Here is a 72,089-nt window from a genome sequence, read left to right on the forward strand (position 1 = left end):
AGTACAGTGTATATCCACCTTTCGTAGCAATGCAGGCTGCTATTCTCCCATGGAGACGATCGTAGAGATGCTGGATGTAGTCCTATGGAACGGCTTGCCATGCCATTTCCACCTGGCGCCTCAGTTGGACCAGCGTTCGTGCTGGACGTGAAGACCGCGTGAGACGACGCTTCATCCAGTCCCAAACATGCTCAATGGGGGACAGATCCGGAGATCTTGCTGGCCAGGGTAGTTGACTTACACCTTCTAGAGCACGTTGGGTGGCACGGGATACATGCGGACGTGCATTGTCCTGTTGGAACAGCAAGTTTCCTTGCCGGTCTATGAATGGTAGAACGATGGGTTCGATGACGGTTTGGATGTACCGTGCACTATTCAGTGTCTCCTCGACGATCACCAGAGGTGTACGGCCAGTGTAGGAGATCGCTCCCCACACCATGATGCCGGGTGTTGGCCCTGTGTGCCTCGGTTGTATGCAGTCCTGATTGTGGCGCTCACCTGCACGGCGCCAAACACGCATACGACCATCATTGGTACCAAGGCAGAAGCGACTCTCATCGCTGAAGACGACACGTCTCCATTCGTCCCTCCATTCACGCCTGTCGCGAAACCACTGGAGGCGGGCTGCACGATGTTGGGGCGTGAGCGGAAGACGGCCTAACGGTGTGCGGGACCGTAGCCCAGCTTCATGGAGACGGTTGCGAATGGTCCTTGCCGATACCCCAGGAGCAACAGTGTCCCTAATTTGCTGGGAAGTGGCGGTGCGGTCCCCTACGGCACTGCGTAGGATCCTACGGTCTTGGCGTGCATCCGTGCGTCGCTGCGGTCCGGTCCCAGGTCGACGGGCACGTGCACCTTCCGCCGACCACTGGCGGCAACATCGATGTACTGTGGAGACCTCACGCCTCACGTGTTGAGCAATTCGGCGGTACGTCCACCCGGCCTCCCGCATGCCCACTACACGCCCTCGCTCAAAGTCCGTCAACTGCACATACGGTTCACGTCCACGCTGTCGCGGCATGCTACCAGTGTTAAAGACTGCGATGGAGCTCCGTATGCCACGGCAAACTGGCTGACACTGACGGCGGCGGTGCACAAATGCTGCGCAGCTAGCGCCATTCGACGGCCAACACCGCGGTTGCTGGAGTGTCCGCTGTGCCGTGCGTGTGATCATTGCTTGTACAGCCCTCTCGCAGTGTCCGGAGCAAGTATGGTGGGTCTGACACACCGGTGTCAATGTGTTCTTTTTTCCATTTCCAGGAGTGTATATTGTATTTACGCACAAGCAAGGGCATTTAATTTTTAAGAAGGAACGGACTGACAAAGCAACGATTATTGGACTGCGCCATGTACGAAAGAAATATCATACGTAAGTCATGTATTTATTGTGTATTTGTCACTGTCTAGAAGTTTAAAACCAATTTGTTCAAACTATATTAATACTTTACGAAGCAGTAATTTTCTTCTTATTCTTTTCTTTTACTAACCAAAAATGATGTTCAAATGTATAAGAGCTTCGTTACAGGTTCGCTCTTTATCGCGGTGTCTCGATTGTTTTTGGGAGACAACTAATGTGTTCAACTTCCATTCTGTTAATCTTTTTCTTGCGAAATTCCACTAATTTGCTTTCATTTCCATTTTCATATTCAAATAGGACCCTTAGGTATTTTCATCGTATATTCTGGCTCCGTGAAGGCAATCTGGGTCAAAAGGTCAATTAGGAAAACCCGTCCACGTAATCAATCCGTACGTCTGCTGAACATAATCGAGAACCGACGCATCGATGATCAATTAATAATCTCTCCCTTTTCAAGTCGTACTGAAAAAGGGCCACACAGGATAGCTGTAAGTACGCAATATAGTGTTAGGTTGCATTTTTCCAGTAAATATTAGCAACCAACAATGACAGGATCACTGTTATTAATTTACTGATATTTCTTATACAGAATATGCAAATCCTAACACCATATTGATTGATTGATTGATTTTAACAGGAGAGCTAAAACAACTTAGATCCAACCCGCCACTGCCCGCACCGAAACTAGTTTTATTGTGCGGTATTGCTTCCTGTGTATCTAGTAAAGCCAACCAGTGCCCTTAGCCGGCTGGGGTGGCCCAGCGGTTCTAGGCGCTACAGTCTGGAACCGCGCGACCGCTACGAATAGAACGCCTCCTTTCCTCTAGAGACTCCCATCCGAGTTCCTGAAGTATTTCCGTAACACTCGCGTGATGATAAAACCTACCAGCAACAAATCTAACAGCCCGCCTGTGAATTGCTTGTATGTCCTCCCTCAATCCGATCTGATAGGGCTCACAAACGCTCCGATCTGATAGGGCTCACAAACGCTCGAGAACTACTCAAGAATAAGTCGTATTAGTGTTTTATAAGCGGTCTTCTTTACAGTTGAACCACATCTTCCCAAAAGTCTACCAATAAAGCGAAGACGACTATCCGCCTTCCCCACAACTGCCATTACATGCTTGTCCCACTTCATATCGCTCTGCAATGTTACGCCCAAATATTTAATCGAAGTGACTGTGTCAAGCGCTACACTACTAATGGAGTATTCAAACATTACGGGATTCTTTTTTCTATTCTTCTGCATTAATTTACATTTACCTATATTTAGAGTCAGCTGCCATTCTTTACACCAATCACAAATCCTGTCCAAGTCATCTTGTATTCTCCTACAGTCACTCAAAGACCACACCTTCACGTAGACCTCAGCATCAAACAGCCGCACATTGCTATCCACCCTATCCAAAAGGTCATTTATGTAGATAGAAAACAACAGCGGACCTTCCACACTTCCCTGGGGCACTCCAGATGATACCCTCACCGCCGATGAACACTCACCATCGAGGACAACGTACTGGGTTCTATTACTTAAGAAGTCTTCGAGCCACTCACATGTTTGGGAACCAATCCCATATGCTCGTACCTTAGTAGTCTGCAGTGGGGCACCGAGTCAAACGCTTTCCGAAAGTCAAGGAATATGGCATCAGTCTGATACCCTTCATCAATGTTTTGCAAGATATCATGTGAAAAAAGTGCGAGTTGCATTTCGCAGGAGCGATGCTTTCTAAAGCCGTGATACATGGACAACAACTTCTCTGCCTCAAGGAAATTCATTACATTCGATATGAGAATATGTTCGAGAATCCTGCAACAAACCAATGTTAAAATATTGGTCTGTAATTTTGAGGATCCGTCCTTCTACCCTCCTTATATACAGGCGTCACCTGCGCTTTTTTTCCAGTCGCTCGGGACTTTACGTTGGGAAAGAGATTCGCGATAAATGCAAGCTAAGTAAGGAGCCAATGCAGTAGAGTACTCTCTGTAAAACCGAATTGGAATCCTATCAGGACCTGGCGATTTATTTATTTTCAACCCATTCAGCTACTTCACAACCCCAGGGATTTCTATCACTATGTCCTCCATACGGGAATCTGTACGAGACTCAGCCAGCCGCGGTGGCGCTGCAGTCCGGAACCGTGGGACTGCTACGGTCGCAGTTTCGAAACCTGCCTCGGGCATGGATGTGTATGATGTCCTTAGGTTAGTTAGGTTTAAGTAGTCCTATGTTCTAGGGGACTGATGACCTAAGATGTTAAATCCCATAGTGCTCAGAGCCGTTTGAACAATTTTTGTACGAGACTCAAGTAGCGGTATGTTTGTACAATCCTACTGCATGAAAGATTTCTCAAATGCTAAATTTAAAATTTCAGCAATACTCTTAATATGAGGGGTCCAAGTTAGTTTCTAAGCCAAGATTACCCCTAGATATTTTACTGCTAACACCAGAAGGTGAAGAGGCTTGCACATGATGGAGTAGCATGGAGAGCTGAATCAAACCAGTCTTCGGATTAAAGACCGCAACAACAACAACAGAAACAACATGATAGTGTCACACCTTGGAACATGCTTTAACGTCTGAAAAAAACGTAATTTTCCGGAGTAATTTTTTTTATTTCGGAAAAATACTACAGAACATAAAAAGTGAATGCCATCATTTGATAATGGAATAATAAAATATGTTGACTTCTTTTACAAACGGAAGTCTGTAATTTGTCCCAAGGCGCGACACTCTCCCCTACTCTCATTTGACAAGCGCGCTGCATCGCGACGGCCCTCCGCTTCGGGCGGGAAGGGAACGCATACGAGCTCATGTGTCAGCACGGCGGCCGGAGTGCTGCGGTGACGATATTCGCCTCATTTGGAGACGAGTTAATGCCCGCCCACGGGGACAGGCAAGGGCTCAGCGGGATCAAGCGGTCGATCGGCGGGAAGGCTTTGACACGGGAGTCGGCCGGCGGTTTTTTAACGACACGTCAGCGGCAAGAGCGAGAGCGCGCTGCGGCGGGGCAAAGGGGCGCAGGAGGGGGGCACGGCTGGTCTGACAGAGGCCACCGGCCCGGAAATTCAGCCGCGCCGCGATCAGCGCTGATGAAAGGCGGCGGCGGCTCGGAGTCAGCAGTCAGCGTCCACAGCCGGCAGTCAGCGCGGCTTAAAATGCTTGCGCTGCACTGCACTGCTGCCGCAGCTCAGGCCGGGCGGAAACAAAGCGGCTGCGACCGCGTGTGAGGTGTGAGCGGCAGGTGATGCGGCGCTGCGGCGGGCTCTGTGCGCTGTGTACTCCGCCCGCCACGCGCCACGTGCGACGAACCCCTCTGAGTGGTATCCGCTCCGTAACGGGATTTGATGCGGCGCGTTGCCGTCTTTCAACACGCTAACAGCAGCTTTGCGCACCTGTTTACCACGCCGTGTATAGACAGACATTCAGCCGCGTATCTTGACTACCCCGAAACGCCACTGTTGCGAAATTCGTATCCGATTCCTGGCGTGACGAAAAAATTTTCCCCGGCACTGAGTTACTTTAGTAGAGATAAAGCCGCCGAAAAATTTCACCGCGTCATCGTCAGTGGCACGCACATTATACCTGCGACTGTGAATCGTCTAATATGTTACGCTTAAATGCTTCCAGATCCGGTAATGGTAGCCAGACAAAGTATCTAACAAGCTGTAGCCTCCAAAAGGACAACATTTCGCTGTTTATACAGTTACTATACCGTATTAATGTACAACTAGATGTAATTAAACACGATACCGGATAGGGGAAAGGCACAGACAACAGACAGGCATTTCTAGCGATACGACTGATACTAGCAGCAAGACTGAAGAAATTCAAAAATATTTCAAATGGCGCTGAGCACTATGGGACTTAACATCTGAGGTCATCACTCCCCTAGAAATTAGACCTACGTAAACCTAACTAACCTGTCGACATCACACACATACATGCCCAAGGCAGGATTCAAACCTGCGACCGTAGCGGTCACAATCATATTAGCCTTTTTTTTTGTCATCAGTCTACTGACTGGTTTGATGCGGCCCGCAATCCTTTCCTGTACTAACCTCTTCATCTCAGAGTTGCACTTGCAACCTGCGTCCTCAATTATTTGCTTGACGTATTCCAATCTCTGTCTTCCTCTACAATTTTTGCCCTCTACAGCTCCCTCTAGTACCATGGAAGTCATTCCCTCATGTCTTAGCAGATGTCCTATCATCCTGTCCCTTCCCCTTATCAGTGTTTTGCACATATTCCTTTCCTCTCCGATTCTGCGTAGAACCTCCTCATTCCTTAGCTTATCAGTCCACCTGATTTTCAACATTCGTCTATAGCACCACATCTCAAATGCTTCTATTCTCTTCTGTTCCAGTTTTCCCACAGTCCATATTTCACTACCATACAGTGCTGTACTCCAGACGTACATCCTCAGAAATTTCTTCCTCAAATTAAGGCCGGTATTTGATATTAGTAGACTTCTCTCGGCCAGAAATGCCTTTGTTGCCATAGCGAATCTGCTTTTGATGTCCTCCTTGCTCCGTCCGTCTTTGGTTATTTTACTGCCTAGGTAGCAGAACTCCTTAACTTCATTGACTTCGTGACCATCAATCCTGATGTTAAGTTTCTCGCTGTTCTCATTTCTACTACTTCTCATTACCTTCGTCTTTCTCCGATTTACTCTCAAACCATACTGTGTACTCATTAGTATGTTCATTCAGTTCAGCAGATCTTTTAATTCTTGTTCACTTTCACTCAGGATAGCAATGTCATCAACGAATCGTATCATTGATATCCTTTCACCTTGCATTTTAACTCCACTCCTGAACCCTTCTTTTATTTCCATCATTGCTTCCTCGATGTACAGGTTGAAGAGTAGGGGCGAAAGGCTACAGCCTTGTCTTACTCCCTTCTTAATACGAGTACTCCGTTCTTGATCGTCCACTCTTATTATTCCCTCTTGGTTGCTGTACATGTTGTATATGACCCGTCTCTCCCTATAGCTTACCCCTACTTTTTTCAGAATCTTGAACAGCTTGCACCTTTTTATATTGTCGAATGCTTTTTCCGGGTCGACAAATCCTATGAACGTGTCTTGATTTTTCTTTAGCCTTGCTTCCATTATTAGCCTTAACGTCAGAATTGCCTCTCTCGTGCCTTTACTTTTCCTAAAGCCAAAATGATCATCACCTAGCTTATTATCAATTTTCTTTTCCATTCTTCGGTATATTATACCTGTAAGCAGCTGTGACGCATGAGCTGTTAAACTGATTGTGCAATAATTCTCGCACTTGTCAGCTCTTGCCGTCTTCGGAACTGTGTGGATGATGCTTTTCCGAAAGTCAGATGGTATGTTGCCAGACTCATATATTCTACACACCAACGTGAATAGTCGTTTTGTTGCCACTTCCCCTAATGATTTTAGAAATTCTGATGGAATGTTATCTATCCCTTCTGCCTTATTTGACCGTAAGTCCTCCAAAGCTCTTTTAAATTCCGATTCTAATACTGGATCCCCTATCTCTTCTAAATCGACTCCTGTTTCTTCTTCTATCACATCAGACAAATCTTCACCCTGAGAGAGGCTTTCAATATATTCTTTCCACCTATCTGCTCTCTCCTCTGCATTTAACAATGGAATTCCCGTTGCACTCTTAATGTTACCACCGTTGCTTTTAATGTCACCAAAGGTTGTTTTGACTTTCCTGTATGCTGAGTCTGTCCATCCGACAATCATATCTTTTCGATGTCTTCACATTTTTCTTGCAGCCATTTCGTCTTAGCTTCCCTGCACTTCCTATTTATTTCATTCCTCAGCGACTTGTATTTCCGTATTACTGATTTTCCCGGAACATGTTTGTACTTCCTCCTTTCACCAATCAACTGAAGTATTTCTTCTGTTACCCATGGTTTCTTCGCAGCTGCCTTCTTTCTACCTATGTTTTCCTTCCCAACTTCTGTGATGGCCCTTTTTAGAGACGTCAATTCCTCTTCAACTGTACTACCTACTGCGCTATTCCTTATTGCTGTATCTATAGCGTTAGAGAGCTTCAAACGTATTTCGTTATTCCTTATAACTTCCGTATCCCACTTCTTTGCGTATTGATTCTTCCTGACTAATGTCTTGAACTTCAGCCTACTCTTCATCACTACTATACTGTGATCTGAGTTTATATCTGCTCCTGGGTACGCCTTACAATCCAGTATCTGATTTCGGAATCTCTGTCTGACCATGATGTAATCTAATTGAAATCTTCTCGTATCTCCCGGCCTTTTCCAGGTATACCTCTTCCTCTTGTGATTCCTGAACAGGGTATTCGCTACTAAATGAAACTTCTTACAGAACTCAATTAGTCTTTCTCCTCTTTCATTTCTTGTCCCAAGCCCATATTCTCCTGTAACCTTTTCTTCTACTCCTTTCCCTACAACTGCATTCCAGTCGCCCATGACTATTAGATTCTTGTCCCCCTTAACATACTGCATTACCCATTCAATATCCTCATACACTTTCTCTATCTGTTCATCTTCAGGTTGTGACGTCGGCATGTATACCTGAACTATCGTTGTTGGTGATGGTCTGCTGTCGATTCTAATTAGAACAACCCGGTCACTGAACTGTTCACAGTAACACACCCTCTGTCCTAGCCTACTATATCTAGATTGAGCCTTTGCATTTCCCTTTTCAGATTTTCTAGTTTCCCTACCACGTTTAAGCTTCTGACATTCCACGCCCCGACTCGTAGAACATTATCCTTTCGTTGATTATTCAATATTTTTCTCATGGTAACCTCCCCCTTGGCAGTCCCCTCCCGGAGATCCGAATGGAGGACTAATCCGGAATCTTTTGCCAATGGTGAGATCATCATGACACTTCTTCAACTACAGGCCACATGTCCTGTGGATACACGTTTCGTGTCTTTAATGCAGTGGTTTCCATTTCCTTCTGCATCTTCATAAACGTGGGTTAAAAGCTGTGAGCTATCTGAGGAAGTTAACGTTGCATTACTGAGCAACTGTTTCACCAGGTATCCAGTCTAGCTTACCAAATTTCCAACCAGACTAACATTAATTATAATCTTTTAATAGTCATACGAAAACCGGTGATACATATATAAAAAGAGAATTTAAATAAAATGAAAAAATCAGTTTATATTTGGAAATTTATTTTAACATTGATCATTGAAATTTCAGCATATTAAACTTGAGTCATAACTAAGCTGGTGCCTTATTTAGGATTGTGAAAATGTGAGTTTGTAATCTTACAGAACACATCAAATAGGGAGCCAAGATTGGGAGACTGCATACAACACTACATTCATAAAGTAACACACGAGGAACATTGAAACATATGCAAGAGGAAGTTAACCACAACCAACCGATTCAATTTTCACCTGAAAAAGTTACATTCGTAGCGCAATCCTGTCCGTCACGTAATTACCACACACTGGTATACTAAATTCATACTAACTCTCTGCGAAATCTTCCCGAAAAGAATAGCTGGGGGTTACTTTGATGATTACACCACATGCTTCACGTGGTCAACTTGGTTTACACAAAGAGTGTACTCCACAATAATCTTGATAATTAAACTAAATTAGATCGAAAAGCAATTTACAAAACAAAAACCTCGAACTGGTTACTATCGTCTTACTATTAACCTGATGGGTGAAAAAATTGTATAAGCACGTGGTATTGAACATAAAGAAAAGTTGCTATATAGAAAAATATTGTTAAGAGGAGACGTTATAATCTCACGCACATTCGCATTTAAGATTGATGATCTCAGTTAGAGTTACTGATCAACACGTGGTTCCACTTTACTCACAAAGTAGTGACAAAGCAACTACTGAAAAATATTCTGAAGTTCACACTCGAAATACACTGCGTTGCAATTTAAGATAACATTAGATATTTCAGAGCTAAAACCTGAAATAATGGTGATTAAATTTTCAGTTAGGCTGAACTTAAGAAATCCATTGTCCTGCGGACTTAGCAGACACGCGCTTAGCCGGAGATCTTACCACTTCAAACGCTCGCCGCGGACAGACTGACCTGCGCTCCTACCAAGGGTGCTTCCGTATACAAAACGGAAGTGGCCAGAGGGGCAGCTTCCTATACCAAAATGACAAGGGACGTACAGAACCATACTAAGGATAGAAACCTCTTTGCTTTTAGAAAGCATAGCTACCTGTTCCGACGTTGGTCCTACTGTTCTCTAGCAGACGGGCTTGTCTGCCACCATTAAGCATGCAACTAGAAATACATTGGCTCATTCATTCTTTCACACAGAAGGGAAGGGGGATGACAATATCTTATTATATACAGTATATAAAAGAAAGCGGATTTAGATTCCGTATGAGACTGTGTGACATGAATTACATATATGAATTAGATATAAACTGTGCTTTAAAGTGTAGTAGTGTGACAGATCGTTCTTGTTTATGTGTAAAAGTAGCACGTTCCACTGCTCACTCTCCTCGCAGATAGTCAGAAACGCCACAGTAAATTTAGAAGAGGAATTTATGCCGTAAATGACAACAGATTCAAGAAATTAACATGAAAGGAATGCAACAGAGACCTTTCATAACCCCAACGCTCCGGGAAAAGACAGTGCAGGGAATTTTCTGGCCATGCTAGGACATTCCCAAGCAGGCTTCTCACACCCAACTTAAACCAAAAATGTAAAGAAAAAGCAAAAGGTCACCAGCTACTTGCTAAAACTCAACAATTTCAACACATCTTTAGAATCTACTAATTTCAAAGAGAAAAATAACAATCTGTGACACCTATTTAAAAGATAGTGTAGACCTAATTCTGTCAGCAAGTAAAAACAATGTTTTCTGTGTCATTAATTTGAAAATAATTTCTGGTTGTTACCCTTATGGAGTTCACCAGTATTCGCTCATTGCAAGAGCCAACTGATCACCGGAAATTCTAGGACTGTTTATTAACAAGTAAAATTTATGAAAATAGCAAAGATGCCACAGCAATTAAAAAAAAACATGAAAATAACATCAGTATTATAAAGCAGAACATTACAATGCACAATCCGCAAGGAAAAAAAAGAGAGAGAAAAAACATCTTTTACAAAGTGGTTATCGCAAAAAAATTCTATATCTTATAAAACTAATAATTTGTAGAATTAAAATAACTTTGTGGCACTAATTTAATCACTCTACTATATTTCAGTTAGTTATCAAACAGTGATCACTATGTCATTATACTGAAACTACAATTAATTTGTGATTGTTACCCTTAAGGGGTTCCTCACTATAAATATGCCCCATGCAAAGCCTAATCGATCACTGTCCAATGAGCATGAATAGCTATCTGACTGATAAGCGAACCAATGCCACAGGAATGAATTTACGAAACAAAATATCACCAATCTAATACAACACACAAAAACAAACATTGAGAAATAAAACAGCTCTGAAAGTACAACAGACACAAAAGATCCGAATCCTTCTGTAGTTTAAATGACAAATGTTTTGATTCATCCTTATTACCTTAAACCGAGCTTTCTTTCGGTCCCATAAACAAAATTATTTAATCTTCCTCTACCTTCAAGAGGGAAATTTCCTCAGTACTAATCATATAGGCTGCAGTGCATCCCGCACCAGCGAAAACAGTAAGTTGTAATGCTCACAGCATCAGCAAGCAAAACACATAAACGTCACTTTTATAGGACAAGTATTAAAGCAGAGTAATTCTTCAGGCTCTGGCTCAACATCAGTCAAGACTACAAAAAGGATCCATATTTCCGTTCCGTTCTCTGTTTGCTGGAAAACTGCTCGTCATTTGACTGCCATAATACTATTTCAGGACCACGTAAATTACACAAACCACAATTCTTCTTTCACCTTAAAGGGAATCAATATACTGACGAAATCCACAGACAGCGCTTTACATACTCAGCTATAAAGAACAAAAACGACATTTATCATCAATATTAATATATCATCGTATATTGGGAAGCCAATGGTTAAACAATCGTATTGTCGCAACCTGTTTTCAAGATACCAAACTTACTCATTCCTTTCTCAGAGTTCTCCTATCTTAAAATATTCATACAGCACGCATACTATAGTAAGAGATCCTCATTTATACTGACAGATGTAGAATAGTAATAGACAGATAGTAGCACTGAAAGCAGAAAATCGGAAACAAGGCTACTAACAGCTGGGGACCTGGGTTTGCCAGACCCATAATACCCACAGATTGGATATTCCCCTGAGTTTTGCATTAATTCAACACAGATCTTGCTTCTCTCAGGAGCGACTCTTTTCAATTTACACAAAATAAATCATAAACAGCATTTCACTCGTTCATAAAGAAACCTTTTATCTTCACATTTGAACCAACCCAAATACTAATTGCACAAGGAAAGAAAAAAAAAACTAAAAACATCTTTATCATTATTTTTACCAACATATTATTCAAAATGCATACGTCACAAATTTAAACTAATCAATTCTTTCTCCTCACCGTCCTCTCTACTTCTCACTGTCCTTTCTACTCATTTGCCATGTCGCTTCTGCGCTGATCGTTTGTCATTCCCGGTTTTGTTCATTTCCATTTGCTGGATTATTCCTCGGGTTAGGCGGCCGAATTTCAACATCATGAGGTGCTCCACCTACAGTCCTATTCCCACCGTATTCATCGTAGTATCGATTCTGGTTGCCGTACCTGTAGCGTTCACGATCTTGTCCACGTCCTCGATCATTTCCGTTGTTCCACCTGTGTTCGCGACTGTTAGCCCAGTTTCTTTACGGCCGGTCCCGATTACTGTTCCGTTCGCGTCGCGACGACCAGTCACGCCGTTGATTATTACTACGGCCAAGACTGCTATAGCGCTGCTGTGCCCCGTAATAACTTTGTGCCTGATTAGGCGGGAATTTTCCTGTATTATATTCCAACTCTTGGAGAAGGGTCTTAAACGTTTCCATGTCCTCCTTGCACCGTCCCGCAAGAATGACGTGGCGCAAGTGCATCGGCAATTTGGTGATGCATATCCTAATTAGTTCCGAAGGCCCGTATGGGTCGTATAGAAATTGATTTGCCTGCAGCATGTGGTCGAACAGGCGCGCTGGGCTGCCGAAACCAGACTGGTTCAAATTTGGCAGCATAATTATGCCATGCTTTACCCTATCTTGTGCCGCTTCCGACCAATAGGCGGATAGAAAGGCTTGTCGAAACTCCCGAGTGGAGTTGCAGTGACGCGCTGCCGACCTCATGCAAATCGCCGGTTCGCCTTCCAAATAGCCACACATATATTCTATCTTATGTGAACTTGCCCAGTCAGGGGGAAGACAGAACTCAAATTGCTCGAGCCATGCTCGTGGATGTATTCCTTTTTGCGAATTTCGAAATATCTCGAACTTTCTCACCGTAAGGAAATGTTTGAAATCAAATTCCCGCATTTCCTCCCGGTGAGGCTCTTGAATGTTTCTATTTTGCTCATATCTGCCCCTCAAAGAACATTCTTCCCTGTCGTTAAAATCTCCCTCTTGACCGGAGTCCCTCTCTGCACTGTGCGAACGGCTATTTTTAGTGCTATTGTCGAGTTCGGAATCACACCCCATGCGGCGTTCTTGTAATTCGCCTGTTACAGCTTTGTGCCGCCTGTTCACTTCGAACTGTCCCTTCTGAAATCTAAGAAGCTAACGCACTTCTTCGGTCTCTGCGACCGCTACCGGTGTAGTATTGTTATCGCATTCAGTCACCTTCATCATGCCTACCATGTCCGCTAATGCCGCAATCTTATCATGTATTTGTCTGTTGTCCTCCGCCCCAGTCTGCTTCAATTCTTCTACTTGCTGTTCGAGTGCGTGAATCGCAAGACTGTTGTCCGGTACTATGTTGCCAACGGTCGTGGGACAATGCGTTTCCGCCTCCTGGAACCTCGAGAGTACCTGCTGGTGTTCTCTCTGCATTGTTCTCTCAGCGCTTGGAAATTCCTCTCTTTCGATTCCGCATCGCGACTCCGCTTGCACTGTTCTAAGGCTTGCAGACGGTCATTGATTTGATCAAATGTACGGCCTAATTCTTTCATGATATCACTTTTTCTTTCACTTGCCAGATTGTTTATTCTTTGTGAGATATCCTCGGACACTCTCTGCATCGACTTGTCGACTTTATTTGTCTGCTGGATTAGTTTTTCGTCTATTTGTTCGCCTAGCTCCCGGATCGATTTTTCAGATTTTTGAGTCATTTGTTCGCCTAGCTGACGGATCGATTTTTCAGATTTCTCTGTCATTTGTTCGCCTAGCTCACGAATCGATTTTTCAGATGATTCTTTCTGTTCTCGAAACGATTTTTCAGATTTCTCTGCGTTTTCTTTATTTTGTTGCAATAAGGGTTTCATGAGTTCTGCCAAATCAATTTGGTTAGTTGAAGGCAAATTAATTTCTGGCTCTGATGTGAGCCCGTTCGTCCTGTTTTGCATTTCCTCTGAAGTATTTCCCATTGCATTTTCGGAAGCGTCCGATGCGTTAATATTCGAAATCAGATTATCCCCTTGGTCCATGTTGCTTAAGTTGTTGGACTGCCTACTTTTAACTTGGCTACGTGTTAGCATTAGTTCAATTTGTTATACCCGGTACGCAACACACTAATCAGAATAAATGTATCCCCCAAAAATCACGACAGTCACACGAAAGGTACCCAACCTAGTACGCACTTTTTCACACTTAAAACAAATTTATATCTTTGATCGAAACGGAACAATTTGCAAGACAGAAAAAAAACACACACACATATGAAACACACAAATATACAAAACAAAACAAGACAAACAACACAACGCCGCTCAACAACGCCGTGAATCTATTGAAAGTATGCTCAAAAACAACGCAGAAGTTGTTTGAGCGCTACAGGGGAAAAAAATAAAGATTTTACAACGCTCGCAATCTAACGTTTCAGAGATTCCAGAGTCTAGCGGAATCGCAGAACAGGGTCGCCATGTGTAATGTTGTTGCCTTAATTTGCTATGAAAGCGGTGGTGATATTCAAGACCATAAACGTGGGTTAAAAGCTGTGAGCTATCTGAGGAAGTTAACGTTGCATTACTGAGCAACTGTTTCACCAGGTATCCAGTCTAGCTTACCAAATTTCCAACCAGACTAACATTAATTATAATCTTTTAATAGTCGTACGGAAACCGGTGATACATATATAAAAAAGAGAATTTAAATAAAATGAAAAAATCAGTTTATATTTGGAAATTTATTTTAACATTGATCATTGAAATTTCAGCATATTAAACTTGAGTCATAACTAAGCTGGTGCTTTATTTAGGATTGTGAAAATGTGAGTTTGTAATCTTACAGAACACATCAAATAGGGAGCCAAGATTGGGAGACTGCATACAACACTACATTCATAAAGTAACACACGAGGAACATTGAAACATATGCAAGAGAAAGTTAACCACAACCAACCGATTCAATTTTCACCTAAAGAAGTTACATTCGTAGCGCAATCCTGTCCGTCACGTAATTACCACACACTGGTATGCTAAATTCATACTAACTCTCTGCGAAATCTTCCCGAAAAGAATAGCTGAGGGTTACTTTGATGATTACACCACATGCTTCACGTGGTCAACTTGGTTTACACAAAGAGTGTACTCCACAATAATCTTGATAATTAAACTAAATTAGATCGAAAAGCAATTTACAAAACAAAAACCTCGAACTGGTTACTATCGTCTTACTATTAACCTGATGGGTGAAACAATTGTATAAGCACGTGGTATTGGTCTCACAAAGTACACCCCACGTGCATTGAACATAAAGAAAAGTTGCTATATAGAAAAATATTGTTAAGACGAGACGTTATAATCTCACGCACATTCGCATTTAAGACTGATGATCTCAGTTAGAGTTACTGATCAACACGTGGTTAAACTTTACTCACAAAGTAGTGACAAAGCAAATACTGGAAAATATTCTGAAGTTCACACTCGAAATACACTGCGTTGCAATTTAAGAAAACATTAGATATTTCAGAGCTAAAACCTGAAATAATAGTGATTAAATTGTCAGTTAGGCTGAACTTAAGAAATCCATTGTCCTGCGGACTTAGCAGACACGCGCTTAGCCGGAGATCTTACCACTTCAGACGCTCGCCGCGGACAGACTGACCTGCGCTCCTACCAAGGGTGCTTCCGTATACAAAACGGAAGTGGCCAGAGGAGCAGCTTCCTATACCAACATGACAAGGGATGGACAGAACCATACTAAGGATAGAAACCTCTTTGCTTTTAGAAAGCATAGTTACCTGTTCCGACGTTGGTCCTACTGTTCTCTAGCAGACGGGCTTGTCTGCTACCATTAAGCATGCAACTAGAAATACATTTGCTCATTCATTCTTTCACATAGAAGGGAAGGGGGATGATAGTATCTTATTATATACAGTATATAAAAGAAAGCGGATTTAGGTTCCGTATGAGACTGTGTGACATGAATTACATATATGAATTAGATATAAACTGTGCTTTAAAGTGTAGTAATGTGACAGATCGTTCTTGTTTATGTGTAAAAGTAACACGTTCCACTGCTCAGTCTCCTCGCAGATAGTCAGAAACGCCACAGTAAATTTAGAAGAGGAATTTATGCCGTAAATGACAACAGATTCAAGAAATTAACATGAAAGGAATCCAACAGAGACGTTTCTAAATGAATACATACATTTATAGTGATCCGTTCAAAATCAAAATTAAACTGCTGCTTTACGATCCAATAACTTGAATGTGTAGCAGATAAAGAAAACACGTTCGGTATTAATACGTGAATGTATAGGAAACCGTAAGAAAAGAAAATGAAATAGAGATTTCGGTGCACGAACTAACAACTAAATACAGACGAACAAACACAGAGCTGGATTTGCGCCACTGTGCAAGGGACATTCCATTTCGGAAACCGTATGGCAGCTAAATATTTCGAGGTCCACAGCGTCAAGAGTGTGCCGAGAACACCACATTTCAGGCATTACCTCTCACCATGGACAGCGCACTGGCGGATGGCCTTCACATAACGAACGAGAGCAGCGGCGTTTGCGTAGTGTCGTCAGTACTAAGAGACAAGCAACACTGAGTGGAATAATCGCAGATATCAATGTGCGATGTACAATGAACGCGATCTTTAGGACAGTGCAGCAAAAATTTGCGTTAATGGACTACGGCAGAAAATGGCTCTGAGCACTATACGACTTAACTTCTGAGGTCATCAGTCGCCTAGAACTTAGAACTAATTAAATCTAACTAACCTAAGGACATCACACACATCCATGCCCGAGGCAGGATTCGAACCTGCGACCGTAGCAGTCGCACGGTTCCAGACTGCGCGCCTAGAACGGCGAGACCACCGCGGCCGGCGGCTACGGCAGCAGACGATCGACGCGAGTGCCTTTGCTAACAGCAACACCTTTTCTGAGGTAGTGACCTTATCCGTTGGACACTAGACGACTGAACAACAGTGGCCTGGTAAGACGAGTACCGATTCCAGTCGGTAAGAGCAGGAGGTAGGGCTCGAGTGTGGCGCACCCCACAAATCCATGGACCCAGCTTGTCGACAATGGACTGTGCAAGCTAGTGGTGGCTCTATGATGGTGTGAGCTGAGTTTACATTAATGGACCGGGTCCACTGGTCCTACTGAAGCCATCATTGGGCGGAAAAGTTTATCTTCATCTGGCTGGAGACCATTTTCAGCCATTCATCGACGAAGGAATGACGGCTATGTACCATGTGTAGGCTATCGCAGCCAAAAGAGAAACAGTTTTTTTCGAAGTAATTCCAAATTTTCTTCATTTTTAGATCATTAGACCTATGACTAGTGTGATGCAGGCTATAATTATGTCCTGTCCTGCGTAGCTACCTACACCCAACGTCTCCAGTACTTATTTGTTGGCTGTACTCCAATCCTTGTCTTCCCGTACAGTTTTTACCATATACAGCTTCCTCTAAGCTGGGGCCGTGGGAGTAATTCTGTGACATCTTAGCACATATGTAAGTAGGCTGTTTAGGTTTTCTTATTGGTAACGCCACTCTGTATGAAAAATCACTGGCTGTGCTGTGCGCTGTCTGTGGGTAGTTTGCATTGTTGTCTGCCATTGTAGTGTTGGGCAGATGGATGTTAACAGCGCGTAGCGTTGCGCAGTTGGAGGTGAGCCGCCAGCAGTGGTGGATGTGGGGAGAGATATGACGGAGTTTTGAAATTTGTAAGACTGGATGTCATGAACTGCTATATACATATTATAATTTTTGATGACTATTAAGGTAAATACATTGTTTGTTCTCTATTAAAATCTTTCATTTGCTAACTATGCCTATCAGTAGCTAGTGCCATCCGTAGTTTGAATCTTTTATTTAGCTGGCAGTAGTGGCGCTCGCTGTATTGCAGTAGTTCGAGTAACGAAGATTTTTGTGAGGTAAGTGATTTGTGAAAGGTATAGGTTAATGTTAGTCAGGGCCATCGTTTTGTAGGGATTATTGAAAGTCAGATTGCGTTGCGCTAAAAATATATTGTGTGTCAGTTTAAGCGCAGAAATTCATTAATTTTTCTAAGGGGACGTTCCACATATCCTATCATCCCGTCCCTTCTTGTAGCCAGTTTTCCACTGATTTATTTCCTCGCTTATTCTCCTCACTCCTTAACGTATCAGTTCACCCAGCTTTTAACATCCTTCTAAACCACCTACATGAAGCGTCTTTCTAGCGTCGATGAATCACTTACACAAAATACTGTGTTCTGAATGTACTCTGCCAGAAGTTATTTTCTCAAGTCAACTGCTATGCCTGATACTAGTAGGCGTCCTTCACTTCCCTTTCTGTTCTCTATTCTTACTGTTCCCCCTAAGTTCTAGTTCATGTTTTATACTACCCGTCATTTCCAAGCGCTTATACATATTTTCCTGATAATTTCCTTTTTATTTATGTCAGATTCTCGAACATTTTCACTAGGTCAACAGGTTCTGTGAAAGTGTTTTGATTTTTTTTTTACCTTTATCAATCATATCGCCAGACCTGCCTGTCTGAGGCCTTTACCTTTTCTATATCTAATAGGCGCAGTTTTCTTTACCATTCTTCTATACAACAGCTAACTGGAGTGTACAATTGTTCTCGAATTTATCTAACATTGCTCTTTTTCGGACGGTGTGGTTAATACCCAAGTCCGAGGGTACGTCTCCAGTCTCACAGATTTCCCCAATGATTTTAGAACTCACCTTGTGTCATGTTCAATAGCAAGTCCTCCAAAGAAAGCTCAGACAAACCCTGATTCTAATAGTGGATCCATTTTCCAAATCGACAACTGTTTCTTGTTCCCTGATGTTGTTACAAAATTCTTCCCCTTCCTAGAGGTCTTCAGTGCATTGTTTCCACCTATTCACCCCCTCCATTGAATTTAACAGTGATATTTATTTTCCACTCTCATTGTTAACGCCTTTGCTTTCAGATTTTCGGAAAGATACACTCCTGGAAATTGAAATAAGAACACCGTGCATTCATTGTCCCAGGAAGGGGAAACTTTATTGACACATTCCTGGGGTCAGATACATCACATGATCACACTGACAGAACCACAGACACATAGACACAGGCAACAGAGCATGCACAATGTCAGCACTAGTACAGTCTATATCCACCTTTCGCAGCAATGCAGGCTGCTATTCTCCCATGGAGACGATCGTAGAGATGCTGGATGTAGTCCTGTGGAACGGCTTGCCATGCCATTTCCACCTGGCGCCTCAGTTGGACCAGCGTATGTGCAGACCGCGTGAGACGACGCTTCATCCAGTCCCAAACATGCTCAATGGGGGACACATCCGGAGATCTTGCTGGCCAGGGTAGTTGACTTACACCTTCTAGAGCACGTTGGGTGGCACGGGATACATGCGGACGTGCATTGTCCTGTTGGAACAGCAGATTCCCTTGCTGGTCTAGGAATGATAGAACGATGGGTTCGATGACGGTTTGGATGTACCGTGCACTATTCAGTGTCCCCTCGACGATCACCAGAGGTGTACGGCCAGTGTAGGAGATCGCTCCCCACACCATGATGCCGGGTGTTGGCCCTGTGTGCCTCGGTCGTATGCAGTCCTGATTGTGGCGCTCACCTGCTCGGCGCCAAACACGCATACGACCATCATTGGCACCAAGGCAGAAGCGACTCTCATCGCTGAAGACGACACGTCTCCATTCGTCCCTCCATTCACGCCTGTCGCGACACCACTGGAGGCGGGCTGCACGATGTTGGGGCGGGAGCGGAAGACGGCCTAACGGTGTGCGGGACCGTAGCCCAGCTTCATGGAGACGGTTGCGAATGGTCCTCGCCGATACCCCAGGAGCAACAGTGTCCCTAATTTGCTGGGAAGTGGCGGTGTGGTCCCCTACGGCACTGCGTAGGATCCTACGGTCTTGACGTGCATCCGTGCGTCGCTGCGGTCCGGTCCCAGGTCGACGGGCACGTGCACCTTCCGCCGACCACTGGCGACAACATCGATGTACTGTGGAGACCTCACGCCCCACGTGTTGAGCAATTCGTCGGTACGTCCACCCGGCCTCCCGCATGCCCACTATACGCCCTCGCTCAAAGTCCGTCAACTGCACATACGGTTCACGTCCACGCTGTCGCGGCATGCTACCAGTGTTAAAGACTGCGATGGAGCTCCGTATGCCACGGCAAACTGGCTGACACTGACGGCGGCGGTGCACAAATGCTGCACAGCTAGCGCCATTCGACGGCCAACACCGCGGTTCCTGGTGTGTCCTCTGTGCCGTGCGTGTGATCATTGCTTGTACAGCCTTCTCGCAGTGTCCGGAGCAAGTATGGTGGGTCTGACACAACGGTGTCAATGTGTTCTTTTTTCCATTTCCAGGAGTGTATTTTGACTTATCTAAATGCTAAGTTAGGCTTTCCAACAACCATTCTTTTTCCATTTCTTCTCTTTTTTCCTGCAGCAATTCCGCCTTGACTTCCTTCTTAATTCATTTCTAAATGTCTTATGGCTTAGCTTGTTGTTATCTGTCTTCCACTGAAAAATGTGAGATATGCCGCTCCGATAAGTTTAAGTATTTATTCAGTTATCTATAGTTTCCTTCCAGTTATGTACCTCATTCCTATATTTTTCTGCCTAACTTCTGTTATTACCCTTTTTAGAGACGACCAACCCTTGAGGAGTTCGCATTTCCTGTCGCTGTTTCCACAGCTCCAGAGAAACTCGATCGCACTTCATCATTCCTAAGCATTCCAATATCCTACTTCCTTCTACATGGGTGTTTTCTGAACTTAAACTTCATCCTGCTCTTCGTTATTATTAGATTATGGCGTAAGTCTGTGTACACCACACAATGAAATATTTGTTTCAGGAATCTCTGTTTCCCCATGAAGTAATACAGCTAGTATGGTTCTGTGTCTCCTTCTCTTTTCAAAATATTCTTGTGGTTTTAACAGCTTATTTGCGATTACTAGCTATCGTTTGAAAGGCGTACTTATCATGAGAAGTATCAGTATGACAGTTTAACTGGTATGTTTGCCACTATAAGCGTTTTTGTGTGCCTGGACATGTGAGCGAAACATATTCTTTGCCCACCAAAGTTGTGTTCCTGAGTAGAGCTCCGGCGAGCGAGTGAGTCAGTTACACACACACACACACACACACACACACACACACACACAGAGAGAGAGAGAGAGAGAGAGAGAGAGAGAGAATTGAATCCTCACTCGGTGGGTGGCTTGGATGGCGGACGTGGTGCACAGAGAATGAATTTTATTTGAGATAATCCCTGATGTATAATTGAGGATTAAGGATAGAGGGTGATTTTTAAGAGCATTTTATGAAGAGACAGCTCATTTTGAGAAAGTTAATTTGCGATAATGTTATTTGCTGCAAGCGCTAGCTGAGTAATTATTTCTACGTTTTGGCATAGCGTGAATTATCAGGTATGTGGTCAGTATTATAATTATCTTGCTCCCATCAATCTCAACTAAAAGTATTTCACTAGGAAACCAATAATCAAATTTCACTTAATGTAAATTTTGTGTGTAAAAGTAATTTCTGTAATATATGGCAATGTTATGGAAAAATCATATAAATGGCTCTGAGCACTATGGGACTTAACATCTTAGGTCATCAGTCCCCTAGAACTTAGAACTACTTAAACTTAACTAACCTAAGGACATCACACACATCCATGCCCGAGGCAGGATTCGAACCTGCGACCGTAGCAGTCCCGTGGTTCCGGACTGCAGCGCCTAGAACCGCACGGCCACCGCGGCCGGCGAAAAGTCATAGCTCATGCTAGTACAAGTCACTTCTGTGTTATTAAAAGGCTATAATCTAATTTCAAAATACCTTTTTATTCATTTATAAATATTTCACTGAAACCTAATCCTCACTATAAAATTATGAAACGTTCCCTTAGAAAAATTATGAATGGCTGTGCTTAGACTGACACGCAATACTTTTTAGCGCAATGCAATCTGACTTTCAATAATCCCAAAAAAAGAATGGCCCTGACTTGCAATAACCTATACCTTTCATGAATCACTTACCTCACAAAAATCTTCATTACTCGAAATACTGCAATACAGCTAGCGCCACTACTGCCAGCTAAATAAAAGATTCTAACTACTGAAGGCACTAACTACTGATAGGCATAGTTAGCAAATGAAAGATTTTGATAAAGAACAAACAACGTATTACCTTAATAGTGTTCAAAAGTCATAATATGTATATCAGTTCATAACATCCAGTCTTACATATTTACTGTCTCTGACGGACACATGTCCAGATCATCCTCTCTCAAAACTCCGCCATCTCTCTCCCCACATACACCACTGCTGGCGGCTCACCTCCAACTGCGCAACGCTACGTGCTGTTAACAGCCAACTGCCCAACACTACAATAGCAAATTCCAACAATGCCACCCAGCCACAGACTGCACACAGCACAGCCAGTGATTTTCATACAGAGCGCTACGTGGAGTGGCGTTACAAATATAAGAACCTAAACAGCCTACTTACAAAATAAAAAGTAATTGTGGTAAAAATTGCACTCCCACGTTTTTCACAATTGCATGGACAGCGAGCTGCGTTATTAAAAAGATAACAAAATTTTAATTTAAGAAAGCAGCTTAAAATAAATCAAAATAAGACAGTTTGTCGGTCAGTAATTTATTTCGGGTGCATGCAGTTCGATACTTCATATTCTTGCAATACAGTTATATCTATTTCTACATGATTACTCAGCAATTCACAATTAATTGTGTGGCAGAGGATTCATCAAACCACTTTCATGCTACACTATCGGCCATTAAAATTGCTACACAACGAATATGACGTGCTACAGACGCGAAATTAAACCGCCAGGAAGAAGATGCTGTGATATGCAAATGATCAGCTTTTCAGAGCATGCACACAAGGTTGGTACTGGTGGCGACACCTACAACGTGTTGACATGAGGAAGGTTTCCAACCGATTTCTCATACACAAACAACAGTTGACCGGCGTTGCCTGGTGAAACGTTGTTGTGATGCCTCGGGTAAGGACGAGAAATGCGTGCTATGACGTTACCGACTTTGGAAAAGGTATCACCACACTGCTGCTCGAGTTGGTCGAGATCCGATGACTGTTAGCAGAACACGGAATCGGTGGCTTCGGGAGGGTAATACGGAAGTCTGTGCTGGATCCCAACGGCCTCGTATCACTAGCAATCCAAATGACAGGCATCTTATCCTCATGGCTGTAACGGATCGTGCAGCCACGTATCCATCCCTGAGTCAACAGATGGGGACGTTTGCAAGACAACAATTATCTGCACGAACAGTTTGACGACGTTTGCAGCAGCATTGACTATCAGCTCGGAGACAATGGCTGCGGTTACCCTTGATGCTGCATCAGAGAAAAGAGCTCCTGCGATGGTCTACTCACCGACGAACCTGGGTGCATGAATGGCAAAACGTCAATTTTTCGGATGAAATCAGGTTTTGTTTACAGCATCATGATGGTCGCATCCGTGTTGGCGACATCGCGGTGAACGCACATTGGAAGCGTGTACTCGTCATCGCCATACTGGCGTATCACCCTGCGTGATGGTATGGGGTGCCATTGGTCACACGTCTCGGTCACCTCTTGTTCGCACTGACGGCAGTTTGAACAGTGGGCGTTACATTTCAGATGTGTTACGACCCGTGGCTCTGCCCTTCATTCGATCCCTGCGAAACCCTACATTTCAGCAGGGTAATGCACGACCGAATGTTGCAGGTCCTGTACGGACCTTTCTGGACACAGAAAATGTTCGACTGCTGCCCTGGCCAGCACATTCTCCAGATCTCTCACCAATTGAAAACGTTTGGCCAATGGTGGCCGAGGAACTGGCTCGCCACAATACGCCAATCACTATTCTTGATGAACTGTGGTATCGTGTTGAAGCTGCGTGGGCAGCTGTACCTGTACACGCCAACCAAGCTCTGTTTGACTGAAAGTCCAGGAGTATCAAGGACGGTATTACGGCAAGAGGTGGTTGTTCTGGGTACTGATTTCTCAGGACCTATGCACCCAAATTGCATGAAAATGAAATCATATGTCAGTTCTAGTATAATATATTTGACCAATGAATACCCGTTTATCATCTGCATTTCTTCTTGGAGTAGCAATTTTAAGGGCCAGTAGTGTATTTCTCTACGGTCCATTCTCTAAAAGCGCGCGGGCAAGACGAGCACTTCAAACTTTCTGTGTGAGCTGTGATTTCTCTTATTTTATCATGGTGATAAAAAAGTGGGAGGCAACAGAATATTTTTGCATTCGGAGGTGAAAGTCGGTGATTGAAATTTCGCGAGAAGATCCTGCCGAAACAAAAAACGCCTTTGTTTGAATGACCGCCACCCTACTACACGCGTCATTTGCGTTGCACTCTCTCCCCTATTCCACGATAATACAAAACGAGTTGCCCTTTTTCGATGTCCTACGTGAGTCCCATCTGATGCGGATCCCACATTGCCCAGTAATACTCCATAAAAGGAGGCACAAGCGTTGTGTACGCAGTCCATTTAGTCGAGCTGTTGCATTTATTAGTGTTCTACCAATAAATGGTAGTCTTTGGTTTTCTTTTCCCACATTATCTATGTGATCGTTTCGCCTGAAGCTATTCCTAGTTGTATTCACCAAGCATTTAGTAGAATTTAAAGTCTTTAGGTTTGTGTAGTTCATCGTGTAACCGAGATTTAGAGAATTTCTTCTAGAAATCATTTGGATAACTCCACACTTTTCATTATATAGAGTGAACTGCACGTTTGCAGCTTACAGATATCTTTTCTAAATCATTTTGCTGTTGGTTCTGATCGTCTGATGACTTTACAAGACTGTAAATGACAACATCACCTGCATACAATCTAAGAGAGCTGCTCAGATTGTCTTCTATGTCGTTTATGTACGTAAGGAACAGCCGAGAGACTATAACACTTCCTTGGGGAACGCCAGATATTACTTCTTTTCTCTCGATACCTTTCCGTTACTTACTACTAACCGTTACCTACCTAACAGAAATTCATGAATCCAGTCACACTAGTGACACTATATTCCATAGGCACACAATTTGATTAGAAGACGCTCGTGAGGACAGGTGTCGAAAGCTTTCTGGAAATCTAAAAATACAGAATCAATTAGACAACCCCCGCCGATAGCAATCATTACGTCGTGAGAATAGAGAGACAGTCGTGTTTCACACGAACAATTTTTCCTGAATTCGTGCTGATAGTCAATAAATAGCTTTCTGCGAGATAATTAATTATGCTCGAACACGGAACATGTTCCAAATCCCTATTGCAAATCGGCGTCAGTAATAAAGGCCTGTAATTCAGCGGTTTATTCCTGTTTATTTTTTTTTATTATTATTGGTATGACTTGCGCTACTTTCCAGTCTTCAGGTACAGATCTTTCGATGAGCGAGCGGTTGCAATCTGGACCAGAAGCCTTGTCTTTATTGAGCGCTTCACTACACCGAGGGCATCTACTTCTAAGTTACTCATGTCGGCAGTTGTTCTAGATTCGAATTCTGGAATATTTACTTCATACTCTTTTGTGAACGAGTTTCGGAAAATCGAGTTTAGTAACTGTTTTAGTGGCACTGTCATCAGTGAGATAACCATTGTTATCGCGCAGTGAATATACTGGATTGCGTCTTGCCGCTGATGTACTTTACATATGACCAGAATGTTTTTGGGCTTTCTGTCAGATTGTGAGACTGAATTTCATTGTGAAACTATTAAAAGCGTCTCGCATTGAAATTCGCACTGAATTTCGAGTTCCTGTAAAATTTCGCCAATCTTGTGGATTGTGCGTTCTTCTAAATATGGCATTCTTTTTTCTTTGCTTCTGCAACAGTGTCCTGACCCATTCAGTGTACCAGGGAGATCATTACCATCGATTATTAATTTGTGTGGTATATATCTCTCAACTGCCGTCGACGCAGTTTCTTTGAATTCAAACGAGGTCTAATCTACCGTTACGTAGTAAGGTCGGAAGGAGCGGAGACGGTCTCCCACGGATGTTACGGTATTCAGTGTCGCTACAACTGCCTTGTGGTCACTAATCCGTCAGGATGATCTCTGTTTGTTCAGATTATTTTTTGCTAATAGGTCAAGTATGTTTTCGCAACCAGTTACACTTTGAGTGGGCACCTGAATTAACAGTTGGAAATAATTTTGTGATAAAGAATCCAGTACAATTTCGGACGACGTTTCAAACTTACTGCAGGGTTTAAACATGTATATTTCCCAACATGTAAAGGGCAGATTGAAGTCACTACCAACTAACGCAGACAGGGTAGAGTCGAGGTGTCAGTTGCAAAGGTAACGAACAATTTTTGGGTCTAAACGAACTTTTCACAGAAAATTAGGAGTGGTATTCATTTGAAAAATTTGATATAAATTTATTAGACGCGTTTTTATAATGTGGCATATTTTCGATTTGCAACAGTTAGTCATCGTGTGTGACAGTTTCATGACAAACCCATTCTATGTATTATTGATGTCAGTTCTTTATATTTCATTTTATTCACGATTTGCAACTTAGATTAACTGGTGTCTTACAGACTGAAAGTAATTTACACAGGTATGTAATTGTTCAAAAGTAGGGTACCAAACGCGATTCTAGGCCAGAATATGTAACTGCAACTAAGCACATTTTTTTCATATTGCTAGTGAGAGTTTTTGTCACTCAAAATATCAAATTAACTAACCAACTGTTTTAAAAGTTTCAGGTTCATTGCAGAAATCAAGTAGTTTCTCTCCTCTCTCATTAATATTGCCGGATTCATTTACTCCCATAAATATTACTCCTATTCTTTCTCCAATATAGAATTCACATTCCTCAATATTGTTAGATTTTAATCTCAGTTTACATACTGAACTACCCACACAGTTCTCTCATATACTCTGTCAACTTTCACTTGCGGTGTAGGCATGTACATTACATTTAATTGTAACTCCTGAACCTCTGTTTTGTTTCACTATCCTATTTCGCAACACAGATGCCCTACACCAGTATTAAGTCTCCCCCTCTCTGACACATGTACACTTTACGGTCTGATATACTGGAATAGTCCCCTCTCATGCTTATCAGTCTGACTGACTACTTAATCAAATTGATCAATTAATTAACCTCTTCCTCTCTGGTAACCCCCTCCCCTCCCCTCACCCTTCCCATAAATTTGTAGGAAAAGGACTCAGTTGAATGGTCATTTGGAGGGCATTCCTTTGCACATATAGAATATTATTTATATTATTTAAACAACTTAAAAAATGCACAGAATGTTATTTAATTATTTATGGCAGTGTATAGAATATAGATTAATTATTTAGTTAAAGAATTTGTCTGGATATCGATACTCCTGCACACCCCTCCTCCTTCTCCTCCTCCCCTCAACTAACTTATTTTTTGGGGTTGGATTTCACTTGCTCATCATTCTCAGCTGTTTGGAAGGATGCAGATATTGTAACAAGTAACCAAATCAATAGCTTTGTAAGTAGGCTGTTTAGGTTTTCTTATTGGTAACGCCACTTAGCGCTCGGTATGAAAAATCACTGGCTGTGCTGTGCGCAGTCTGTGTTTAGTTTGCATTGTTGTCTGCCATTGTAGTGTTGGGCAGCGGCAGCTGGATGCTAACAGCGCGTAGCGTTGCGCAGTTGGAGGTGAGCTGCCAGCAGTGGTGGACGTGGGGAGAGAGATGGCGGAGTTTTGAAATTTGTAAGAATTGGTGTCATGAAGTGATATAATGACTATTAAGGTAAATACATTGTTTGTTCTCTATTAAAATCTTTCATTTGCTAACTATGCCTGTCAGTAGTTAGTGCCTTCAGTAGTTTGAATCTTTTATTTAGCTGGCAGTAGTGGCGCTCGCTGTATTGCAATAGCTTGAGTAACGAAGATTTTTGTGAGGTAAGTGATTTGTGAAACGTATAGATTAATGTTAGTCAGGGCCATTCTTTCGTAGGGATTTTTGAAAGTCAGATTGCGTTGCGCTAAAAACTATTGTGTGTCAGTTTAAGCACAGTCATGTATGAATTTTTCTGAGGGGACGTTTCTTACTTGAAAGTACATTCTGGATTTAAAGTACTTTCTGTGAGATACCAGATGATGCAGTGGTTAGTTTATGTGACAGCTACACGATTTTATCACGACGCTACTAATGAGTGACAATTTACAATGTTGCTTTTGCAGTTTATCTGTTTTATATCTGCACAGTTTGTCTGAATTTTTCTGGAAAGTAAAACATGTTTTAGTAGTAACTTTTGTGGTATAGCTACAACGAGACAGCCTTTTCTGTAGCACAACAATATGTACAGTACAGTACTTACTTCATCAAGGCAATAAGCGTAATAACTAAGATACTTATACGCAAAGAATTTCACTTTTGTTGATCATGAGGTAAGTACATTGACTTAAGCAGAACTTTGCTTACAGAGGACGATAACTACAACACTTCCACAGAATTATCTTACAGTAAGACGCACATGTAGCGTTTCAGGACACGCATTTGAGTGATTAATTTCGTACTTAAACCATTTATTTTTTAAGATTTTTGAATTACAAAGAAAGTTTTCCGTGATACATTTCATTCCATTGCTGTAATCTGTAACACCTGAGGATATAATTACATTATCCTCAGGGGGGTACACGCTTACTTTGTGTACCATGTGTTTGGCAAGCACAAGGAGCCCTAGCTAATATGGTATTTGCTTATACAACTCTACACATCGGTACCATATTTATCTAACACATAAATTACACAGCTATCTGATCATTTAACTGAGAGAAACAAACATTTATTATACTACATCAGTGACAGATGTTTACGTAATTACACAGTTGGATAACTTCACACTTACGTAATTGTATTCTTTTCTGTACTTTGTGAACTGTTCATATTTTTCCAGAACCATTGTGATACTATGAGAGCTTTGAATGACGTATTTGGTATGGGATCATGATTTTTAAAGTACGTTTGATGTAGATGACACTTTTGACATGAGCAGAGAATATTTTTTAAGTTTCGAAATTATTGCAGAAAGCTATGACGTTTGAGATTTGACTGAGATGGTATGATATTATTATGACGACGATGTGAATTATGCTGCTGAGGTATGTTTAAGCTGACGCTATATGAGTTATTTGATTGTGCTACGTATCTGTTATGATGAAATATTGAAGAAGAGTCGACGAATAAGGTAAGTAATAATGAGTAGTGGTTAGGGACTCTGGTTTGTGAAAAAGGTTGTTGAAAACCAAGAATCGTACTTTAAGAGTTATGAAATGTATGTAAATGCTTGAATGTATTACAATGCCGACAAAAATTTTTTGGACACTATTCTATTTAAAGGATTTTGTTTCTACATATTTGTAACGCAAATTCTTGACCTGTTAATTTTTTTATATTAGACTGCCACTGTAGCGGAAACTGGTGTCGTAAATATTTTGGTAAGACAATTAAGTGACCACCTGCACGTAATGCGTCGTGGACACCCAGCTGCGCGACAACCACCTGACAAAAGAGAGCCATTAGTGTGTGCCTTTCAGAGGCACAGGTAAAAAAAAGGCCATTATCCTCTCTATTGACATTCCTTTGTAGAAAGCACCGCAAATACGACACGCTCATTACTGAGAAAGATACTTACATCTGACACCTGATTATAACAAATGTCTTTCTACGAGAGTTGAGAGAATTCTACTAACTTATGAAATGTCACATGACTATTGAATGATATTTTTATGCTTTGTCCATAGTTGCTTATTTCATTTGATATCTGTTTTCCAGCATTGGTTTTATAAAATTAAATGCATTTGCTAATGTGAACACTTTCTGTCGACAGATCTCTTAAATAATTATTTTATGATCCACATTCTGCGAAAAAGGTGCTCTTGGAATGGAAAGATCAATAAGAAGCGACTAATAACAGTAACTGTATATATAATTTTCTTTTCAAGTACTTGGTAATTTGTTGTAGCATTAGTTTTTGTGGTGCACCACTTTAATTGCATAGACATTAAGATGTGAATAGACATTGTCCTTATCTGCATTGTTGTCTTTAGTGTAACATTTTTTCTGATTGAGCTTTGTCATGTTTAGGTATAAGTTATAGCATTTGCTGCAGCTGTTTGCCATTCATAGTGCTACTGAATGTCACTTTGTATTACTAGGTTAAGCCAACTTTATTACTGATTTATTTTTCTTGTTTGCTGCGCATTGCCTTATATTAGTTGTAATATTGCTGCCTCTTTTTTTTGCCAATTTCCATTTTTTTATCATTGCTGTTTGTGTAAATTGTTTTGTGCTGCTGCATTGCCTCGTCCCTTAGTTAAGCATCTGAGCTCAGTAGATTTAAGTTAGCTTAAGAGGGTGTAGCCTATATAAGAGAATGAGTTGCGATGGATTTGAAGAAATGCACTGAGAGATTATATGAGAAAAGTACAGAAAGCAGGTATAGATAGGACCTTTTGGAAATAATGAAGAACGAAGGGAGATCTTTGAGAAGTAAAGAAAGTTTTGTTTGCAAAAAACTGCAATAAAACAAACCCTGCCCTTTCCTTGTGTTATCCCATTATGTGTTTGTGTACCCTTGTGTATTTATGTTCTTCCTGTCTCTATATATTTATCTGATAAGACTTATGTTGCAGAATTTTTCTAATACTAAGCTACATTCACTATGATGAGGAGTACTGTTATCCTCAAATACAATTTGAATTAATAACATGTTATTTACTTTGTAAAGATGTTTACACATTATTTATTCTGTTTTGTTCTAATGCTCATGAGTGAAGTTGATGTCTCAAAATTTATTCTGATCTTTTATGTATGTACTTATGTCGTAATTTTTGTAACACTGATGTATTTGCTATTTCGATTCTTTTGTAAAGCCTGTACTACTGCAAATGTTATCTGTATTGTTATGTTCTTTAAAGATGTATTTTGTACCTTTGTTATTGCATTCTTATGTTATAAAATTGTAATTGACACCAGTTCAGCAAATTCAGTAACTTGTAAGTTATATTTCACTGCACACGTTTCTGTTGGTCATAGTATATGGACAATATGTGAGAAGTAGGGGCTGATTGTGTTTGCACGTGTGTTAATAATTCAGTAAGAGACTGGATAACAGCATTGCTGGTTGTAAGGACATTTCAAAAACAATTTTTGTGAGTGCACAAGTGGTGGTTATGGACTTGCTGTATTATCTGCAAGACTCTTCAATGGTGATTGTGCGCCTGCACAGTCAAACAGATGGCTGCTGGCCATCTCTACAAGGACTGCAGTGGGTCTGCACCTTTGGTGGCCCACCAATAGTAATCTCTACCAGGACTACAGTGGGTCTGCTCTGTGATGACCTACCTACCGATAGTCTTCAACGTCGACTGACTCTGCTGTGGCCCATTACCTGTCTGCATGTCAAGAGTCAGCACTGTCTTTTCGTTGGAAGGACAACACTACTTCTTCAATACTGCATGGAAATCCACTACTTCCGTGTGCATTTTCTTTTATTGCTCAGTCTTTGAGAAAAACACTACTATTTTACTGTGATGAATGATCAGGACTGTCTATATGGACTGTGAGAAAATTTTAGCTTTTGACCAACATTGTATCAATAAGTGTGTGCATTTGATATCTTTGTTATAGTAATTATGAAAAATTTTATCAAATCATTATTGGCCACTGCCCAAAACAATTTGTAAAAATTTTTTGTGGGGAGCTTGGGGGCTATGTAAGTAGGCTGTTTAGGTTTTCTTATTGGTAACGCCGCTTAGCGCTCGGTATGAAAAATCACTGGCTGTGCTGTGTGCAGTCTGTGTTTAGTTTGCATTGTTGTCTGCCATTGTAGTGTTGGGCAGCGGCAGCTGGATGCTAACAGCGCATAGCGTTGCGCAGTTGGAGGTGAGCCGCCAGCAGTGGTGGACGTGGGTAGAGAGATGGCGGAGTTTTGAAATTTGTAAGAATTGGTGTCATGAAGTGATATATATATATATATATATATATATATATATATATATATATATATATATATATAATGACTATTAAGGTAAATACATTGTTTGTTCTCTATTAAAATCTTTCATTTGCTAACTATGCCTGTCAGTAGTTAGTGCCTTCAGTAGTTTGAATCTTTTATTTAGCTGGCAGTAGTGGCGCTCGCTGTATTGCAGTAGCTTGAGTAACGAAGATTTTTGTGAGGTAAGTGATTTGTGAAACGTATAGATTAATGTTAGTCAGGGCCATTCTCGTAGGGATTTTTGAAAGTCAGATTGCGTTGCGCTAAAAACTATTGTGTGTCAGTTTAAGCACAGTCGTGTATAAATTTTTCTGAGGGGACGTTTCAGCTTTTTCCTCATTCCAGTCACACATGTAATACTGTCATGAAACACCCATTACACGTCATTACACAGTTTTGATCACGAAGCATGCGCATCCACTGGACTGCACAGAACGCCATTGCACATGCTGTCTGCCAGGAGTCGGGGTGCAACAGCGGCCCTAGAAAACCGATGATGTGGCCATCAGGTGCCAAGCCACACACATGTGTCTGTACGAGTCTCACAGGCGTGAGGTGGCAACATCCCTTTCATACTTGACACATAAGAAATTCCTGTCGAAACACCTGTTTACCTAGTCAACAAGGCTGATGCATGGGTTTCATGGCTGCAGGTCCAACGCCAAGTGTCACTTTTGCATAGTGGCTCACCGTCACAGGGATAGTAAAAAGGTTGTTAGTTTATATTGACGTCACATGTCTATAAATAACAGCTAAGTCTCCCTCTGGGCACGCTATAGGAATCTATTGCAATATTTTCAGAAGCAATTTATGAATATATCCCAGAACAGCTGTATACATGGAAGAAGCCTGGAGATACTGACAGGTTTCAGATAGATTATATAATGGTAATTCAGAAAATTAGGAACCAGGTTTTAAATTGTAAGACATTTCCAGGGCAGATGTGGACTCTGACCACAATCTATTGGTTATGACCTGTAGATTAAAAGTAAAGAAACTGCAAAAAGGTGGGAATTTAACGAGATGATACCTGGATAAACTAAAAGAACCAGAGGTTCAGGGAGAGCATAAGGGAGCAATTGACAGGAATGGGGGAAAGAAATACGGTAGAAGAAGAATGGGTAGCTTTGAGAGATGAAGTAGTGAAGGCAGCAGAAGATCAAGTAGGTAAAAAGATGAAGGCTAGTAGAAATCCTTGGGTAACAGAAGAAATATTGAATTTAACTGATGAAAGGAGAAAATATAAAAATGCAGTAAATGAAGTGGGCAAAAAGGAATACAGACGTCTCAAAAATGAGATCGACAGGAAGTGCAAAATGGCTAAGCAGGGATGGCTAGAGGACAAATGTAAGGATGTACAGGCATATCTCACTAGGGGTAAGATAGATAATGCCCACAGGAAAATTAAAGAGACCTTTGGAGATAAGAGAACCACTTGTATGAACATCAAGAGCTCAGATGAAAACCCAGTTGTAAGCAAAGAAGGGAAAGCAGAAAGGTGGAAGGAGTATATAGAGGGTCTATACAAGGGCGATGTACTTGAGGACAATATTATGGAAATGGAAGAGGATGTAGATGAAGATGAAATGGGAGATATGATACTGCGGGAAGAGTTTGACAGAGCACTGAAAGACGTGAGTCGAAACAAGGCCCCCGGAGTAGACAACATTCCATTGGAACTACTGACGGCCTTGGGAGAGCCAGTCCTGACAAAACTCTACCATCTGGTGAGCAATATGTATGAGACAGGCGAAATACCCTCAGACTTCAAGAAGAATATAATAATTCCAATCCCAAATAAAGCAGGTGTTGACAGATGTGAAAACTACCGAACTATCAGTTTAATAAGTCACAGCTGCAAAATACTATCGCGAATTTTTTACAGACGAATGGAAAAACTAGTAGAAGCCGACCTCGGGGAAGATCAGTTTGGATTCCGTAGAAATACTGGAACACGTGCGGCAATACTGTTCCTACGACTTATCTTAGAAGCTAGATTAAGAAAGTGCAAACCTACGTTTCTAGAATTTGTAGGCTTAGAGAAAGCTTTTGACAATATTGATTGGAATACTCTCTTTCAAATTCTGAAGGTAGCAGGGGTAAAATACAGGGAGCGAAGGGATATTTACAATTTGTACAGAAACCAGATGGCAGTTATAAGAGTCGAGGGACATGAAAGGGAAGCAGTGGTTGGGAAGGGAGTGAGACAGGGTTGTAGTCTCTCCCCGATGTTATTCAATCTGTATATTGAGCAAGCAATGAAGGAAACAAAAGAAAAATTCGGAGTAGGTATTAAAATTCATGGAGAAGAAATAAAAATGTTGAGGTTCGCCGATGACATCGTAATTCTGTCAGAGACAGCAAAGGACTTGGAAGAGCAGTTGAACGGAATGCATAGTGTCTTGAAAGGAGGATATAAGATGAACATCAACAAAAGCAAAACGAGGATAATGGGATGTAGTCGAATTAAGTCGGGTGATGCTGAGGGAATTAGATTATTAAATGAGACAATTAAAGTAGTAAAGGAGTTTTGCTATTTGGGGAGCAAAATAACTGATGATGGTCGAAGTAGAGAGGATATAAAATGTAGACTGGCGATGGCAAGGAAAGCATTTCTGACGAAGAGAAATTTGTTAACATCGAGTATAGATTTAAGTGTCAGGACGTCATTTCTGAAAGTATTTGTGTGTAGTCATGTATGGAAGTGAAACATGGACGATAAGTGGTTTGGACAAGAAGAGAATAGAAGCTTTCGAAATGTAGTGCAACAGAAGAATGCTGAAGATTAGATGGGTAGATCACATAACTATTGAGGAAGTATTGAATAGGATTGGAGACAAGAGACGTTTGTGGCACAACTTGTCCAGAAGAAGGGATCGGTTGGTAGGACATGTTCTGAGGCAGCGAGGGATCACCAATTTAGTATTATAGGGCAGCGTGGAGGGTAAAAATCGTAGAGGGAGACCGAGAGATGACTACACTAAGCAGATTCAGAAGGATGTAGGTTGCAGTAGGTACTGGGAGATGAAGAAGCTTGCACAGGATAGAGTAGCATGAAGAACTGCATCAAACCAGTCTCAGGACTGAAGACCACAACAACACAATCCCAGAACAACAAAGGTTTCATTCTTCCTAGTGATCCTACTGGAACAGCCCATCTGTGACGTGTTAACCTGTCCTGCTTTCAACATACATCTTAGAAATGGTAAATATTAGTTCATGCTCTCACCACTAAAAGCCTTTGTCATGTCTGTGCATGTTTACAAAAACATCATTGATCATTAAAGCATTCCTGTTGTTTGGAGAGAGAGCACTGTCTAAGCACAGATGGGAAAATCAAAACAACTACACAAACATAATTCGAAGCACTGTCCTACAGAAGAGAAAAAAAGGTTGGAATTTTCGATGTCCTACAGGTGCTGGTATGGAGTTGTCCTAATGCCACAATGGCAGATGAGGGACAGCATCACGCCAGAGACGGATGGTCAGCTTCAATGTATCCTTGAATGCATGAACAAAGAAGACATCATGTTACTCTCCTAACTTTCTGTAGATTCCTTGCCCCCATCTTGTTTGAACCAGTCCACAGAGGCTCCTATGTCTAAGCATAACGTATTTCATTTAATGAATGGAGCATTCTGACTGGGTCGTACTGAATTTACATGCTAAACTGCTGCTGCTGCAGGTGTGGGAGCACTGTCCACCATTCTTTTCTGCAGATGAGACTTTCAGGGGCAAAACTGTTATGTATATATTGCACTGACAGTTAAAAACCGCGAAAATGGTCTAAAAATCGTCAAATACATCCCAGGTGCTCACTGTGCCACAGTGCAGTGCTGACAGAGGAAACAGCCACTGTAAACACAGCCCATGACTACAGCTGAGGACGTGCGTGTCAGCCAGAGAGAGGCCCCTGGCCGTGGGCGACCCCCCACCCCAGGAGGACCTGGTAGGAGTTCAAATGCTGTCAATAGCCTGACCACAAACACTTGTTCTATTGAATCTTCTCAAATTTCTGCAGAGTATACATGCGACAAATGCGGTCCTGAAGATGTCTCATGCAAACTGGGTATTAGTTCTCTATTCACCATCCAGGGGAAGTCATAAGCCAAATTGTCATAAGCCAGAAGCTTGGACTCGCTGAACCGGTGTACAAAGGATGGGCAAACCCCATCCCAGAACAAAATCGTTCCCTGAGAGCTGTTTTTGGCCTTGACCTGTTTGGTTGCTGCCATGCTTTCTACAGCCATCTCCAGACTTACAAGAATACTGGGAACCAGTCACATCTTTGTCAGTGTAGCTAGAACTGAATAGGATTGCTGCTGCAGTCTGACACCAAGCGTTGTGCTGGAAATGTCCGCTCTCAATGGCCATGGTTCTGGAACGAATCTCAATATCTATAGTGTACATAATTTTCCAAGTAAAAAAAAATATTTCAATCACTTTACGGCTATCACAGTTTTCCACATTAAATCAATACCTCCCTCATAACAGGATACACAGTCATTTGCTCTGGGCATACCAGAACATAAGCCACAATATTTTTCACTGCATCATATACACATTTCAAAACAGCAGTGCAGTTGTTTTCCCCTCGGCACAAAGTCGTTACTGTTTCTGGACCCGACTTGCGTGCTTGCTTCTTTTCTAGACCAATCTCCAGACTCTGGTATTACAAGAACATCTTTATTCTCACATGGTTTGCCAGAAAATCATAACTTTTACGCAATACTTCTCGTTATCAAGCACATATCAGTATGCTACCAATCACTTGCACAATATAATTCCGACCGAATGTACAGAGCGGAAATTGTTTCTCTAGAAACCCAAAACTTTATCGAAGTGCAGCGTACTGTAAACCACCATCTTTCACCTGCTAGATGCACACAACTCATGTGATAATTGATGTTCTCTCAGCCAAAGAAAGTTGGGAAATGTGCTGATGAAGTCAACTGGACAATTTACGTGGGGGGGAATTATGGCCCAGGGCAAACGGACGTCCTCATTGAATCTCTTCAAATTTTCACGGAGAACGCATGCGATCACGAAGACTGTCCAACACATACTGAGTATTAGTTCACTATCCAGCTGTTAAGTTAGTTAAGATAGTTACATTTCTGTAGCGCAACTGGCCTTTCCATTCGGACAGCTCGTGCTGCTAGCTGGAAACGTGAATCGTTCCCGCCATAGGCCACCGCCGCCACGTACTCCTCACACACCAGACAGAATAGTCATAGGAACCCAGCCACACATATTTTATCACAGTACTTACAATTAAATATTACGATCGCGGTCTCAGTTGGGCGACGTTCGACAATGAGCGAAGTATCTGAAATACCCCCCGCTGACGACTGTGGCTCTGGAAATAGAAATATCTGTATCATTCTTGTGACTTGACATACTTTTCCAAGTAAAAAGAAATCTTTCGTTCCCTTTGCCCCTTCCTTAGGCCTGACCACAGTCATTTTCTTTTTACATGTCGGAACACACACACACACACACACACACACACACACACACACACACACACACACACACACTTAATGTATAAGCCTGATGCTCAAGGTGAATCTATCATGCACCCCCCACTACTAAGTGTAATAATTCGTCAGTAACTGATTGCTGACGATACGAAAGAATACTGAGCGAAAATCATCGATGGGTGGACTTGTCTCATAAGTTTTTCCTACGAGTGGTAGCACTGTGTCTTAGAAAGAGAACCGCCAGATGCTAGAAACACGATCGCAACCACCATGTTACTATCACAATCGGTCTAGGTTCTGCAGGTGCACGCAAGTATCGCTAACGATATCCGTATTAAAAACTATACAAGCCTTATAAGTCGAGGTATGGCATTACCTCCGAATGAAGTGGTTTTTCCAGACAAATAGCGCAACACTGAATATAGACGACGATCACGGGAGTTTTTATTACCAGACCAACAATTCAGTTACAAGTCGCCGATGGTGTAAGCTCGTAATAAAATCACCGAATTTAGAAAGTGATCCGACTGAGGAACGTGGTATGAAGGCGGTGTTTGCATCTTCATCATGCCCCCGCTAGATATTTCTGCAGCATTTGTAAAGCATTCTGTCTCGATGCCATGTCAGAGATTCTGCAATATATCCACTGGGTTATAGGCGATGGTTGATTGAGAATCACAAACAGTAGACGGTGTGCTGACTGAGGTCATAAGAAATGTGCGCAGGCATTTCAGATCCCTAGTGCTACTGCTTTCCAGTAGAAATACAGTCTGCGATTTGGGATCAAGTCCTTCCATTCAATCACATACCTGTGTTGGATCCTATAGAAATCTTTTAATGATGACAGCCACTAGTGAATCATAATTCTGGTACTCTCACATATCGAAACGAGTCACCTTTTTCGAACCTATCTGCTACAGTAAAATTCCATTGTGGTTTTAGACAGTCCCTATGCACCTTGCAACAGTCCCTCAGACTCTGCTCTGCCATCCCTGCAACTTTTTGAGTGTGGTCGTTCCAATTTAAATCGAAACTGAGCAGAAATCAGGGAGAGATGTATCTGCCACATTCTGCAGACCGTGTAGAAACAGGCTAAGCTGAGTTAGTGGAACAGGGCCGTGTTTTGGCCATTGAATGGAAATGAGAATATTTTGTCGTAGCTCTGCCAAGTGTGTAAGTCAGTGCCAAATGAAGGCCACTCCTCCAACGCAAAGTAGTATACACAGTACGAGTTGTTACGTTGGCGTTTCTCATTGGAATAATTAGGAAGACTCAACATCATCCAGGTACTGCAGTCCAAAGCAGACCCGCGTCCCTCAGAGCACATTCACCTCTATCATCCCATCATTCTATTATCATTATTCTGTACCAAAGCCGGCCCAAATCCCAGTTGAAAAAGGAGGAGGGGGGAAGTATCATCTCATTAAAAAAAACCTTGGTTCACCTGGCCTGGGTGATAGTACCTCGTAAGTGATCCTTGCCAGGGAAACGGTGAAGACCTCAATGGCAGTGATGGTGGGGATGAAGATCATCAGAACAGCGGAACTGGCAGGTTTTTGTATAAAAGCACAAACGGTGAAGACCTCAATGGCATTGATGGTGGCGATGAAGATCATCAGAACGGCGGAACTGGCAGGTTTTTGTATAAAAGCACAAGGCTACAGTGTCTGTTTCCGCAGTGGGCGGCTACAAAAGGCGTCTATCGCACATGTTAGTGGCGGCCTCGCTTATAATTCTAAGCAAAATGCTTGAATTTTTGTCATAGAAAGGTTCAAACACCTTTCCCCAAACCAAACTTTAACCTAAGACGTGATGGTAAATTTCAAAAGGAAAACTAGTCTAGGAAGTAACCCATCTTCCATCGCTATTCATGGCGGTGCAAGTAGGCCTTTGGATTCTGGAGAGCCAAGAACATCATGTAAGGAACAGTCAGAGCTTCCTAGCACTTCTTCAAAGATAAGACCCAAGAAACAACACCTACTGGGGACTGTGAACAACAACATACTTATGATAGATGGAAAACTAGAAAAACTAACGGACACTCACAATCCACGCAACATACTTACATTAGACCTTCAAGAAAAAAATTATCTGGATGAAAATTCATTTGAGTCAGTGGATACAGGATCTACAAAGGAATACCAGACAGTAAAATTCCCCATAATACGACTATACTAGGGCACCATTTATGGTCAAACAGCAACGTACAGAATCAATAACTAATTTAAGCTCCCCATCAGAACGAATTTCATTTCTGACATTCAAGTCAGGCAATAAACGTCACACCATTATAAATGCACATGCCCCTATCAACCAACATAAGAGAACAAATGTTCACAAAGTGGAAGATTTTTGGGAAATGCTAGAACACGAAACGTTCAAATTACCAAAAGAACATATTAAAATTGTAGTGGGCGACTTTAATGCACAAGTTGGCAAAGAAATAAAATTTAAATCGATAGTTGGAGGTTATCCAGCACATGACAGACTCAACAGAACTGGGGAAAGACTCATAGATTTTTGTATACAATGTAAACTAAAACTAATGTCGAAATTTTTCAGGGAACTTGCAAGAAACGAAAAGAATATGGGTATCACCTAATCCAAATCAAGGCAAATATCAATTGGACCATGTGGCAATAACGACTCGCAACTACAAGGAAATCTTGGATGTCAGAGTGAGGAAGGGTCTAAACATAGACTCAGACCATTATATAACTGCAATAAAGACCATGTTCCAACCGAACAAACCTAAACCAAAACCAACAAGATTCCCAATATTAAACACTAAATTTCTCAAGCAAAATCAGGACAAATTCTGTGATATACTAAACACAATAAAAATGGATGACTGGGAAGAAATTAAAAAAACAATTCTGGAGACAGTTAGAGAAATGAGACAACCACGAGGAATTCCAAGACACAAATGGTGGAACAAGTTGTTTTATGAAGTAATTGACAATCGACTAAAGGCACTGAAAAAATGGAACACTCATAAGAAACACGAATACTTGGAAGAGTTTAAAGAAGAAAGGAAAAACAGCAAAAATTATCAGATCAGTGAAAAGAAAATATGATAAAGACAGAGTGGAAGAAATGGATTCAGACTTTAAAAGGAATAACACTAGAGACTTCTATAAGGCTTTCAAAGAAGTTTTAACAGGATTCCAGTCACCAAGTTTACATTTTAAAGATAAAAGTGGAAAAATGATTTTAAGCAATAAAGAGAACTGCCAAATTTTAGCTGAATACTTTGAAAATCTATTACACTGTGCAAAGCTTAATGACAGATTACAATTTCAAAAACCGCAACATGAAAATCCACCATCGGAGTCACCTTCGGACTATCCGATCATTGAAGAATAACTAAGCACCAGGAGAGGATAGGATAGTAGCAGGAATGTGGAAACTAGAAGCCTTATTCGCATGGCAGAAAATTCACAAAGAAATTAGACATTTGGACAAAAGTAATGATACCAGTGACTAGAAACAAGCACTGATCTATCATCTACATAAAAAATGAGATAAAATAGACACCAACAACTACAGGGGTATATCCTTATTATAAGTAACTTACAAAATACTGTCTAAAGCACTTTGAAATAGAACAAAGGAAAAAGCAGGACCTAATATAGGAGGTTATCAAGCAGGGTTTAGAAAAGGTAGATCATGTACAGAACAGATTCTTAATTTAAAAACAATTTTGAGAGTGAGAGCTATACAAAATAAAAATACAGTTGTTACTTTCGTAGACTTCAAGAAGGCCTACGACTCAGTTGGCAGATAAACATTATTCCAGATACTTTATGAATCATGGATAGACGAAAACACCAGAAGACTTGTTGAACAAACGCTCACAGATACAACATCAAGAATTCAGTTTCTAGGCGAAAATTCTGAACCATTCAAAATCAAAACAGGATTTCGACGAGGAGATGGACTGTCCCCAATTTTCTTAAATTTGCTTTTAGACAAAATAGTAAAAACTTGGGAAAGCACATTAAAAAACAGAGGGCATAAGCATCTGCCAAGGAAAGAACAAACATGAAGTGAAATGTGTAGCCTTTGCGAATGATTTGGAATTGATAACTGAAAGCCGAACAGACGCAACAGTTACGCGTGATCCGTTACAGGAGATTGCTGAAAAGACTGGGCTAAAAATATCCTATGAAAAAACCGAGTATATAGAACACAAAAATAATACAGAAAAGTTTATGAAAACAAAGGAAAAATTAAAAGAGTTGATAAATTCAGATTCCCGGGGGAATGGATGTAAGCCAATGGACTGGATAACACAACAAATAAAGAAAGAATAAAAAACTTAGAATTTGCATATAACAAAACTACTACAATAAGAAATCAATATCCATACAAGCGAAGATTAGACAGTATAATTCAGTTATTCGGACGCAAGAAACACATGGATCATAGTGCCTAAGATTAAGAAAGTCGAATTAAGAGAACTAGAAAAAAAAGAAGGAAAAATAATAAGAAAAATTCTAGATCCTGAGAAAAACAATGAAAATATGTGAATTAAAAAGAGAAATGAAGATTTATACAAAAATACAGAAAAGATCACAGATACAATGAGGAAGAGAGGGCTAAAATTTTACGGAGATTTAGAAAGAATGGAAGAAACGCAGATTACAAGGAAAATTTTTAATTACGTTAGTAAGCTTAAAAAAACTGTGGGATGGATAGAAGCAGTAAAGAAATATGCCAACAAAATAAGTGTTACAGAAGAAATAATACGTGACAGGAATCACTTCAGGCTACTGATAAATAACGCAAACTAAGAAAATCAGCCAAAACCTCGACCCAAGAGTGTGTGGACAGATGAGCAGAGACGAAAAGTTGGAGAGAAAATGAAGAAGTACTGGGAAGAAAGGACGAAAAAGAAACACCGTAAGTCTTAAGTTGTATGCAGTCCATAGCTGGCCAAATTCATAAATAAATAAAAAAAATATTCTGTACCATTCAACAGAGAAAAATTACAAACTATAAAAGCTCCACTACATCTGACAGAGAATCTGATAAGATTTTTACTGCGTCTATCTCTCTCCCAATATATCGAAAACCAATACCGTCTGCATGCCGGCATCGAGCATATGCGACGATCCTATTAAATATACAGGTATTGATCCATTGGAGCAGTTGGCCAATGATCAAAGTCTTTTGCACAGACCAGTGTAAAGTGTTAACACCTGTACTGTAGGAGGATGACCGTATCCCACTGACTATACTATCAGTTGCAAGAGAGGCTCCCTGTGGCGATGTTTGAAACATTTTTTTCTGCTGTAACATGTTTTGTACACTGCCATAAATTTTGTTTTTTTCGCCACAACTTCGAGGTCTGTGTCAGGCTCTAAACTGACATTATCACGTTCTGATCCATTTCCTCACACAGAAAACTAGGCGTCGCATGGTGTAAATCACACACACACACACACACACACACACACACACACACACACACTGGATGATTTTAAATAAAAGACAGTCACAGCATAAGGAAAATGGAAGAGTTTTGCGGCATTGTCGAGCGCTTCTTTTTATATTATTTTTTATTTTTTTTATTTTATTTTATAGCTGTTGCCCGAAGGTGATTGACGGCCTCTACGTTTACTCATCTGTCACGGTGACAGGATAGCTGATGGCTCTGTCTTTGGCCAAACTGTCCTGCAGCACTGTTACCGATTTAATCTTCAGCTGACCAGAAGTAGACCGCTACATTTCACGTCCCATGAATAAATTGAGTTTGCTGAGTCTGTAATTGCTGTTCTGCATCCATCCAAGTGCACAAGATTTATCCAGATGCGCGCAGGTCGAGGAGATTAGCACCCCTCAATGGTGTGCAGCAGTAGATATTAAAGTGTTATGGTGTAACAGCAGACGTTAAGAAGAAAAAAAAAACAAAAAAGGGTGTTTTTATGCATGATGCAGCTCGAGATGGATGGAGTTCGAAGCGTTTTACGTAAATCAACTACACAATCAATTCTAAAGTATTGTTCTAGTGTCTGGGCTCAGTAGCAGGAAGGTATTGATAAGATAGAACATAAAGACATGCACTGCTAAGGCTACACGGTTCTGCACTTAAAACAGGGTATAATGTTAGATCACTTCAGTTTGCAACCTATTAGTCATGCAGAATGCAACGCTTTTAATATTCCAGTATAAGAAATATATTTCAAGTGCATGATGTACATCCTTCTTGCAGATTTCTCTGTGATAAACTATAGTGAAATAAACAGTTCGCCAGGGGCACGTCTTTCGATTTGACTCCAATTCGGTGACTTGCGCGTCAAGGGGGACGAATTTATGCTGATTAGGACAACACATCACCCAGTTCCTGAGTGGAGAAAATCTCCGACCCAGCCGGGAATCGAACCCGGGCCCTTAGTGCTGACATTCTGTCGCGGTGACCGCTCAGCTACTGAAGCCGGTCTTAAACTATGGTAACAAACTGTAAAATGAAAAAAAAAAAAACAACTACTTCCTCAAAACACCGATTCTGTGTGATACATGCACAGTATAGCTTACCAGAGATGTATAACGTCTACTGTTCACATCTGATCACAGTTCAGAATTTATACAATACCCGCGTCAGTCCCATATAAAAGATCGTTAGTAATGGAGAATACCTGTTACAAGGAAACAGATAAATACATAGCAGCGGCGTTGGAAATATGAAATTATACGGCGTGCAGCCACTAACACTATAAACAGGGCGTCTGTCAAACAAATGTATACATGGGCATTACAGTGCCTCACAAACATCTATTGCTAACTTACAATCATCTTAGTTACGAAACTGAAGTCTCGATTTTATGACCAAGATGCGACAGGGGAATGGAGTACATCACATAACTCTTAGTTCTTGTAGAGGAATGTATCGAAACAGGATAGACACATTTCATCACAAGTAAGATGAAAGTCCTCTGGTGACCGAGAAGTTTACTGTTAACGATCGCAAGTAGACAGCGCTCGGTCACACATAGAGCACGTGGTTGCATACGAGTTGAACACAGGCTATGTCACATAACTGATGCATCCTGACAGAACATCGGAAAAAAGTCAAATGACCTGCAGCAACAGCTACCTCTCTGTCTTGAATGCATCATCTCTCTACCATCATTAAATTGTAGCTCGTTACAACTCTATCTCAACCTATCACTCCATCCCCTTTCTGTCATTCTTTAACGCTGTTGCAAATAAGTCTAGAGGCAGATGGTCCTCTGTTTCTCCAGGAAAGCATCAAAGACTGCAGTCAATAGACACGCAGTACGAAGCTACCTCGAGGAAAAAAACACTGTTTTTCTGGTTCTTGGCGCTTCCGTGTCAACGTTTTCTCGGGTTCCTATTGCTACCGCATAGTCATTCCCATGTACAAGAACTGTTCTGAACCAACCAGAAGATGCCCAAACACTTCCTCAGTTTCCCCGCATTTCGATGTATTTTCCCTCAATTTATATGTATTATCCGTCATATTTCGTAATTCTATATATTTTATGTCACCTATACCCACGCGGTCATGGCGTCACTTCTCATTCCATGTTCTAAAATTGCTTGTAAATTTAGTACAGCAGCCAACAACTGGCGCAAATGTATTATTTATCTGGTCCGGAAGCATTGTATACCACTGCTCTCGTATGCATCCAATCGCATCCACCCACATATTCTAAATTTGCAGTGCGTTTGTTCTGTTTTCTGTATGTCTATGTCCGTGCAAGCAAGCAGGTCGGGACCAGAAACAGTAACGCCTTTGTGCCGAGGTGAACCGAACTGGAATGCTTGTCTGAAACGTGTATATGCTGCAGTGCAAAGTTACTGTGTCTTATGTTCCAGCATGTTCAGAGAAAATGACTGTGTGTCCTATCGTGAGGGAGGTATGGATTTGACGTGGAAAACTGCGATCTACATCTACGTCGTTACTCTACTACTCACAATTAAGTGTCTGGCAGAGGGTTCAATGAACCACTTTCAAGCTCTCTCTACCGTCCCACTCTCGAACGGCGTGTGGGAAAAAGAACACATAATTTTTTTTGTGCGAGCCCTGATTTCTCTTATTTTATACTGATGATCATTTCTCCCTATGTAGGTATGTGCCAACAATGTTTCCAGAATCGGGTAGAACACTGGTGATTTAAATTTTATCAGAAGATGCCATCCTAACGAAAAATACCATTTTTATAATGGTTGCCACTCCAATTCACGTATCATGTCTGTGGCACTATCTCCCATATTTCGCGATAATACAAAACGAGCCGCCCTTCTTTGAACTTTTTCAATATCATCCATCAGTCTCATCTGATGCGGATCCCACACCACAAAGTAATACTCCAGAATAGGGCAGACAAGTGTTGTGTAAGCAGTCTCTTTAGTAGATCTGTTGCACCTTCTAAGTGTTCTGCTAATGAATCGCAGTCATTGATTTGCTCTACCCACAACATTATCTATGTGATCGTTCAAATTTAGGTTACTTGTAATTATAATCACTAAGCATTTAGTTGAATTTACAGCATTCAAACTTGTGCGACTTGTCGCATAATTGAAATTTAGCGGATTTCTTTTAGTACTCATATGAATAACTTCACATTTTTTTTAATGCAGGGTCACTTGCAGCTTTTCGCACCACGGAGATATGTAATGTAAATCATTTTGCGATTCATTTTGGTCATCTGATAACTTTACAAGACGGTAAGTGACAGCATCATCTGCAAATAATGCAAGGCTACTCAGACTGTCTCCTACGTAGATAATAGAGAACAGGGACAACAGAGGGCCTAAAACACTTTCCTGTTTTACTCGATGACTTTACGTCTATTACTACCAGCTGTGACCTTTCTGACAGGAAATCACGAATCCAGTCGCACAGGTGGGACTAATTTTACAGGCACTCAGTTTGGTTAGAAGACACTTGTGAGGAACGGTGTCGAAAGCCTTCTGTAAATCTAAAAATATGGAATCAATTTGACATCGCCTGTCTATAGCACTCATTATTTCATGAGTGCAGAGAGCTATTTGTGTTTCGCAAGAAAGACGTTTCCTGAATCCGTGCTGACTATGTGTCAATTAATCGTTTTCTTCGAGGTAATTCATAATGTTCCAATACGGTATGTGTTCCAAAACCCTACTGCAAATCGATGTCAGTGAAATAGGTCTGAAATTCAGCGATTATTCCTATTTCCCTTTTTGGGTATTAGTGTGACTTGAGCAATTTTCCAGTCTTTAGGTACGGAACATCCTGTGAGCGAGCGGTTGTATATAATTGCTAAATATGGACCAATCGCTTCAGCATACTCTGCAAGGTACCTAACTGATATACAATCTGGACCCGAGGCATTGGCCTTATTAAGTGACTTGAGCTGCTTTGCTGCACCGAGGATATAAGAAATGTTGAAATGTGTCTGACATCTTATGAGACTTAACTGCTAAGGTCATCAGTCCCTAAGCTTACACACTACCTAACCTAAATTATCCTAAGGACAAAGACACACAACTATGCCCGAGGCAGGACTCGAACCTCCTCCGAGACCAGTTTCACAGTCCATGACTGCAGCGCCTCTGACCTCTCGGCTAATCCCGCGCACCGACGAAATCCACTTCTATGTTTCTCATCTTTGCAGTTGTTCTTGATTGGAATTCAGGAATATTTACTTCGTCTTCTTTGGTGAAGGAATTTCGGAAAACCGTGATTAATATCTCCGCTTTAGTGGCACTGTCATCAGTGACTTCACCGATTTTATGGCGCAGTGAAGGTATTGATTGCGTCTTGTCACTGGTGTGCTTTATGTATGACCAGAACCTCTTTCGGTTTTCTCCCAGATTCCGAGACAGAGTTTCGTTGTGGAAATTATTAAAAGCATCTCGGATTGAAGTGTGCGCCATATTTCGAACTTCTGTAAAACTTTGCCAATCTTGGGGATTTTCCGTTCTATTAAATTTAGCATGCGCTTTTCCGTTGCTTCTGCTACAGCGACTTGACAGGTCAAGTGTGCTTTCGCAATCATATATGCTTAAAGTGGGTTCATGAATTAACTGTCCAAAATAATTTTCTGAGAAATCAATCAGTACAATTTGAGATGACGTTTTATGCCTGCCAACGGCCTTAAACCTATAATTTCTGCATCATATCAAGGGTAGATTGAAGTCGCCACCGACCATAATTGTATGAGGGGGGTACCTATTTGAAATGAGGCTCAGGTTTTCTTTGAAATGTTCAGCAACTGTGTCTTATGAGTCGGGGGATCGGCAAAAGGATCCAATTAATAGTTGAGTCCGATCGTCAAGTATAACCTCTACCCATACTATTTCGCAGGAACTATCTAATTCAGCTTCACTACAAGGTAAACTACTTTCGACAGAAGTAAATATTCTACCACCAATTGTATTTAATCTATCCTTACTGATAACTGTTAGGTCGTTTGACAAAATTTTGGATGAATTTTTTTCCGGCTTTAGCCAGCTTTCCGTACCTATAACTATTTGAGCTTCAGTGCTTTCTATTAGGGCTTGGAGCTCTGGTTCTTTCCCAACACAGTTACCACAGTTTACAACTACAATCCCGATCGTTTCTACAACTATCTTACTGTATTTACCTGCCCCCTTTTAGACGGACGCCCTTTCTGTGGTTTCCTGAGACCCTATAATCTAAAAAACCACCCAGTCCGTTCCGCACAGCCTCTGCTACCCATGTAGCTGATTCCTGTGTATAATAGACTCCTGACCTAACTCCTGACCTATTAAGGGGAAACCGGAAAACCATTACCCGGTGGCGCAAGTCAAGGAATCTGCAGCTTACACATTCACAGAACCACCTGGGCTTCTGATTCAGACCCTCCACTCGGCTCTGCACCAAAGGACCACATTCAGTTCTGTCGACGGGGCTGCAGATAGTGAGCTATACCTTAATCTTACGAGCAAGACTATAAGTCTTTACTATTTCCACTAACCTCACAAAATCAGAGATAATCTCCTCTGATCCAAAGCGACACACGTCACTGGTGCCGACATGGGCCACCACCTGCAGTTTGCTCTACCCCATAATCTTTATGGGGTCTGGAAGCACCTTTTCCACATACAGAATGACTCCCTCGACTATGCACAAAGAGTGCACCAGTGTTCCTCCCCTCCTTGTCAGCCATGTTCCTAAGGAGCTCCATTACATGCCTAACATTGAAGCTCCAAACTACCAGCAAACCCACTCTCTATGAATGCCCAGACGTTGCGGGCCGAGAAGCTTCCTCTGGAACAAGATGGATGACTGCATCCAGCTCAGAGCCTTCCTCAGCCACAGATAATGCCCAAAACCTGTTCATCAAACAAACTTGGGCGGCACTACGACCGTCCCCTCAGGAAATCTTTTGCTGCCTGCCAGACCTTGGAATGATCTCCCACTTGACCACAGTTGAGGGGTCAACCTGAATGCAGGCATTACCTGGAGTGATCACAGCAGTGGACTATCAGGGGACATGCGGGTCATGCTCGATGTCCCACACATCCCCACGTCAAAACACCCACAATGATGCTCCTTGGCAGCAGCCACAAGCTGTGTGATGGAAGCCAACACTGCCTGGAGCTGCGAGCGAAGTAAACCAACTCAGCTCGCATCTGTGGACAGCAATCACTATTGAAGTCGCTCCTGTCTATAACTCTTAAAAATGCATAATAAATGTACAGCGTACTCGGCAGAAACATGTGGTGTTCTCTCAATACTAACCATCTATCCGACACTGAGCTGTTCCAACAAAAACAAACAAAAGCCTGTATGATACGAGAGTCAATACAAGGGTCGATAGCAACTGTGGCACTGAACGCTACACTGTTTTTGAAATAAAAGGTTGTTCCTAGTAAACACACAAACAAGCAAGAAATTACAACAAAAAAATGGTTCAAATGGCTCTGAGCACTATGTGACTTAGCATCTATGGTCATCAGTCTCCTAGAACATAGAACTACTTAAACCTAACTAACCTAAGGACATCACAGAACACCCAGTCATCAAGAACAGAGAAAATACTTGACCCCACCGGGAATCGAACCCTGGAACCCGGGTGTCGGAAGAAATTACAAAAATATGCTAGTAACTATACAGGTAACTGAAAATAAGTTGCTCCTGTTTGAATCTCGTAAAAATATGTAATAAACTAATGGGTTACTCGCCCTATTAGCAGCAGGAACATGCAGTGTTCTCTTGCTGACGAACTAACCGATGCAGCTGCAAGGGGAAAATTATGTACACTATAAATATTGAGATGTGTTACAGAACCACAGCTTGGCAGCTGACGGTTGTGTCGTCGTTTTGCGGGGGCCGCCAGTGCAGACATTCTGTTTATAGGAATCCTAGTCACATTGACTTGTATCTGCGAGCTGATAGTTGTCACCATCCTGCTCAGCACGTAAGAGTACTTCGTACCTTGGTTCACAGGGGCCACATTATCTCAGGCCCTGAATGTTTGGCAGCTGAGCTATCACATCTCGAAGTCACTTTTCGTCAGAATGGTTATAGTGAGAGGCAGATCAAACGTGCGTTGCGCTATCAGCCTTCTGTGCAACGGGTGAGTGACGATAGCAACGAAGTGGCACCTAAGTCTACCGTCTTTTTGCCTTACACAGGGAGCATTTCCAACAGGATTGGCCGTATTTTGCGGAAATATGATGTGAAATGTGTTTTCGACAACCTTCTAAGATTAAGGCCCTGCTAACGTCTGTAAAAGATGATCTTGGTTTGCGTAAGGCTGGGGTCTATCGTATTCCTTGCAGTTGTGGCATGTCATATATTGGCCAGACAACCAGGACTGTGGAAGACCGGTGTATTGAACATAAGCGTCACACACGCTTACAACAGCCGAGCAAATCCGCTATTGCAGAACATTGCCTTGACACCAGTCATCCTATGGAATACAACAACACAGAGGTTCTGGCTTGCACGTCCAGCTACTTGGATAGTGTTATTAAAAAGCTGTTGAAATCAAACTATCAAGCAACCTTATTAACAGAAATGGTGGATTTTGTTTAAATGCTGCTTGGAATCCGACTCTGTCTCTCATCAAAAAACAGAGGGACAAAATTAATGCTACCTCACCTATTGATTAACAGTAACTATCTATATTTCTGATGTTGGTTATCTTTGTTTGTGTTGACACTTGTTCTGTGTGGTGTCTTCCTTGTTTCTCCTCTGGGAACCGAGGTATTAAATTTCCTTGCACATTTCTTCCTCCTTGCATTTGTGCCTTGAGAATGGCATGGTGTGTTCCTGTCGAAAATTCGGCAGTGTTCGATGACGTCACCCGGCAGTTGTTTGAAAATTTATCAATTTAATTAAGTAGTCAATCAAATTGATGTGAGTGAGAGTGTGCTATTCCAGTAACTCAGGCCTGAAAGTGTACCTGTATCAGTGTGTGGGAGTGGGAGAGGATGGGTTGGTGTCTCCATGAGGGGGAGAGGGTGGTCAGAACAATAGGTTAACCATCTGTTAATGAAAAGGAAGGATCCTGTTAACAGACCAATAGGTTAATGACCTGTCAATCAAAGGAGAACAATTGTTTTCCCCTCAAGAGCATACCTGTCCCTGATGTAGGCAACCTGCACTTAGAAAATGCTCTGTTTGCGCTGTTGCCCTACTACTGTGTAATACTGAAGTATTTGACAGTGATAAAGTTATTTGATGGTGTTGACACTGCAATAATGAATAGCACATTAAGTATTTCAGTTGAAAAGTAATACACCTGGTTAAAGATGTCACTCACAACACTTGGACAGAAAAATGTAGGTGCGAGGAAGACAACTGCGAAGAAACTGTGGGTAACAGAGTGAATACTTCGACTGATCCATGAAAGGCAAGAGTGCAAAAGCATCCAGAAAAAGACAGGAATATAGTAGTATAATTAAATTAGGTACAAAATCAATAGAAAGACGAAGATGCACCAGAAATGACGGAGTGTAAATTTGTCTGAAAGATGGCTTCTTACAGCGCTTAGAAATTCGACAAAAATCATAGTTACATAATAAAACAAATCTGAATGCATCTGTGATTTCAGAAAAATGAAGCACCCAATGACACAACAATTTGTTCAATATCTTTAGAACCACAGAGGTCAATTTTTTACAGTGACTAAACATTTTCTAAATGATCCTCTGAATTAATGACTTTTAAACGCTTCATGCAATTTCAACAAACATTATCTCAGATGATGGCACTGCATAAAGCTATCATCGCTGAAAGCTATATATCTGCATCTGTTTTATATATTGGTTTATTATGTTTTTAGATTTTTTGTAAAACGCAAATATCTGTCTGGACATCGGATCCACGACAATATTACAGCAAGTCAATGCATCATGAGTACCTCACTTCTTGTCATACTTGTGTAGTTGCTTAACGACTATGTTACTTTTTTGCCAAATTTTGATGTAACTGTTGAATAAAACTGTTAATACAAAATCATGGTAATTTAGGAAGTGGTCTATCACAGGTGTTATCTGACACCATGGTTTAGATGAGGACCAAAAGACGTTTCTGTCAAGCAGACGTAAATAACTAATTAAACAATATTAAATTATCATTTAACATGAGTGCACTTGCGCAAGCTTATTTATTTATGAACAGTCATTTATTTGTAATTATTATGAATGGTGTATGTATGACCAGATGCTTACAGAGTTTTTTATTTCAGTATTGTTGTAATGTATTAGTTTAAAGCAGGAAGTTGTCAAGTTGAGTCAAATCACGAATGCAGAATTTAAGAACAATGTAATTTTGGTGGGGATGGCCTTCAGCCAGTGGAAGAGCAGACAACGGCGAAACACTGCTGAAGTCAAGTGCGGATGGACATTCGAATGTTTCGCTCAAGGGAGCTATTCTGGACACTTTTACGTTAGATCTCGGAGAAGGAGGACACTTATACGTTTATTCTGGAAGAAGGCAGACCTGCCTGAAGTAACGTGAGTTATTGGGTCGTGTAGATGCTACAATACTCTTTTTCCGTTTGCATCACTGAACAGAGTACACATAGGGGATGAGTTACTACTCTTTGTATTCCCTGTGTTTTTTTAAATCGGTGTGCTGAAGTTCGAAGGGTTTGAGCTGGTAAAAATTTCGTGTATTGTGATCATGAAATGGACTTAATTTTTGCGCATCTTGAGTTACTGTTTAGCTTGGAGATTCTGACACCATTCTCGTAACGCTCTCAAAGCAACTTTACTGCATTTAATAAGATTGTTTCTGTCTGTATTATAGTTAGTTGTCACAGGTCCTTTTTCCGTTTATTTGAGATGCACTTTCTTGAATAAACATTACTCAACATATTTCTTAGTCATCTACATCAATTACAGAAGTTAGAATATACCCCATTTCCTTAATTATTCATTTATCGTTTAGTTTATATTTCTATGTATTTCATGAATACGCAGTTCTAGCCAATGCACAGGCTATTTGACCGCAGTACCACAGAACTAATGAGGAGTTACTGAATAGAATTAGGGAGGAGAGAAATTCGTGGCACACCTTGACTAGAAGAAGGGATTAGTTGGTAGGACATGTTCTAAGGCATCAGAGGATCACCAATTTGGTATTGGAGGGCAGCGCGGAGGGTAAAAATCGTAGAGGGAGACAAAGAGATGAATACACTAAGCAGATTCAGAAGGATGTAGGTTGCAGTAGGTACTGGGAGATGAAGAGGCTTGCACAGGATAGGGTAGCTTGGAGAGCTGCATCAAGCCAGTCTCTGGACTGAAGACCACAACAACAAGAACATCAAAGGTTCTGGTTATTATTTTCAGCATGAATGCAGACGTGTTCAGCTCGATCCTAGGACATTATCGAGCTATTTCTTTTAAACAGAGCCATGTATAGCCAGATACATTTGTAAGACGTCGTGGTCTCCTGACCTAAATTGCTTACATATTCCGCCCTTACAATCATATTCCGCACATCAAGACGCTTCATTCGAACCCAGACTCGATGAGATAAAGTCAATGTTGTATGAATTCATGTAAATGATTTGCAAATAACGAGTAAATCGCAAATGCAAATCCGAGTTTGAAACACTTGATGCTGGCGTACACACACATTCCAGACACAACGGTTACAGGGGCTTTTAGTTTGGGAGACGCAAACCGCACGTTGGGGCCCCGGTTCCTTCAGAGGATGAGTCAACACCAAATGCCGGGGTGACCACACATTGGGCAGACAGCGTTTGCCCGAGTGAAAGGAAGAACGACCGCGAGTTCAGCTTAAAAGCAAATTCCGCTACATTGTGTGGAAGTGCCCAGTCGACGCATTCTTTACAACATAGCACACGGTTTCAGAGATTTTCGCAGGGAGGCAGCAAACGCCAAACGCCGATGCCACAGATTTCTGGGTTGGTCGCATTAAAAGAAACGTCATTCTCCCGTGTTAGAAGAGCAATGCTGATTGGCAGACGATATTGCTGACGCCTTGAGCTGAAGGAGTAATGGAAGAGACCGAAAGATATACTCCTTCACGTCTGGCGTGGAGAGGGGCCGTTCCGTTGTCGCTCTTGGAGCGAGAACACGTGACGAGAGCGTGCGCGCTCGTACGTGTACTCAAGGAGCGAGGAACAACCATCAACACCAACAACATCTGTTTCAGGGTGAAAATCCGCCTTATGCAGGAGATGTTCTGGGCTTCGGATATCGATTTCGCCCTTCTGCAGGAAGTTCACTTGGCTAGTCTCCCGAATATCAATGGCTATACCGCCCACGCCTCCGCGAGCGATCCTATAATTTCTCACGCTCTTTGTTCTCTTTCATTTGTTCAGTTTTTCTGGCCGCGGAGTGGGCATCTACGTCTGCCACGGGATTTCTGTGACCAATGTCGCCTTCCTTCCATTAGCTCGGGGCATGGCACTCACTGCCATGGGGACATGCATCATTAATGTCTACGCTCCTTCAGGCACCGACCGACGGCATGAAAGAGCCCAGTTTTATTCCGAGGAAATCGCTCCCCTGTTTTTAGGGCGTTATGACCATTGCCTACTAGGAGGTGATTTTAACTGCGTTCTGCATCCTAAAGATCAGATTCCCCACTATACTACATGCCAGGAACTACGTATAGTGGTGCGAGACCTCCTGCTGCACGATACCTGGAAAGTTCAACACGGCCACTGTTCTGGCCATACCTTTCTTACCAGTCATTCCGCAATCCCACAAGACAGGATACATGTCTCACAAATTCTTAGATCTGCGATACGGGGCGCCGAACGCTGGCCGCTGGCCTTTTCCGACCATTGCGCCAACGTCTGTACGGTTCTCCTTCCGCCGCAATCAGTATGGTGCAGCCGTGCGCCATGGAAACTCAATACTTCACACTTGCATGACCTGGGGTGTCGCCAACAAGTCACTGAGACGTGGACAGCCTGCGAACGACGCCTTCCCCGCCACCACTCGACATTGACATGGTGGTTGGACTGCGGCAAGCCGGCGATCCGGAGGACGCTGATGAGATACGGGAAGGACATGGCCGACTGGCATCGCACCACTGTTGACTTCTATTACGCGATTCTCCGAGATCTGAACGCTCAACCGCCAACCCCGGACAACCAGTTGGAACTGCAAAGAACTATGGCGAAGATAATTGCGCTGGCACGCCGGAAACTGCAAGGGGTCGTGATACGGACGCGACGCCACGATCACGCGGATTTAGAAATTCCATCCATGCATCATATAGTGTCCGACAAACGACGGCGTCGTCGGCAGATCATCAGCACTCTGACTACGCCTCATGGCACGCAGGTGACCACTCAGAATGACATGGTCCAAGCATTCGTCGAGCACTACCGTAGTACTTATAGTGAAGAAGACGCTGAAACTGCAGCAGACGACTCCATTTTGCATTACGTCCCGCGCATGCTCCCCCACACGGAGGCGGATGCTTTGACAGTGGCGGTCACCCTAGACGAAGTCAACAACGCAATCGCCAAGGGTGCTGTCAACAGATCGCTCGGCATTGACGGCTTACCGATTGAGTTTTACCGTACCTTTCGAGACCTCATGGCACCACGGTGGACGACTATGTATCAAGAAGTGATGACATCTGACCACGCAATCCCACTCGCCTTTGCTGAGGGCATCATCATCCCAGTCCACAAACCAGCCCGTGGGTCGATGGTCACGAGTTACAGACCGCTCACCCTACTCAATGCCCATTATAAGATTTTCGCGCGCTTACTGGCTATGCGGCTCCGAACAGTACTCCCTCACATCCTCTCCCCAGAGCAAACGACGCCTGGAGGACAGGTTAACATACAGACTGCCACAGGGGAATGCCGAGACTTAATTGCGATGGCGGCGGCCTGCAGACTCCGTGCAGCGGTCGTCGCTATAGACTTCGACAGCGCCTTCGATAAAGTGCGTCATCGTTTCCTGTTTTCGGTGGCAGCCCGAATGGGCATCCCCCCTCCGTTTTTCGACGTCATCCGGCGTCTTTACGACAGTGCCAGTTCACGTGTCCAAGTCAATGGACGTTTAGCAGGGCTGGTACCTATCTGCCGCTCGATACGGCAGTGTGCCCCCTCTCTACCCTCCTGTATTCCATTGCCCTTGAGCCCATTATTGGGGGCTTGACGACCAAGCTCTCTGGCCTCACTCTACGCCAACACACTTTTCGCTGTCGGGCATATGCTAATGACCTCCTCCTCATTCGCTCCGGTTCCGAGATTCGAGAAGTCCTCGAATTGATTACCCGTTATGGGGCTGCCGCTGGCAGTTCCATGAATGTCGCCAAATCTTCTGCAATGCACATTGCACGAGGCCTCCAGGGGGGTGCAGTGGAACCCCTGCCGCTTGTGCGGACTTTCCTGTACCTGGGCATTACCTTTACCCCCACGGTCACACGCACAGCGGCAACGAATTTCCGTCGCCTGTTACACGTCATCCGCAACGACGTCCGCCAGAACCTCTTGCGCCGCCAGGACACACTACAACGGGTTGAGTTTCTTAATCTTTATGTGGCATCAAAATTGGTTCACATCGCCCAAGTTCTCCCTCTACCAACTGCAATTGGGCGCAAACTTCAGTCGGCTTTTGGCTATTATCTCATGGCTGGTTCAATGTTCAAAGTCCGTTATGAGACATTTACCCTGCCCCCACGGTATGGTGATGTCGGGATCGTCAATGTCCGTCTGCGAGCCGCAGCCTTGTACATGGGTACCATGAGAAAACAGTGGATGGGCCAGGGTACATCTCTAACACGCAGCTTGCTTGAGGTCCTCCTACCTGCTTCCACCTCACCACCGGTGTCTGTCGGCCATACCGTGCCTCATTTGTCCCACCTTTCGACCTTTTTCGTCGACTACAGTTACATACATACCAGTCTCTCAGATACACGCTCACCCAGGACTAAGGATTTTTACAGCCTGTTGCTGCGCTGTGTTCCCCGGAATGTGATGGAGACCAAATATCCCTCCATCCAGTGGCCCATAGTGTGGACTACCGTCCACCAGCCCTTCCTCCCTACGTACGTCCGGGCACTGTGGTATCACATAGTCAACAGGAAATTTACCACGAAGCAGCGACTGCACAACATTGACTTGTCAGAATCCCCTCTTTGTCTCCTTTGCCAGCAACTGGACACTGATGAACATCGTCTGACATGCGCCTCATCGCAAGATGTATGGCGCTTCGTGCAGCAAATCATTGCCTGCTATCTCCGGTTGCCACCAGACACAATCGTACCTCGACTGCTCCTATACCCCGAGGACCGACAAATGTCATGCTATTACGTGCGTCAAAGGGTGGGCGGTCGGTTATCTCTTTCGTGAGGGACCTAAATCCCTCCTAGACTTCTGAACCTACACTCCTGGAAATGGAAAAAAGAACACATTTACACCGGTGTGTCAGACCCACCATACTTGCTCCGGACACTGCGAGAGGGCTGTACAAGCAATGATCACACGCACGGCACAGCGGACACACCAGGAACCGCGGTGTTGGCCGCCGAATGGCGCTAGCTGCGCAGCATTTGTGCACCGCCGCCGTCAGTGTCAGCCAGTTTGCCGTGGCATACGGAGCTCCATCGCAGTCTTTAACACTGGTAGCATGCCGCGACAGCGTGGACGTGAACCGTATGTGCAGTTGACGGACTTTGAGCGAGGGCGTATAGTGGGCATGCGGGAGGCCGGGTGGACGTAACGCCGAATTGCTCAACACGTGGGGCGTGAGGTCTCCACGGTACATCGATGTTGTCGCCAGTGGTCGGCGGAAGGTGCACGTGCCCGTCGACCTGGGACCGGACCGCAGCCACGCAGGGATGCACGCCAAGACCGTAGGATCCTACGCAGTGCCGTAGGGGACTGCACCGCCACTTCCCAGCAAATTAGGGACACTGTTGCTCCTGGGGTATCGGCGAGGACCATTCGGAACAGTCTCCATGAAGCTGGGCTACGGTCCCGCACACCGTTAGGCCGTCTTCCGCTCACGCCCCAACATCGTGCAGCCCGCCTCCAGTGGCGTCGCGACATGCGTGAATGGAGGGACGAATGGAGACGTGTCGTCTTCAGCGATGAGAGTCGCTTCTGCCTTGGTGCCAATGATGGTCGTATGCGTGTTTGCCGCCGTGCAGGTGAGCGCCAGAATCAGGACTGCATACGACCGAGGCACACAGGGCCAACACCCGGCATCATGGTGTGGGGAGCGATCTCCTACACTGGCCGTACACCTCTGGTGATCGTCGAGGGGACACTGAATAGTGCACGGTACATCCAAACCGTCATCGAACCCATCGTTCTACCATTCCTAGACCGGCAAGGGAACTTGCTGTTCCAACAGGACAATGCACGTCGGCATGTATCCCGTGCCACCCAACGTGCTCTAGAAGGTGTAAGTCAACTACCCTGGCCAGCAAGATCTCCGGATCTGTCCCCCATTGAGCATGTTTGGGACTGGATGAAACGTCGTCTCACGCGGTCTGCACGTCCAGCACGAACGCTGGTCCAACTGAGGCGCCAGGTGGAAATGGCGTGGCGAGCCGTTCCACAGGACTACATCCAGCATGTCTACGATCGTCTCCATGGGAGAATAGCAGCCTGCATTGCTGCGAAAGGTGGATATACACTGTACTAGTGCCGACATTGTGCATGCTCTGTTGCCTGTGTCTATGTGCCTGTGGGTCTGTCAGCGTGATCGTGTGATGTATCTGACCCCAGGAATGTGTCAATAAAGTTTCCCCTTCCTGGGACAATGAATTCACGGTGTTCTTATTTCAATTTCCAGGAGTGTATTTACGAACAGCCCATGCAGCTCTCGAAAACACGCCCGTTACCGAACATTATTTGCTAACTATCTTCGAGCGGTATTTGTTAGACCTCCACTGAGTTGGGGGGTGCGTGGCTCGGAGGGCACCTACCCCTCCTCCCCCGGCGGTGTCTGAGTTTCAACCGCCTACGATCTATTCTACTTCTGACCTCCGCGGATGGGAGGGCGCGTCGCAGATTGCGCGGATTTTATTTCTTTTTGCTTTTCCCTTTTCCTTTCTTTTTCTTTAACCAGAATTTATATTTCTTTCTCTTTAGCCGATGTGTTCACAAAATTTCACGATATTAGTGAATAATACAAAAACGCATGTACATAAATAAATACCAACGCCTTCCACTTCTGTTGATGCCTGTGTCTCCCACATCACTAAGCACCGCAGGCTCGGTGGTGGTGAGGAGGACACTGTGGCCAGGCCTCGGTTTTCGACCCCTGCCCACTTTGCCCCCCGAGCCCCCACCGGCCCACTACAACAACAACAAAAATCAAACCAACAAAGAAAAAAAGTGGTCAGCGCAGCGGAATATCACGTCAAGAGGCCCGGGTTCGATTCCCGGCTGGGGCAGGAGATTTTCTCCGCTCAGGGACCGGGTGTTATGTTGTCCTCATCATCATTTCATCTCCATCTTCGACGCTCAAGTCGCCCAGTATGCAGTAAGTACTTGGCGGCCGAACTACCGCGAATGAGCGCCTTCCGGCCCATAATGCCGTACGCTGATTTCCATTTTTAAGAGAACACTTCCCAGGAAGAGTCCGACTACATATTTCTTCTTGTCACATACATCTCGCGAAATGACCACGGCGAGAAAATTCGAGAAACTGGAGCCAATACAGAGGCTTACCGACAATCACTCTTCCCAAGCGCCATTAGCGAGTGGAATGGGGCAGGGGGGATCAGCTAGAGGTACCAGAAGTACCCTTCCGCCGCACACCATTAGGTCGCTTGCGGAGTGTGATGTAGCTGTAAATGTAGCAAAATGTGATAACAAGTAGTAGGCCGTGTTATGCCGTGGAACCTTTAAGACGTGCAAAAAGTATAGTTCTTACGCCCGCGATAACAGTTTGCAAACGTTATTTGACTCGCATAGTTGAACAGAAATAGTCTCACACACACACACAGACACACACACACACACACACGCTTCGATTATCCAACGCAACTGAAAAATAGGCTTGCATATAGCTACTATCTGAACACTACACAGTGTGTAAATGATTCGTCAAGGCAGCAATGAAAACGGAATTAGTGTTAGCTTCTGCTTACATTGCATCCAATTGTGCACCTGACTTTAAACAGAAAGAATTATCAATCATCAGTACCAATTCATAACTGGTGAATACCGTTTTCACGTAACATCATAGGAATGTGCGTCCGCCCCCGGTAACTGACAGCTCAGCGTGACGGATTGTCAATTCCCTGGGCCCGGGTTCGATTCCCGGCTGGGTCGGGGAATTTTCTCCGCCCAGGGACTTGGTGTTGTGCTGTCCTCATCATCATCCTATCTTCCTCATTGACTGCAGGTCGCAGAAGTGGCGTCAAATTGAAAGACAAGACTGTAGCCTTTCGCCCCTACTCTTCAATCTGTACATCGAGGAAGCAATGATGGAAATAAAAGAAAGGTTCATGAGTGGAATTAAAATACAAGGTGAAAGGATATCAATGATACGATTCGATGATGTCTTTGCTATCCTGAGTGAAAGTGAAGAAGAATTAAATGATGTGCTGAACGGAATGAACAGTCTAATGAGTACACAGTATGGTTTGAGAGTAAATTGGAGAAAGACAAAAGTAATGAGAAGTAGTAGAAATGAGAACAGCGAAAAACTTAACATCGGGATTGATGGTCACGAAGTCAATGAAGTTAAGGAATTCTGCTACCTAGGCAGTAAAATAACCAATGACGGACGGAGCAAGGAGGACATCAAAAGCAGACTCGCTATGGCAAAATACCGGCCTTAATTTGAGGAAGAAATTTCTGAGGATGTACGTCTGGAGTACAGCATTCTATGGTAGTGAAACATGGACTTTGGGAAAACCGGAACAGAAGAGAATCGAAGCATTTGAGATGTGGTGCTACAGACGAATGTTGAAAATTAGGTGGACTGATAAGGTAAGGAATGAGGAGGTTCTACGGAGGATCGGAGAGGAAAGGAATATGTGGAAAACACTGATAAGGAGAAGGGACAGGATGATAGGACATCTGCTAAGACATGAGGGAATGACTTCCATGGTACTAGAGGGAGCTGTAGAGGGCAAAAACTGTAGAGGAAGACAGAGATTGGAATACGTCAAGCAAATAATTGAGGACGCAGGTTGCAAGTGCTACTCTGAGATGAAGAGGTTAGCACAGGAAAGGATTGCGGGCCGCATCAAACCAGTCAGTAGACTGATGACAAAAAAAATCCAAAGAAATACTGCTTATTAGTAATCTCTATCAAACGACGCCGAAGTAATCTAACACTTTACCTAAGCCTCACCACAGCTAGTAATTGAAATGGTCTCCTCACGAGCACAGATCGCCAACAGATAAAAGAAATCCTCCTCCCAAGTTGGAACACAGGACACCTAAAGACACGGCAGGGGAAACTAGAAGAATGGGGAATGCTATTTCAGACTATGCCAGCCTCGTAGCTTCCAGTCCGCAAAAGCTTCTCATTGGTTAAAAAAAATAAAAATAAAATATTGAAGAAATGAGATGACAATGCAAATATGGGAAACCACATAGTGATCATCCAAACAGGTTGCTCTCAGTGTTTAGATAGAGTTGTTCGAAGCTGAGAATATCAGGTACGCATAAAGTACTGCAAAGATAAATGTCGCGATTTATTAAAATCAAAATACAATGGGAAGAAATGGCAGTGCCGAATGAACAGGAACTTTAAAGTGAAAATTACACCAACGAAAATTTTATAAAAGAAAAAGTACTCGTAGAGGCCTTGAAAGAGAAGATTCGTCACCTATGAAAAACAAGCAAAAACTGGAAACATCAGACGCAACTGGTTTTCAATTCTACACTCTGAAAGAAAGCAAAGTAACGCTCTCGACGAAGGCTGATTTTGTGTTCTATGACTGTTATAACTTGTACTTTCAGCAGTTATGTTCCTAAGAAAAGAAAATCATACGTTAGTACCCAAGTCGATGGATATTTCTGTAGCCCACCAAATTGTATAGGAATTGTTTATTGCCACTTTCATAAGAGCGTTAAGGGTGTCAGTGAACTCACGATTTTAACGCTCTATAACTGATACATATAAGACTGCATGGAGTCTAGAAGTAACGCTGGTGATTTAAAATAAATATGGTGATATCTTTTTCAAGATCAGTAATTTATCATTATCTTATTCCAGGCACATCCCAACTGCAGTTGATACACTGATGGAGAGAGTGCTGTGTGGAAAGTTGTCCATGCAGGCCTGATACAGTCATTCCGTCACAATAGGCCATTTTCCTGTGTTAAAAACGTGGTTATGATTGTTGTTATATTGATTGATTATAAAACTTAAATAGCATTAACGGTCAATATTCTCACAAAATATCCGTTATTTTTATGTAATAAAAGCTTAATAATCATTAAAGATATTAATAATAATTAAAGATACTGTTACGTGATCGAAAACGGTCTGCTATTGGCTGATGTTCTGGTGACATCACAGACTAGGACTAAGATGACACTGTACGTGTGTTATTGGCGCGTTGTCCGAAGTTTCGAGGCTTTTACGTACTTTTTCTGGAAACAGTTTAGATATTTAGTGACGGAAAACGCAATTACTACGTTTAACTAACAATAAAAGTAATTTTGTGAACGCTAATAGTGGAAGCCAAATGAAAGTTGACGCGTTTATGCTCCACTGATTTAGAGCGGCGATATGTGCAACGATGTACATTCTTTTCCCTGCTCCCTGAAACTTCATTAAACTTGCTCAAAACTAAGGAACTTTAGAACTTTTGCAAGTGGGTCAGCATATTATAACCAGATTGTTGACTATAAATCATGTGCTACGACCCAAAGCACAATAAAATTATTCTTGGCAAAACTTAGCGCTGTTTTTCTCTGTAGAAGACACTTGGCAGATATATTACATTCAACAGATTTTCGGTGGTACAACGGATAGCTCATCAGAGAACAGGTCATACGTTCGAATGCTGGAAGGGTCATATGATTTTAAAAGTTTCACACGAAATATGAAAACAGCATTAGAAACAACTGATTGTAGCCATTGTTTCGAGTGTGGGATGTATGATATGCAGCTTCACATTGGTCTTAGTCTGAAAAATGGACAACAGAGCATAACGCATTCACTTAGCAAACTAGCAATTCACTTTTTTGGAAAGCATTTCTAGTCGTGAAGATATCACCAGACGCCCACAGTACAAGTAGATGTAGGACGATGAGGTATTACGGAGAGAGATGAAGAGTGTACAGGATGCAGTTGACACAAACATAAGGGCTGTGATGTGTATGACTGTAAACAAACGTTTGGGTCTAAAGCAGACTTTTTGTTCTTTATGGACGACGATGAAACTGCAAAAGTTTAAACATATGGTTGCTAACTGGATAATACAAAGACAAAAAAATTGACAGTAAAAACATTGCTTCCAATACAGTAAAAAGTGTGTGTTCACATTAACTACAAAATATCTTTTTGAACGTGACGTGTGATAACAGCAATTGCAAACATACATGTAAACAGCGAGAAAACACAATATTATTCTGTTTCTAATCGGTGTGGTGAAGTTTTGTTACCGACCGCTGTGGCCGAGCGGTTCTAGGCGCTTCAGTCCGGAACCGCGTTGCTGCTACGGCCGCAGGTTCGAATCCTGCCTCGGGCATGTGTGTATGTGTTGTCGTTAGGTTAGTTAGGTTTAAGTAGTTCTAAGTATAGGGGACTGATGACCTCAGATGTTAAGTCCCATAGTGCTTAGAGCCATTTGAACCATTTTTGAAGTTTTGTAATTGAGATTTGGATTTCATATAGTGAACTGTCGAGTCGTTTTACAAATAAGTTAAAATGTTCTTTCGCGTTAGATTCGAAACAGCTATCTATGGAGATCATCTTACAAAATTCGACGGTCTACCACTGTAACATCTGAGCTACCTAGCTGAGGTGTAGTTGGGTAAAACGACTATTTTCACAAGCAGTTAAACTTCGTTGAATGACACTATCCTTGCCATGTGGTGGCAATTTGCCAGTGCAGTGCAACCACATTTCACGCAGTTTCTCGTTCTCTTGATCACTCAGAAACCACTTTAAACGCATTTTCGTAGCTGTGTTGGTAAAGTATGGTACTAAAAACCTTTTGTAACCCATTTTTCGAAACGTAAATTCCAAAATAAGACATCAATGTGAATCAGCATTATGACAGTAGAAGTACCGAGCCAGTCAGTGACGTCACAGGCATCATATGACTCGAACGGAACGTTTTAGCGGTTTTCAAATTATTTGAATTTCATTTCCGTTTTTATAACATAATAATGGAATTCAAGTGACAAAACGCATGTTGGCTGCATAAAATGACATAATTAATCATTTAAGACAATTTCCATAAAACAGTCAAATACCATGTTGCCTGAGCAAATGTACACATTCTGCGACAACGACAAGACGAAGTGCCGCCATTGGTCTTCAGGAGTCAGGCTTCCCCCGTTTGCTAATGAACACTGGCAAGTTCAATACGCGATCAACGAACTGCAATCCTGAGCAGAGAATGTGATCCGGTTGGGGTAACATACCTCGCCAGCAATAAACTTCTTCGGCCCAATGACGGCACAGAGCGGCCGGTAAATCGACACCCGTCTGTTGGTATCTCCGGACCCGGACCACAGCGACGCGCATTGAGCGAGGTTACGGTCCTGCCCAGACCCCAGAAAGTCCGTCGCATGCCGGCGCGTCGTTCGCTGCGGCTCTCCCCGGTTTGGCTGGGTCTTGAGTTTTACGCCACCCCGGCGCTGTCAGTGGGCCACATTCGTCTGAGGGTTCTGAAGTAGAACAAATCCGACACGTTGCCTCTGACGCCAGCCTTTCTCTCCGTTCCCATTTCTCCTTCCGCACGTAAATCTGAAACGACCTCGAGGAAATTACATAGAGGAAGAGTTGGAGTTTAAGATGTCGTGAGGGCGGTCTAACTGGAGTTGTTCTGAAGAAGAACAGCGGTTTACCAGCTGTCTGCGTTTCCACCACATCAGTCTCTTCGGGCTTTCTGACTCTTCTAGGTACACCTCGAAACACATGCTTTCGTCACGTAATCAAAGCGAATTTCTCTCTGCCACAGCCGGTACGTCATGGAATTGCCGCGGTGAACCGAAGCCGATTTAGCCATGCGATCATCTGTCAAATAGCAAAGCTAGCGTCTCCTATCTTGCTCCTGAGATGCCTCCCTCTTCATCTATCTCTATTAGCCACGCAGTCTCCTTTTCCTTTATATTTTCCTTAATTATGTTTCATCATGTCTCTCTATTCTTCTCCTCCCTTCATCATGAGTCTCCCTCATACTCCCTGCTGCCAGCACTCCTATCTTAAATCTTTCTCTTCAATAATGTATTTTTCGAGGTGTACCTTTCTAATTGTTTATCTCACTTTTTGTATTAGATGTAGTTTAACATGCCTACTGAAACATATGACTGTAAAATAAGTAGAATGCCTGGTTAGATGTAAGAGAGGGCCTGATGGCCCTAATCTTGCCAGGTTAAATAAATAAATAAATAAATAAATAAATAAATAAAAATAAAATAATTCAAACCGTAGTCAGTTACATTTTATTTCATTTGAAATTTTGCATATACCATCGTACATATGAAGTTTTGGTATGCTGAAGTAGACACTTCATTTCAATATAATAGCTCGAAGACAAAAACTTTAGCAGAGGAGAGTGTTGTGCCATGGCACACCTTTTTCCCTCTAGTTAGAATTGTATTAGAAGCTCAATATATTTTCTTAATCCATTTCTAAACTATGACATTCATCTTTTCTGTGCAGTAGACTGTTTCTGAAATGACATAAATAACTCCAAAAAATTAAGCTTTGTTATTCCAAATGTGAAAACATGTTCCATGGCGTGGCTTGGTCATGCTCCTGGGAGCAAATATTCTATGAAATTTAAAAGTTCTGGAGTCGAAAAAAATCTTGATAATAGTGTGTTTATTCGTCCGTCTATTACTTTATTACTCCACAACACACCAGTAATAAGTGAAATCAAATCAAGCACAAGTACTATCAAAAACTGGTTGCAAATTACGTACAGTTCGAAATCGAAGCTGTTGGAAAGTAACACAAATTACCATATTCAAGGCAGGTAAAGTGTTAAAACATTAACGAAACTCTGTTTATTATCAAACAGAACATGTTCCACGGTAAAAGAAGTTTCCTGTCTTTCAAGGTACAAGATGATGCCCAACCGACGAAGTGTGGCTTAACCGTTCACGTGCTACACAGTAATTTTTAAAATATATAGAACAAACAAAAGCGGCAATGCTTTTCAATTGGTACACATGTTTGGGAATTGGATATATTACCTAATCTTCTCTCCTTCTCTCTACCAATCACCTCATCTCCCTCTATTTGTCCATCTTCTCCTCCTCCCTCTCTTTCTCCGGTTTCTCCTTCTCCCTCTCAATGTTCTTTTTTTCCTTCCTCCTTAAGCCCTGTTTATTGTTATTGAAAATGCACATTCTTAGTAGTATTCTAATGATTATCTGGTAAGCCACCAATGCAACTTTCCTGTTTTCTGTAAAATAAAATTAAAAAAACAGAGAATATATACATAATATTTATTATACACACACACACACACCAAAAAAAGTTTTGCTTCACCTCAGTTCCGAGAGTTCTGAAAACTGTACAGAAAAGTGGAGTAGAGATCAACATAAACATCATTTCCACCCTTTGTATTGCTCATGAAAACGACAGATTGCCTGTTGTACTACCATACAGCGAGACCTACGGAGGTGGTTATCCAGACTGCTGTAAAGACCGTTACCTCTAATATCCAGTAGCACGTCCTCTTGCATTGATGCATGCCTGTATTCGTCGTGGCATACTATCCAAAAGGCACTGTTGGTCCAGGTTCTCACACTCCTCAACGGCGATTCGGCGTAGATCCCTCAGAGTGGTTGGTGGGTCACGTCGTCCATACACAGCCCTTTTGAATCTCTCCCAGGTTCGATTGGGTTCATGTCTGGAGAACATGCTGGCCACTCTAGTCGAGCGATGTCGTTATCCTGAAGGAAATCATCCACAAGACGTGCACGATGGGGGCGCAAATTATCGTCCATGAAGACGAATGCCTCGCAAATATGCTGCTGATATGGTTGCACTATCGGTCGGAGGATGGCGTTCAGGTATCGTACAGCCGTTACGACACCTTCCATGACCACCAGCGGTATACGTCGGCCCACATAATGCCAACCCAAAACAGCAGGAAACCCCCACCTTGCTGCATTCGTTGGACAGTGTGTCTAAGGCATTCAGCCCGACCGGGTTGCCTCCAAACACGTCTCCGACGATTGTCTGGTTGAAGGTACATACAACACTCACCAGTGAAGAGAATGTGATGCTAATTCTGAGCGGTCCATTCGGCATATCGTTGGGCCCATCTGTACAGCGCTGCATGGTGTCGTGGTTACAAAGATGGACCTCGCCATGGATGTCGGGAGTGAAATTACGCTTCAAGTTACGTATCAAAAATAGGCTTTAATTTTAAGAAGAAATTTCTGAAAATGTACGTTTGGAATTGTATGACAGTGAAACATAGGCTGTGGGAAAGCCGAAAGAGATCAAAATGGAAGAATTTAGATTGGGTACTACAAACGAATGTTGAAAATAAGGTGGACTGATAAGGTAAGGAGGTTCTCCGCAGAATCGGAGAGGAAATGAATATGTGCAAAACACTGACAAGGAGAAGGGACAGGATGATAGAACACCTGTTAACATATCAAGAAATGACTTCCATAGTACTAGAGGGAGCTGTAGAGGGCAAAAACTGTAGAGGAAGATAGACATTGGAATACATCCAGAAAATGATCGAGGACGTAGGTTGCAAGTGCTACTCTGACAATGAGTACGCCTAAGTGCTTTTAAAACCGGGTTTAACGTGTAGTCGGCATCAATGTCATTAGAGACGGAGTACAAGCTTGGTTGGTATCACGGATGGTGAAGGAAATCGGCCGTGCGCTTTCAAAGGAACACCTCATCATTTGCCTGGAGTGATTTAGGGAAACCACAAGAAACCTTAATCTGGCCAGACAAAGGATTGAACTATCGCACTTCCGAATGCGAGTTCAGTGTGCTAACTACTGCTTCACGTTGCTTGGTGATGTGTATCCTTGCGCCCTGTGAAAAAAGATGCCATCTTGGAAGATGGGAGTGAGAATATGGGAGGAGGACAACACTTGGCCACTGACAATATTGTATTAAATATCCTTTTCCACGTTCATGGTAGCCTGAATGAAGGAATCCATGAAAGTGTTCGATAAGAGCCTCCAAACCTTCACAGAACCACCTCTGGCCTGAATTATACTCCACACACTTCTGATTAAATGCCTCAGTGGCCGTCGGTGCAATCTACGCTCTCTATCTTTTGAAAAGTGACAAAATATTTACTTGTTGGACCACACTAAGCGCCTCCACTCACTTACTGCCCTGTTTCTGTATTGTGTGAGTTATTCAAGATATGCTGTGAGAAACGTGCAATAACTCTTTTGTCACGTACCAAACTCCAAATATCGATTAAATACAATTCTCTTAGCAATTTTTGCTGGTTGCGATAGGCCTCAGTTCACATATAACAGCAATATTTGTGGAGTTTGAAACACATTTCTGCTGGTAAAGCATTACACCCATCGCCAGTTGCTGTCAGGTAGCAGTTTGCTGCAGTACTGTACTTAAGCCGTGTTATATGGCTGCAGGTTCTACACGATTCCTTGTAGACACATAGGGCAGTCTATGCATAGACACGTTCAAAGTACCAGCTAGAAGGACTGGTGGCGCGCGTAAACACATTCAGAGCATTCAGGGACAGGTACAAAGGCGCGCTCGTTAACACGTCCAGAGCAGTTAAAGGGTTAAAGCAATTGATAGAGCAGCTCCATTCACAGTATGGTTATGGAAACGTCGAAACATAATAGCCGCTTTCTACCATTCTGCCACATCTCCGAGGCAAGCCATAGTACTGCACTGATTCTCTACAATCTACTGCCACATATACTATTTCATCAAATGTATCCAGGTAGCTGGTCACCTGTTAGTGAACATTAATATAGGGTTGTCCACCCTTCACTTTTATGCCCGTTTGAACTTACTGGGGATATTTTCAGTGAGGTGGCTGGAAAAGGAGGAATGGCAGCACATGCTTCCTGAAGAGCCAAGACCAGAGAAGATTGAATGCCAGACACTGGAGTCTGGAGCGAAGTCGACGAATCTAGTGGTCAATTCCGTGTTAGATGGGCATTTCAGGATACTCATGATCAGATAGTGTACTCAGCGCTTCACTGCAATGACTTTCGTCAGCGATGGAGGATCATATGAAAGCCTGGTAGAGTACTCTGCCATTTACAACATTCCAAAATAACGAGTAGGGGATGAATAATGAGCTGTCAGCTGGACTTTGATGTCTAGCTGAGCAGAGTACTGTCGATCTGTAGTTGCACATTGCGAAATTTCCTGTTACCCGTAGTCGCGCGCCAGTCGATGCAGCACCCTGAAGTATCCTCGGGGTGGCACTGCACTAGCGTATCGTTAATTAACAGCTCCAGCAAGCTCATCAGCAGTGGCTGGCTGTAGAGGCTCGCATGTTAAGAGATGCGCCACTCAGGGTTGGTATCGCTGTGCCTCGTGGCATCCATCATCAGAGTGGCGTGGGCGGACAGTCATTGACATCCACTTGCAGCCAACGAGATGCTAACGAGCGTCTCTCAAGGCAGCCTCGGCTCTCGTCAGGCTGAACTAGGACACTGATCAGCGGCGAGCGTCACTCTAACTGCGTCCTGGTCTGTGATAATACCGAGTGTGTTGCTTGCGCTTTCTGCATGAGTGATATATCAATATGCGGAGATGCATGAAAAGACAGAGTTTCGGAGAAGTGGAGAGACAAAACAGTTGCTCAATTCTCAGACCTAAAAAAGTTCGCACCTCTCTTTCTGATTACAACTTGTCAGTTCACTGCTTTCCAGCTTAGAACTCATTTTTGCGCTCCACTCTATAGACATCACACGCGATTGATAATGACACCTGAAAAATGCTGAGGAAAAAGAAACAGGGTCCACGTTCGACTTTCTACTGTAGGCTCACCTGTCTGCGTGTCTGTCCTGAAACTGAACACATCGATATAGCTTTGTAATATAAGTAATTTAAAAGACGGAACAGGCCTTTCTACCATCTATTCTAACACATCTTCTTTAATAAAGTGACTGTCTTTTGAAAAAGGATCAGGCGCATTGACAACGAACAAGTCCTTTACATGCGTCGTATGGGCTTCAAAACTGTTGTCTTTTCAGACATCACTGACGTTACATTTTAAGTAAATATGAAGAAAATTGTCCGATAATTTGTCATCGGCAAAAATAGTTCATTATGTTCCCCCCAAGTGGATTCTTGCAAATTATAATACTAAACTGAATTATATATTTCTAGATAAATAAATCCACTTAAGATGAGATATTTATTATGGACAGCATTATAGGAAGAAGTTAATAGTGATTTAGTGTGCTTCTCTCAATTGGTATAACATTTTTAATACCTGACATCATTAGGTGGCGAAGATATACGATGTATCTAAAGATTACAAAATTATTTTATAATTTATTTAATTAACCGGATAGTGACAGTACTTAAATTTACAACTGAGTGCCTGTTTCCAGTTTCCGTTGCTAGACAACCATATTCAGGTCACTCATGCTAGAGATTTTCTAAGGTGTAGGCGACAAAGGCATCGTGTGAAAGCATTTCACGGAACTCACTCACTACGGTAGCCGCGCGGTCTAACGCGCTGCTTCCCGAGCGGGAAGGCGTGCAGGTCCCCAGCACGAATCCGCCCGGCTAGTAAGTGTCGAGATCCGGTATGCCGGTCAGCTGTACAGAGCCTCTCATGGGCCACTCAACACCGACATTGGACTGTTGATGACTGGAAATATGGTGCCTGATCTGACGAGTCTCGTTTCAAATTGTATCGAGGAGATGGACGTGTCCGGGTATGGACACAACCTCATGAATCCATGGACCCTGCGTGACAGCAGAGGACTCTTCAAGTTGGTGGAGGCTCTGTGTGAGGCGTGTGCAGTTGGAGTGATATGGGATCCTGATACGTCTAGATAGGACTCCGCCGCCGCAGCTGCGTGATCAACAACATGTTAAAATATGTCGAAAAAGCAATATGCGGAGTGCAATGCATGGACTAATTGTAACAATTACTGCCATACTTTTAGACATAGAAATTGAATGATCATGAGGGCTTTGGTCAACTAATATTAAACAATGTAAAGAAAAATGAAAGAAACCAATAAAAAGTTTTCATTATCATCATCATCATCATCATTTAAGACTTATTATGCCTTTCAGCGTTCAGTCTGGAGCGTAGCCCCCTTATAAAATTCCTCCATGATCCCCTGGTGCCACTTCTGATGTTAAACCTACTGCTTCAAAATCATTCTTAACCGAATCCAGGTACCTTCTCCTTGGTCTGCCCCGACTCCTACCCTCTACTGCTGAACCCATGAGTCTCTTGGGTAACCTTGCTTGTCCCATGCGTGTAACATGACCCCACCATCTAAACCTGTTCGCCCTGACTGCTACATCTATAGAGTTCATTCCCAGTTTTTCTTTGATTTCCTCATTGTGGACACCCTCCTGCCATTGTTCCCATCTACTAGTACCTGCAATCATCATAACTACTTTCATATCCGCTGACTGCATTAGCTTCGCTAAACCTCGCTTCCAGTTCTTTCACTATGTTGCCATACTGTGAGAATATGCATCCTAAGTACTTGAAACCGTCCACCTGTTCTAACTTTGTTCCTCCTATTTGGCACTCAATCCGTTTATATCTCTTTCCTACTGACATTACTTTCGTTATGGAGATGCTAATCTTCATACCATAGTCTTTACATTTCTGATCTAGCTCTGAAATATTACTTTGAAAGTTTTAATTTACTATATTCAGAAAATTGATGAATTGAATGCTGACAAACTCTACACAGGCTTTCTATTATTCCATAACGTCTGCACTCAATAAACACGTTTCTGGCCACAACAATGATATGAATATGAGTGCCCGCGTACACGAATCTGACAATATCTCTCCAGTGTGCAAGCAGCCAACAACTACGTGCAGCGAAAAAAATCCTCAATTGGCACCAAAGTCACCTCCGGCGCCACTAGCACGATGACGGCACGTTGCGACCTCTCATGTTGCGTGCCTTCTGTCCACCGTACCATGCGTCCGACCACTTCCGACTCCC

This window comes from Schistocerca gregaria, chromosome 1 (assembly GCF_023897955.1).
Source record: "Schistocerca gregaria isolate iqSchGreg1 chromosome 1, iqSchGreg1.2, whole genome shotgun sequence".
Taxonomy (NCBI): domain Eukaryota; kingdom Metazoa; phylum Arthropoda; class Insecta; order Orthoptera; family Acrididae; genus Schistocerca; species Schistocerca gregaria.